Raw genomic sequence first — 72089 nt, forward strand, 5'->3', positions numbered from 1 at the left:
GAACACGAGGTGGCTATTCAGCCCTTCAAGCCTGTTCCACCATTCAACGAGATCGTGGCTGATCTGTGCCCCATATCCCTCAATACCTTTGGGAGCAGAAATCTATCAATCTCAGAATTTAAAATAACGACTGATCCAGCACCATCTGCCATTTCCTGAAGAAAGTTCCAAACTTGCGTGTGTGAAAGTCTTTCCTAATATCACTCCGGCTCTAACATTTAGACTTTCCTCCTTTAGTCCTAGACTCCCCAACCAGTGGAAATAGTTTCTCACTATCTACCCTGTTCCCCTTAGTATCTCGGAAATTCCAATCAAGTCGCCCCATAATCTTTGAAATTGCTGGGAACAGAATTTAAATTTGTGGAGTCTTTCCTTGAGATTTTCCCCTTGCATTCCAGGCATCATTCTGGCCAATATATCTTTCCTAAGGTGTGGTGCCCAGGACTGCTCACAGTGCTCCAACGTGCAGCAGAAACAGGGCTTTGTAAAATTGAAGCATGATTTCTACTGCCTCATTTTCTATTCTTCTAGATTTATCCTCCAGAATTAAGGCCCCTACTTTTGTGCTACCCACCCCCCCCCCACAAGGAGAAGCAGCTTCACTATGTCTAACCAATCGAACTGCTGAATAATGCTAAAGGCTTCTACCTCAGCCTTCCCTTTTCTATATGAATGAGGCCCCAGCCAGCTTAACCTTTCCTGGTAGCTATAACCTCTCAGTTTTGATATCATTCTCATAAAGCTGGTTTTTTGCAGCTTTTCTAGTGCCTTGAGGGGTCAGAACTGTTTACAGTATGCCGGGTTGTGGCCTGCAAGGATTAGGGAATTCCCAGCCCATACTGGACCCCGGGACGTACCTTGCCAAGGATCTTCTTCCAGTATTGCCTCCAGAGGATGATGAAGATGACAATCAGCAGGAGGAGGATGATGGCCACGAGGCAGCCAATCAGGATGGCGGTATTGCTGCTATCAGCCTTGGGGACAGGCCGGCCAGCGTTTGGGGAGAGGTAGACAGACGACTCAAGATCTGGGCACAAAGACAAGACAATGTATGCGTTGGTACAGCAAGAAGAAAGATTTAAGCAGCATTAATGTGCAGCTTGACCCATGGCTCAGTGGGTAGCAACTCTTGCCTCTGACTCAGAAGGTTGTGGGTTGAAATCTCAGTGGGGGAGGGTGGGGAAGATGGTGGCATAGTGGTAATGTTACTGGACTAGTAAGCCAGAGACCCAAGCTAATTCTCCGGGGTTCAAATCCTACCACGGCAGCTGGTGGGATTTAAATTCAATTAATAAAATCTGGAATTGAGAGCTAGTCCCAGTAATGGTGACCATTACAACTATCATGGATTGTTGGTAAAAACCCATCTGGTTCACTGATGTCCTGTCACCCTTTCCTGGTCTGGCCTACATGCGACTCCAAACCCACAGCAATGTGGCCGATTCTTAACTGCCCTTTGAAATGGCCCTAACAAGCCACTCAGTTCAAGGACAATTAGGGGTGGGAAACTAATGCTGGCTTTGCCAATGACGACCACCTCCCAAGAAAAGAATTTAAAAAAACCCACTCCAGAGACGAGAACCCCCAGTTCAACACTGCATTCTTGGCAATGTTGTCTTTCAGATGAGACGATAAACAGAGTGGCCCCGTCTGCCCTCTCAGATGGACTTAAAAGGGCTCACTGCACCATTTTAAAGAAGAGCAGGGAGGGTATCCACAGTGTCAGCTTTATCCTGGTTGGTAGAACTCTCGGGTCTGAATCCAAACATTGTGGGTTCGAGTCCCACTCCGGAAACCTGAGCATAAAAATCTAGTCTGACACTTCAAGTTCATTACGGAAGGAGTGCTGCACTGTCAGAGGTGCCGTCGTTTGGGTGAGACATTATCCTGAGGCCCTGTCAGCTGGATGGAAAAGATCCCACCTCTTGAAAGTGTCCTGACCAATATTTGCCCCTCAACCAACATCACAAAAAACAGGTTCTCTGATGATTATCACCTTGTTGTTTGTGAGAGTTTGCTGCACGCAAATTGGCTGTAACTATAACAGCGACGATACTTCAAAAAGTACTTGCTTGATAATAAAGCACTTAGGGATGTCCTGAGGTCATGGCAGGCACTGAAGTGTTCGCCTAGCTCTATGATTGGACTGTATAGTGTAGGAACTCTCTCATTGCTGCCCTCAAAATGGACAGCAAAAAAAAAAACTTTTTAATTTGAAATCTTTGACTTTTTTGTACAAATCTAGGAATATTTCCACTGACTTTATATTAACGGCAATACGACCGATGCTGTTGAAGCTGCTGGTGTATCCTAGCAATCAGAACAACCATACTTGACGTATCCATGGGGATAGGGGCCTACAATAAACTCTGCGAAGGAGCTTTCAATTTCCTCCCATCTGCCCATAACCCTTGACTGCCTTGTAGATCAAAATCTGTCTAACTCATCCTTTAATATATTCAATAGCCCAGCCTCCATGGCTCATTAAGATAGAAAATTTCAAACATTACTGACCCTCAGAGATGAAATTCCTCCTCATCTCTTTCTCGAATGGGAAACCCCTTATTCTGAAATTGTGCCCCCAGTAGTAGATTCTCTCACAAGGGGAAATATCCTCTCAGCATTGTAAACTCTAATGAGTATAGGCCCAAACTGCTCAACCCTTCCTCATAAGACAACCCCTTCATCCCAGGAAGCAACCTTATCTGAACTGCCTCCAATGCAAGCGTACCTCCCATTACATAAGGAGACCAAAGCTGTACACAGTATTCCAAGTGCAACCTCACCAGCACAGTTGTAGCAATAACATTACCTAGGTTACTGATGGTTGGCGTTATGGCCTCTGTGAGCTGATAACCGGTAGTTGCCGTTCCTGCTGGAGGAACGAGGGTCTCTCTTTGCCGTGGGGCGGGAGCTCGAGGCTGGAGGCCGGGGACAAGGGGGGTGGTGGGACTGACACCTAAGAAAAACAGAAACATGTAGGTGAATGTAAATGAGTGCACAGAATAACAGTCAAAAGGAATTCCACTTGTTTCACTTGACCTCCCTCAAGGTTGCCAATCCCCTCCAGCATCAGTCCTGGAGTCTCCTGGAAGGAAAGTCTAGCCTCCAGGACACTGCTGGGAGCAAAATCCAAAACTAAAAGCGTTAAAAAAAAACACGTTTTCTTTGAATGCATTTGTTCAAATGTTGAAATATATTTAAAATGGGGGGGGGCGGAGGAGGAAAAAAACCTGCTTGGCTGCTGGTCTAGAATCATTCAACCAGGGAACGAATGGTCTACTTGCTTCCCAATTGGCTGGGAAGGTGATACACCATAAGGATGGACATGTTGGTTAACCAATGGCGTGGGAGTGTGGGAGCGGGATGGGTGGACGCAGGTGGTCATGTGATCAGACCTTGATGAATTGTGTTGAACCACAGTTGGCAACCTGCCTCATAAAATGGGATCAATTAATAAACTCTGCCCCTGTAGTGAGCTGACTTACATTTGCTTGGCATTATTTTCACTTCTAGGCAACTTCTAACTGCAAAAACTGATGACTGTGCTCTAGCTGAGGAATATCCCTCACTGGAAATCACGTCCGCCCTATTGCCATTTTCTTTGGGTTCCTAGCTGAGGAAAGGGCAGTGGAACTGGCTTCCTCAGCACCCAGTTATCGACCAATTGATCAGGCCGACTATCGCTACTCTCTCCACCCTGGGCGTGTGCGTCTCCAGAAAACATCTCCTGCTGTCCTCAAACCGCGTGGAGCTTAAATGGTCTGCAAAGAGACAGTCGACTGTCATTGGGTCAGTTTGAGACAGGCAGAGAGCGGTGCTGATGGGGAAACGAGAAAATCAGGGACGCACGAGGCCAGAATTTGCTGGAGGGCAGGGATCTTGGAGGGGTTTCGAATTAAAAGGAGGTTACAGAGATTGAGGGTGGCAGTAGTGAGGCTCTAGGGGATTTTCAAACAGGGTTGTGAGTTTTGTAAGGGTTGCTGTATAAACCTGGGAGCCAGGTTAGGTCGGCAAGTGATAAGCGAATGGGGACTTAAGTGTCGTCTCCTCCATCGATAGGAATTCTACCACGTACAGTTCGGGCAGCCACATGATAGGGGCTTGGCTACTACCCTGCACTGAAGTCCTGGCGAGATATCCCAGGCACCCCACCACCACCACCCACCCCGCCCTACCTGATTGGAAGGTAATCTCGCTGAACATCATCCACGAGTCCGCAAAGTGAAAGTGGCAGCGTATGGTCTGAGCGGCCCGGTGATTCAGCGGCACTGTGACGTAACGGGCGCTGGGGTTTTTATTGTCCAGGACCATCGTGGTGCTGACGTGCTCGGGCTCCCAGGGAACAGAGGAGCTCGTTTTGAAGTAGCAATCCACCGACTTAAAAATCTTCACCTGCCTGGAGAACATGTTATTGCAATGGACCTGGGGGGGTGGGGGGGAAGATTTAGGCAAAGAGATTAGTCATTGGAACAAGGAGCAGGAGTGGGGGTGGGCCATTCAGCCCCTTGAGCCTGTTCCACCACTTAATAAGATTATGGCTGATCTGATAGTGACCTCAAATCTGCATCCCTCCTACCCCCGGTAACCTTTCACCCCCCCTCACCTGTACCCCCCCTCGCTTACCAAGAATCTATCCACCTCTGTCTTAAAAATATTCAAAGGCTCTGCTTCCACCACCTTTTCAGGAAGAGGGCTCCAAAGACTCTCAGAGTCCCTCATTAATGACCCTCAGAGAGAAAATTTCACCTCATCTCCGTTTTAAACGGGTGGTCCCTTATTTTTAAACCGTGGCCCCTGGTTCTAGATTCTCCTACGAGAGGAAACATCCTCTCCACATCCACCCTCCACAAGACCCCAAAAACTAAAGAACTAGGGGTGCGGGGAAGGGGTAGGCCATTCAGCCCCTCAAGCCTGCTCCACCACTCAATAAGAACATGGCTGATCTGATCTTGGCCTCAACTCTACTTTCCTGCCTGCCCCTCCTTACCCCACCCCCAAACCCCACCCCAACAACCCCACCCCACCACAACTCTGGATTTTATAGTTCAAAAGTCTGTCTGACTCTGCCCCGTATATATTCAATGACCCAAGGCGTAATTTTATGGTCCTGCCGAAGCCAATGGGCCTTTGAACGGCTTGCTCCATTTTATGGCCTCGACTCCACCATGACAGGGCTGTAAAATTCTACCCCCAGTCCCCACTGCTCGCTCTGGGGTAGAAGATTCCAAAGACTCTCTTGCCAGAAGAAATTTCTTAGTTATAAATGTGCGTCCCCTTATTCTGAAACTTTGCCCCCTCGTTCTAGGTTCCCCAACAAGACCATAAGACATAGGAGCAGAAATTAGGCCATTCGGCCCATCGAGTCAAGGGGAAACATCCTCTCAGCATCTACTGTGTCAAGCCCCTTCAGTTAGCATGCAGGTACAGCAAGGGAAGCAAATGGATTGTTGGACTTTATTGCTGGGGAATAGAGTATAAAAGCAGGTAAGTCTTGTTCCAACCGCACAGAGCATTGGCGAGTCCACACCTAGAGTACTGCTTGCAGCTTTGGTCTCCTTATTTACGGGGATATTCTTGCATTTGAGGCAGTTCTGAGAAGGTTTATGGCTTTGATTCCTGGGATGAAGGGGTTGTCTTATGAAGAAAGGTTGAGCAGATTGGGCCTATACTCATTGGAGTTTAGAAGGAGATCTTACTGAAGCATCTAAGATCCTGAGGACGCGCGACAGGATAGATGCTGAGAGGATGTTTCCTCCAGTGGGGAATCTAGAACGAGAGAAATAGGTTCAGAATAAGGGGACACCCATTTAAGTCCTGGATAAGGAGAAATTTCTCCTCTCAGCAGGTCATTAGTGTTTGGAATTCTCTACCCAAGAGAGTAGTGAAGCCTGGGTCATTGAATATATTCAAGGCTGAATTAGATTTTTGATCTACAAGGGAGTCAAGGGAATTAAGGGGGGGGTGCCAGGCAGGAAAGTGGAGTTAAGGCCACAATCAAGATCAGCCATTATCTTATTGAACGGGGGAGCAGGCTCGAGGGGCCAAATGGTCTACTCCTGTTCCTTTTTCCTATGTGCTTCCTTTTTTATGCTCGACACCCAGGCTACTGGTCCTAGAGCAGCCACCATCATACCTTCATGGAGCTGAACACGAAGACCTGCTCGAACTCGAACTCGATCTCCACGAATCCGCTGCTCATGGTGCTGTTGTGCCAGCCCACATAGTCATAGCCAGGATGGACCCACAGCTCGTGGCTCTTGGTGAAGTCGTCCATGCCCAGGACCCCGTCTGTAAGCTGGCCCAGTCCCCCGTATTGTATGCTGAGGAAGGGAGGGGACAAGCCTGCAGTTAGAATTCGGCTGCCCCAAAGAGAGACGAGAGAGGACTTCTTGTTTTATTTTTGCGTGCATGACGGGGTGTGGCAATCTGGACTCTCCACCATGCGCATCGACCCACCCACCCACGCCAACAACCCCCCCACACACCCCATCCCATCCCACCTCCCTCCTCAAAAGGGCTGCTGTGGATGCTGAGGGTCAATTGAAACGTTCAAGACTGAGAGTGATAGGACTGATGTTGGGTGAGTGTTTCAAGAGATATTGATCAAAGCCAGGCACATGGAGTACAGATTAGTCATCCTGTGATTAAATGGCTTGAGGGGCTGAATGACCTTCTCCTGTTCTTATGACTTGTGCAAGTTTCCTAAATAGCATGTAAGAGCTCCCAGCTATAGCGTGTGTGTATGTGTGTAAACATGTGTTGGTACATGAATGTGATTGCATATGTGTGTGTGTGTATGAGTTTTTGTATGTGTGCAAACATGTGTGTACTTGTGTGTGCAGTTTTGTGTGTGTTTGTGAGTGTACACTCGTTTGCACGTTTGTGTGTACACTCGTTTGTGTGCTTTTGTATACATGTATTTTTGTGTGTTTGCATATGATTGTGTGTTTGCATAAGCGTTTATGTTGGCACACATTTTTTCTGTTGCTTGTGTATATATATATTCATGTGTCTGTGTGTGCTTATGCATATACTTATATTTGTCTGTGTGCCTACATGTGTGAATGTGTGCACACCCACGTTTGTATATACGTCATGGCTTGTATGTGTACTCATATTTGTATGCAAACATGTTTCATTTGTATGTTTTCTGTGTTTGTATATATGTGTCTTTGTGCGTATGCTTGTGTGTTTTCATAAGCATTTGTGGGTGCTTATGTGTGCACATGCTTATCTATACACAAGCACATACACACACGTGTTTGTGTGTATGCCTGCTGGTGTGAACACATGAACGAGTGTGCACTTGCGTGCCTACGCCTGTGTTTGTGTGTGCGTGTTTGCATTCATTTGTTTGTTTGTGTATCGCATCCTGTTTTGCTGCGTGTGTTTTGTAGAATTCACCATTACTGAGCTACTTGAGTTGGATTTTATGGGATCGAGGCACTGGCCGCAGGCTGGACTTGGGCTACAGGCTATGTGGGCTGCAGTTCTTAATCCCGTTTACTATGGCTGCCCGACACAGCAGAGTATACCTTGAAATTCGGTGTCCGTCGTAAGTGGAGTCATTAAGGTACACCAAGGGCAGGCCCGATACATTCATTGTCTGGCCCATAGGAATTCTGTACGACTTCAAACCATCTGCCAGGGAGAGAAGGAGAGACTTGGGTTAAGCCAGGTGTGGCACAGCTGAGCAGGTAATGAGTGTGCACTTGCGATAGTGAGTCTGCTGGTCAGCCTGCGTCCGTGAGTGCGCTGCTATCTCATTAGATGTCGGGCGAGCGAGTGTTTGGATTGTTATGTCTGTTATTCAGAGAGATTAAAGAAGCTGCAATGGTTCTCCTTGGAGCAGAGAAGGTCACAGGGAGATTGAAAAGAGGTGTTCAAAATCATCAGGTTTTTTTTCCATTCATTCATCCAAAGGTTTATTGAATTAAAAAATCAATTTTCGCCATGGCTAAGGGCCAAACTGAGTTAAGTTTTACAATCAATCAATCCCAATAAAATATAAAAACTGGTAGAAAGAAGAGTAAAGTAACGTATTGGCCATCAGATTAGGGCCTTTACGTTATCAGGGTTCAATGTTTATTTGTCATCAGAGTTTGTTCGTTGTGCGGGTGAGGTGTGGAGTCGGACCATTCTTCAATCTTGTTTTACATCTTAATTCAATTGGTGGTTTTGAATTCTGTAGCTGGTAGCCGCTGTGAGATCTGTCTGCAGGGAACAAGTAGTGAACTTTGAAAAGCACCAACAATCCTGCGGAAGAACGGTAGGGTCTTTTTTTCCATTCGTTCACGAGATGTGGGCGTCGCTGGCTAGGCCAGCATTTATTGCCCATCCCTAATTGCCCCTGGAGAAGGTGGTGGTGAGCCGCCTTCTTGAACTGCAGCAGTCCCTGTGGTGTAGGTGCACCCACAGCGCTGTTAGGGAGTTCCAGGATTTAGACCCAGCAACAGTGAAGCTAATGGTTAGCATCTGGTCTCGAGTGTCTCCAGACTGCAATCGTGGAAGGGATTTGAGTAACTCTGGTAATTAGGGCCAGGAATGACTGTGCAGGGCCTTTTCTGAACAATTTCAATGGATTCAGGGGATTATTCTATCCCCTGTCAACGGTTTGAAGAAGGGGGTGCTTTGGTGGGCGGGGGGAGGTCCCATACAATTCAGCGGGTGGCCTGATTGCCACCTACCTGCCCACCTCTGCCCCTACCACAATTTTACCAGTGCAGGGGTGGAGTCAGGAGGTCTGCCCTGGACCACTGGACCAACTGAGGCCCTTAAGTGGCCATTATGAGCCCCATTCCGCCACCACTGGAATTTAACCATCGGCGGGAAAGGCCCATAATGCCCACTTAGGGGCCTAAATCGGCCCAATGCCAAGCAGCCAGCCCAGCAAGAGTCCCTGTGCAGGCTGGTGGCAGGCAGGGGGCAGTCCCTCGTTCATGGTTTCCACCATCCTGCCATGGAGGTGTTACCCACCCCCCCCTCCCCCCGGCCTCCCCACCCACCCATGGACCCCCAATCCCTCACCAGGGTCCAGCAACATCACATCACCACCCCTCCACCCCACCCAAACACAAAGTTGCGACCCAGCACAGCTGGCCTCCTCAAGCCCCAAGTGCAGTATTGGTAGTGACCACTGCTCTACTGAACATTTCAGAGGACAGTCAAGAGTCAACCACATTGCTGTGGGTCTGGAGTCACATGTAGGCCAGACCGGGTAAGGACAGTGGATTTCCTTCCCTGAAGGACATTAGTGAACCAGATGGGTTTTTACAACAATCGATGGTAATTCTCATAGTCACCATTACTGAGACTAGCTTTTTAATATCCTAGATTTATTAATTGAATTTAAATTCCACCAGCTGCATGGTGGGATTTGAACCCATGTACCCAGAGCACTGGCCTGGGCCCCTGGATTCCTAGTTCAGTGACATTACCGCTATGCCACCATCTTTCCCTGCTACAGCTGAGCCAACAATCTGGTGACTTGGGAAAGAATTAGATCTCCACTCACCCAACCAGGGGCAGCCGTACAGCTCCACCCTCATGCACACGCTCATTATACGGTCCGCCATTGGGTAAAACCGCACGTAGCGGGCGATGATCGGGGGGCCCAGGTCCTTCAGCACAATATCATAGGGATTTACATTTCCTTTGATAATCTGGAGGGGGGAGAAACAGGAAGTTAGTGTGGAAGCATGCACAAAACTCAATCAAGCTGCTTGAAAATGCTGTCACCCATTGGGAAAAGCCAGAGCTGAGGGTTCTATAAAAATTCTTTCATGGGGGTGTGGGCATCACTAGCAAGGCCAGAGTTTGGTGCCCATGCCTAATTGCCCTTGAACTGAGTGGCTTGCTCGGCCATTTCAGAGGGCAATTAAGAGCCAACCGCATTGCTGTGGATCAGGAGTCACATGTAGGCCAGACCAGGTAAGAATGGCAGATTTCCTTCCCTAAAGGGGATTAGTGAACCAGATGGATTTTTACAACAATTGATCCTAGCTGTCATGATCACCATTACTAAGCTTTATAATCCCTGTTGATTGAATTTAAATTCTACCATCTGCCGTGATGGGATTTGAACCTGTGTCCCTAGAGCATTGGCCTGGGCCTCTAGGTTACTAGTCCAGTGACATTACCACTGCACCACTATGTCCCCCTACATAACTATCAAGGAAGATTGAACTGGCTTTTTGTTCTGGAAAAGAGAAGGCTGAGGGGTGACCCAGTGGAGGTCTTTAAAATGGTGACAGGATTCGATAGGATAAACGCAGAGAAGATGCTTCCACTTGTGGGTGCAGCCCAGAACCAAGGCCCATAAATTTAAGACAGTCACACATTCATCCAATCAGAATTTAGAATAAACTTCCTTACCCAAAGAATGGTGAGAATATGGAACTTACTACCACAGGAAGAAGTTGAGATGAATAGCATTTAAGGGGAAGCTAGATATGTACATGAAGGAGAAAGGAATAGAAGGTTTTGTTAATTGGCTGAGATGAAGAGAGGTGGCTTGTGAGAAGCTTAAACATAAGCACAGACCTGATGGGCTGAATGGCCTGTTTCTGTGGCATACGTTCTATGTAATTCTATGTAAAACCGTGACAAGACTTAGTCAACAACTTGCTGCGCAGCACAGCGAGTGGGGGCTTGGTTGAATAAACAGCCCCTAGAAGAGATTATGGGGATCAGTTGAACAAACTGCCCCTCAACTGGTGAATTCAGGCGTTGGTTGCATAAACCATAGTTCCGCCTGATAAATGGGAAATATAGTTTAATGGACTGTCCATAGTGCAGGGGACTCATCGAATAGGCAGGTCAGCCAGTGCATCGTTTCGGGCTTTGGGTTGAGTGGATTGTCAGCCAGTGCAGTGACTATGGACTGGTTACCTAGATCTTCAACCGATACAGTCAATATGGGCTGATTGAACAGATTGCCATCCAGCCCAATGAATATTAACGCACTTGCAGCAGATTTCAGTCAGTGCAGTGGCTGCATGGATCTTTCATCGGACGTGGGCGTCTCTGCCAAGACCAGCATTTGTTGTCCACCCCTAATTTCCCTTAAACTGAATGGCTTGCTAGGCCATTTCAGAGGGTTGTTAAGAGTCAACCACGATGCTGTGGATCTGGAGACACATGTAGGCCAGGCCAGGTAAGGACGGCAGATTTCCTTCTCTGCAGGACATTAGTGAACCAGATGGAGTTTTTACGACAATCAATGATAGTTTCATGGGTGCCATTATGGAGACTAGCTCTATATTCCAGATTTGTTTTATTTATTAATCGAATTTAAATTCTGCCAGCTGCCGTGGTTGGATTTGAACCCATGTCCCCAGAGCATTAACCTGGTCTCTGGATTGCCAATCTTCCCAAGTCCAAGTACCATTAGTAACAGGCATGGGATGGCTAAGACAGCAATGCTCCTCCATCTTGTCCATCAACGTGCTACCTCTGCCTGGAACCAAGGTGAGTAGAGTGATACCTCACCTTTAAGGCCCTACCCCTCACACTAAAAGAAAGACACTTGCATTTACGTAGCACCTTTCACAACCACCGTATATCCCAAAGTGTTTCACAGACAATGAAGTATATTTGTAGCGTAGCCACTCGTGTCATGTAGGAAAGATGGCAGTCAATTTGCACACAGCAAGCTCCCATAAACAGCAATGTGATAATAGCCAGATAATCTGTCTTTTGTGATATGGATTGTGAGGTAAATATCAGCCAGGATACTGAGGATATCCGCCCTGCTCTTCTTCAAAATAGTACCATGGGGTGCACCACACCCAGCTGAGGGGGCAGAAAGGGTCTCAGTTTAAATGCTCACTGGGGGAAAAAAAACGATACCTGACAGTGCAGCACTCACTCAGTACTGCACTGGAGTGTCATCTTAGATTTTTATGCTCAAATCTCTGGAGTGGGAATCGAATCCACAATCTGCTGAGTCAGAGGCGAGAGAGCTACCCAGTGGGGCGAGGGCTGATACCTCAGGTGGGCACTTGCACTCATGTGTACGTAGATTCAAAGGGTCAAAGGTTAAACAAACACACACCACCTACACACACACACACACACACACACACACAGCAATTCCCCAGGTACGCACACATATGGGAGCTCAGTGACCTCTTTACCTCTCCTCCCCTCCGATCCTTCCAGGTCATCCACCTCTTGCCGTGCCGGCTGTACTGCAGCCCATAGAATCGAGCATACTCATTGCCATGCCCGTTGGAATGGCGGCCCTGCGTGCCCACCAGGGTGATGAAGTAGAGCTTGCGGAGGTCAATCTGCAGGAACTCAGTACTCTGGCGAAACACGGACTTGGCCGGGCACCAGGCCCCATCGCCATGCTCTGTGCCCAACCTGCGGATTTCAATTCAGCAACGTTTAGTGACAGACAGACGGAAGGCTGAGTGGTGGTGGTCAGTATACCTCCCTTCAACTAGTTAATCTGCCGGCTAAATTGTTAGAGGACTGACAGGATTAATCTCTTCCACTAAAGACAATTTGTTCGATGGGATTCGTTTTAACTTCCACCAATGGTGCAAATCGGGAGGTTGGGCAAGGGGTTGGGGGGGGGTGGTGGGAGGGAATGTCGGATCGGCCTCCTGTTATACACCTTTCTCAATTTTCCTTCCATGGTGCTGTATAGCACAGGAGGAGGCCACTCAGCCCACCGTGCCTCTATAAAAGAAGAATCAAATTTTTCTTGATTCTTTTATGGGATGTGGGCATTGCCTGACACTTGATGCCCATCTCTAATTGCCCTTGAAATGAGTGGCTTGCCAGGACATTTCAGAGGGCAGTGAAGAGTCAACCACATTGCCATGGATCTGGAGTCACATGTAGGTCAGATCAGGTAAGGATGGCAGATTTCCTTCCCTAAAGGGGCATTAGTGAACCAGCTGGGATTTTACGACAATCGATAATAGCTTCAAGGTCACCATTACTGTAACTAGCTTTTCAATTCAAGATTTCTTTGGTTATGAGTTGAGATTAAATTCCACCAACTGCCGTGGTGGGATTTGAACCTGTGTACCCCCAACCCGGGCCTCTGGGTCACTAGTCCAGTGGCATGACCACTATGCCACCGTCTCTGAGGGCTGATTCCCTTCCCTTAAGGACTTGAGTGAACCAGGTGGGTTTTTGTACAAATAATTTATATTTATGTTTATATTAGTACATTAAAATTTCCCAACTGTTACTAATCCTGTAACATTACTATTATGCTACTGAACTCCTCCCCCCAGCTTCAGTATAATATTTCGATAGGCTGAGATTAAGTAGGGTTGTGTAGCTCGTGTGGAAGACTTCGTACGACTGACCTGTTTCTGTGCTGTGAAATTTCACGTTATTTGTTGAAATGGGAAGCCAGGCAGGGAGTTTAATGGGCAGCAGATTAGGTATTTCCTGGTTGAAGAGTTAAAAATCACTCCTCATAGCTCATTAGGAAGGCGAAGAGGGCAGTTAGGGGGATGATGGTGTAGTGGTAGTTTCACTGGACTAATAATGCTGAGGCCCAGGCTAATGCTCTGGGGTCATGGCAGCTGGTGGGATTTGGATCCAATTAATAAAATCTGGAATTGAAAGCTGGTCTCAGTAACGTGACAACTATCACCGATTGTCGTGAAATCCCATCGGGTTCACTAATGCCCCTTTAGGGAAGGAAATCTGCCATCCTTACCCGGTCTGGCCTACATGTGACTCCAGGCTCCACAGCAACGTGGTTGACTCTTAACTGCCCTGTTAAAAAGCCTGGCAAGCCACTCAGTTCAAGGGCAACAATTAGGACTGGGCAACAACCGCTGGCCTTGCCAGCGATGCCCACATCCCACGAAAGAATAAAGAAATCGAAAGATGAATTACGCCCAATCCAACTGAACAGAGAGACGCTGTGCCGGCCCACCCCACCCAATCACAACGAAGCCTCGACCTGGTGTTGTCCAATATGCCCGCCACCCCCACCCAGCACCTACCCCCCCGCCCACCCACCTCGCCATGTGCTGAATCGGCCACAGACATGTGACAAATTGATGCTCTGACCAGGCGAGGGGTTTAATCTGATGGACATTATGGGCTGCCGCTGCGTCCTTCAAACTCAGTCTGCCACAACCCGTGTCCGTGTAAAAAGTGGAAAATCCTGCAGAAGAAACAGTCCTCAACATTAAAAACACTGTGGCCTGGTTCCATTAAGATACGTGGTAAAGTGACCCCATTGAAGGGAGTGAAAGCATGTTGAAAATTTTAGTTCATACGCCACAACTGGATGCTGTGCAGTAATTGCTCTAACAGTATCCTTTGGGGGAGCTGCTGTCACAGTGCAGTGTGTTATTGCTCACCGTTCATCCTGCCCCTCAATCCCAGTTCATCTCTTCGAGACGGTCACCAGATTCACCCCCAGCCTTTGCTTATATTTTGTATTGTGGCAAATGTGGTGATCGCCATGAGTTTAGCGAGCGTCAAAATCCTTCTGGGCAACTGGAATCAGGAGTGGGCAAATTCACCCAGGGCTGTCACTGGGCCACGTGGGGTTACAAGCGGGCAGGCTCTGGGCGAGCCACCATCGACTCTGTGGGTGACTGGACATGACATGGCCCCAGGACGAGAGTGGCAGATGGGACTTTCGGGGGGAGGGGGGGTTGTGGGGGTAGGAGTTGAAGATCAGAGTGGCAGTTAGGGCCCTCGGAGTGGGTGGGGGGGTGGGGGGGGAGGGGGGGTGTGGGTTAGGAGTTAGGGGGACTGGGGCGTTACCTGCCATGCTTTGCTGCTGTCGAGTCGGACCACATGCTGGAAGCAACGATGTCTTCATCGGGGATGACGGAGTCCTGCATGCCCAGTGCAAACCGGCAGCGCTCTGCGGAGAGACACAGAGTGAGGCGGCTCAGTTAGATAGTCCCATTGCCGCACTGTGGATTACTTGATTGTCAATTCATAGATTCCACAGAGAGACCACCGGATACAAAAAAAGACCAATGCACATCTGGCTCAAGTTATAGGAACATTGGACTTAGGAGCAGGAGTAGGCCATTCAGCCCTTCGAGTCTGCTCCACCATTCAATGAGATCATGGCCGATCTTGGTTGTGGTGTCAACTCCACTTTGCCATCTGTCTTCCCCATAATCCTTGACCCCCTTGCCTATCATAAATTCAATGACCGAGCTTCCACTGCTTTCTTGGGAAGATAATTCCACAGACTAATTGACCTTCTCAGAGAAAAAAGTTTCTCCTCATCTCCATCTTAAAAACGGAGACCTTTCATTCTTAAACTGTGCCCCCTGGTTCTAGTCTCCCCCACAAGAGGAAACATCCTCCCGGTATCCGCCCAATCAAGCCCCCTCAGGATCTTATAAGTTTCAATAAGACCATCTCTCATTCTCCTAAACGCCACTGGATATAGGCCCAACCTGTTTAACCTTTCTTCATAGGATTAGCCCTTCATTCCAGGAATGAGTCGAATGAACCTTCTCTGAACTGCCTGGAGAGCAATTATATATTTTTTTCAAATAAGGGGACCAAAACTGTACACAGTACCCCAGACGTGATCTCACCAAGGCCCTGTACAGCTGCAGTAAAACTACCCTACTTTTATATTCCATTCCCCTTGCAATAAATGCAAATTATTCCACTTGCCATCCCATCTTCTACCGTCCTGCCTTTTAGGGGAAGCTAGATAAGCACATGAGAGAGAGGGGGGAGCATGAGAACATGCTGATACGATGAATCACAGAATTGCTACAGCACAGGAGGAGGCCATTCAGCCCATCATCAAGCCCAGCTGAATGAGATGTAGGATGGGGGGAGAAGGCTGATGTGGAGCTTAACCACCAGCTTAGACCAGTTGGACGAAATGGCCTGTTTGTGTTTTTCTTAAATTCCTCCTTGGGACGAAAGTGTGCAGGGCTAGCCCAGCATTTTACCACCCGTCCCTAACTGCCCTTGAGAAGGCGGTGCTGAGCCACCTTCGTTTATTTTTCTTTCATGGGATGTGGGCTTTGCTAGCAAATGTGCCCATCCCTAATTTCCCTTGAACTGAGTGGCTTGCAGTTAAGAGTCAACCATGTTACTGTGGGTCTGGAGTCACATGTAGGCCAGGCTAGGTCAGATTTCCTTCCCTAAAGGACATTAGTGAACCAGATGGGTTTTTACAGCTTTGATGATGATGATGGTTTCACCATTACTGAGACTAGCTTTCAATTCCGATTTATTAATTGAATTCAAATTCCACCAGCTGCTATGGTGGGATTCCAACCCATGTCCCCTGAGAATTCACCTGGGCCTTTGGATTACTACGCCACCATCTCACCCTGAACTTTTCATGAACCACTGCAGCCCATGTGGTGCAGGTACACCTCAGTGCTGCTAGGGATGGAGTTCCAGGATTTTGACCCAGTGACACTGAAGGAACGGCGATGTATTTCTGAGTCAGGGTGGTGTGAGACACTTGGACGGTGGTGTTCCCATGCATCTGCTGCCCTTGTCCTTCCAGGTGATAGAAATTGTGGGATTGGAAGGTGCTGTCGAAGGAACCTTGTGAGTTGCCGCAGTGCATCTTGTAGATGGTACACACTGCTGCCACTGTACGTCGGTGGTGGAGGGAGTGAATGTTTGTGGGTGGGGTGCCAATCAAGTGGGCTGCTTTGTCCTGGATGGTGTCGAGCCTCTTGAGTGTCGTTGGAGCTGCACTTATTCAAGCAAGTGGGGAGTATTCCATCACACTCCTGAATTGTGCCTCGTAGATGTTGGATAAGCTTTGGTGGGTCAGGTAGTGAGTTAATTGCTGCAGAATTCCCAGCCTCTGATCTGCTCTTATCAACACAATATTTATACGTACATTCAATGCAAGGCAATATGATTAGATGTATTGATGCCAGAGCAACAAAACAAGACTTAAACATTAAGATTAAGTGAATGGGGTTCTGGCTGAATGACCAGCCCTCAGAACAGTGAATAAAGTTGAATATACTTCCTCTTGGATAGTAAATCTAGGTTCCAGTGAAAATCCAGTCCAGTGACCCAAGCCAGTTTATCCAAACAGTCCCCATTGAAAAAGCCGATCATTAAATAGCCTGTTGAAGAGGCAACGGGGATCATTTGGGTTGAATGGCCTGTTCCTGTGTTGGAAATTCAATGTCAGAGCACTTACAACAGCAATGAATCAAGTCAATCAATTGTTATTGTTTAGTCCACAACATGGGTACGAAGTTGGCTGAGTGACAGGAAACAGAGAGTATGGGTGAACGGTTGTTTTTCGGACGTGAGGAATGTTGGGTTTGTCAGTGGTTGGTAGAAGGACCACTCCTTTTCTTCATCTATATTAATGACCTAGGGAAGGGTACATTTCAAAATTTACAAATTCATAGTATTGTGAACTGTGAGGAGGATAGTGACAAACCTCCAGAGGATATGGACAGGCTGGTGGAATGGACAAACAAGTGGCAGAGAAATATGAAGCCCTTTAACAAGCTAATACCGAAACAAGAGCAAAAATGGGAGCAGGAGCAGGCCATTTGGCCCCTCAAGCTTGCTCCAACGCTCAATAAGATCATGGGTGATCTGATTGTGGCCTTAACTCCACTTTCCTGCCTACCACCCGCCCTCCACCTCCCTCCTCGCCCCCGATAATCCTCGCCTTCCTTGTAGATCAAAAATCTAACTCAGCCTTGAATATATTCAGTGACCCAGGCTCCACTGTTCTCTGGGGAAGAGAATTCCAAAGTTAAGTGAGCCTCTGAGAGAAAACATTCCTCCTCATCTCCGCCTTAAATGGGACACCACTTAATTTTGAAATTGTTCCCCCACTGCAGTTCTAAATTCCCACGAGGGGAAATATCCTCTCGGAATCTACCCTGTTCAACCTCCACAGAATATTTCAATAAGATCGCCTCTCATTTCTCTGATCTCCATTGTGTATAGGCTCAATCTTTCCACACAAGGCAACCCACTTTGTCTCAGGAATCAATGTAGAGAACCTTCTCTGAACTGCCTCCAACGCAAGTATATCCCTCCTTAAATAATGAGACCAAAACTGTACACAGTCCTCGAGGTATGATCTCACCAACACCCTGTACAGTTTTAGCAAAACTTTCCTTCTTTTATACTCCATTCCCCTTGTAATAAAAGCCAACATTCCATTTGCCTTCCTAATTACTTGCTGTACCTGCAATAAAGGTACATGTACCTGTATCCTTTGGTGATTTATGTATGAGGACGCGCATATCTTTCTGTACCACAGCATTCTGCAGTCTCTCTCCATTTATATTGTAATCTGCTTTTCTGTTCTTCCTGCCAAAGTGACAACCATATAGTTTCCCACATTATACTCCATCTGCCAAGTTTTGCCCAGTCACTTAACCAATCTATATCCCTTTGCAGACTCCTTGCATCCTCCACACAACTTGCTGCTCTCTTCCTTTTCATATACTTGTAGGAGCTCTTACTTCTCTTTTATATTTTTTTGCTAGTTTACTCTCATGTTTTAGTCTCTCCCTCTTTTAAAAAAAGATCATCCTTTGCTGGTTTCTAAAATGTTCCCAATCTTCCAACCTACCATTAATCTTTGCAGCAGCATACACCTTTTCTTTCAGTTTGATACCATCCTTAACTTCCCTATCTTCCTAGTCCAATGCTCCCAAAGGTGCTGATCTTCAGGTGAAGTGTTAAGCTAAGGGCCCCACTGTCTTCTTGGGCGGATGTCAAAGATCCTATGGCTGTATTTCAAAGAGTAGGGGAGTTATCCCTGCTGCCCTGGTCAACAATTATCCTTCAATCCACCTCACTAAAACAGAGTATCTGGTTACTATCATACTGGTGTTTGCAGATGTTAGCAATGCCAACATGATACCTCAAAAGCTTTTCATTTGCTGTAAAGCACAAAGGGGACGTCCTGTGGTCGTGAAGGGTGCTCCATAATTTCAAATCCGTCTGTGCATTACAGCTTTGGCATCTCACGGGGATATAACGAGGACAGGGGGCTGATGAGTGAACCAGCCTTGCCGCCATTAAGGATATGGGCAGCACCTCAGCATCAAGTGCAGATTCTTAAAATAAACGTCACGGTTAAAAGAATAAATATAACTTTGTGGGCTGGGGCTTCCTCGTAGCTGTTCGTCCGGCCCCCAGCGTGTGACATAAATTGTGATAACAGCTTCGTGTTGCCCAGTGCACAGGTCTTAGGATCATAGGAGTAGGAGATGGTGAAGATGAAGGGGTTGTCTTATGAGGAAAGGTTCAGCCTATACTCATTGGAGTTTAGAAGAATGAGAGGTTATCTTAATGAAATATATAAGATTCTGATGGGGCTGGTCAGGGTAGACACAGAGGATGTTTCCCTTCACGGGGGAATTTAGAACTAGGGGGTACAGTTTCAAAATAAGGGGTCTCCCATTTAAGACAGAGATGAGGAGGGGCTTTTTTCTCTCAAGAGGATCTTTCCACAGAATCCTCTTCCACAGAGAGCAGTGGAGGTTGGGTCATTGAATATATTAAAGGCTGACTTCGATCTACAGGCAGGAAAGTAGATTTAAAGCCACGATCGGATCAGCCACAATCTTACCGAATGGCGGACCAGGCTCGAAGGGCCGAATGACCTACTCCAGCTCCTAATTCTTATGATCTTAGGAGGCCATTTAGTCCCTTGGGCCCCTAGTATGGCCATTCAATGAGATTGTGGCTGATCTGTCACGTCAACTTCACAGCCCTGCCTTTGCCCTAGATCCTTAATTCCTTGGACTAACAGGAAATCATTGAATCTCAGGTTTAACATTAGCAATTGATCTGGCATCGGCTGTTGTTTTCAGAAGAACATTCCAAACGTCTACCTCACTTTTGCGTGTGTAGAAGTGTTTCCTAACTTCACTCCCGAAAGGTCCAGCTCCAAATCTCTTGACTATGTCCCCGAGTACTAGATTCTTCAGTCGTGATAAGCAATAACTAGGAAAACCAGCCCTGTGCTCAGGCGCTAGACGCCAGCGCTGTTTTGCTCGACACTGCTCCGGAGAGATTGAAGGAAGGAAGATTTCAGCAGGCGAGAGCGGGCCACCAGAGGGCAGCACAGGAACATGCTGGCTACAACTTAAAACAATCCTCTCATGGTGAAAAATATCAAACTTGTTCTCATTTAAAGACAAGGGGAACAGGGGTTGAAGTTCGTCTTGGCGGGGGTGGGGGTTTGTGCAAAAAAAAACAGGCCGATGGCCAAACTTTACACGCTGCTCGATTTCCATCACTGGGTGCTAACCAATCGGAGCGCTTGTCTTACATTCCGCTCGAATTTTGTTACTGGCCGATAACCAATCGGAGACCTTGGTTTACACGGTGTCATGCGCAAGCGATGGGCCGGTCGCGAATAAGATGAGCTTCCTCCCATACCAGCTACAGGTCTCTTCTCACGTGCTGCAGCTCCTGCCTCTTTAAGAATGGCAAATCCAGAGTGCGTTGGGAATCTCTCACCTTTAACCACAGCCCTGCCAGGAAACCATCCGCTGTGTGTGTGTGTGTGTGTGTGTGTGTGTGTAAAAAACAGGTCACTCGATTTGCAAAAATGTTTGGCGCGATTAAGGGTCCAGTGCGAAGTGAAGCTGGATAAGCACAGGAGGGAGAAAGGAATAGGGCCTGACAATAGAGCAATATGATATAGGTCAACAGGAAGTTTGCGCAGAGTGTGAACACGAGCACGGACCTGTTGGGCAGAGTGGCCTGTTACTGTGCTGTGAAACCGATGCGATGTGTCCTCGTCAGATTGAGTGAAGCATGTCCCCATGGCTTTAATGCAGCTTTAAAGTTAACAGCTGAAAGACGGCCTTGCACTGTTTGGTCCATTAGTGCAAGGTTGTCAGTGACCCTTGGGACCGTAACATGGAAATGAGCAGTGGACATGAACCCAACTCTACAGGACAGTGCTATTGCAGGAGATGATTGTGGGATGTACAGGTTAGTTCTATGTAATATATTATACAAGTACACTGACTCATTGCGTAGAATGTGCCATTCTACTACAGATCTGTAATTAGACACTGCATACAGCACATTCTTGTTAACACTGAACACTATAAGCTGTGGTTATCTCAACCACATCTCGATTTTTTTCAGTTGTTCTGCATCACCTAACTTGCCTGCTGGGAAACTGGTGGGATTGGGTCCAATACGAGTTTTACATTCCTCTGATTTTACCCACTCCTGAAGTCCATGGAGATTAATATTGGGTGGATTGTAAAACTGATATTCCCAATCAAATAGAACTGCTAAACAAAAACAAAAATACCTGGAAAAACTCAGCAGGTCTGACAGCATCTGTGGAGAGGAACACAGTTAACGTTTCGAGTCCGTATGACTCTTCAACAGAACTAAGGAAAAATAGAAAAGACGTGAAATATAAGCTGGTTTAACGGGGGGTGGGACAGGTGGAGCTGGATAGAGGGCCAGTAATAGGTAGAGACAACCAAAAGATGTCATAGACAAAAGAACAAAGAGGTGTTGACGGTGGTGATATTATCTAAAGGAATGTGCTAATTGGCGACATTGAGGGTAGGAAGCAGGACGAGCAAGGTACAGATAGCCCTAGTGGGGGTGGGGTGGTGTGAAGGGATCGAAATAGGCTAAAAGGTAGAGATAAAACAATGGCTGGAAATACATTTAAAAATAATGGAAATAGGTGGGAAAAGAAAAATCTATATAAATTGGAAAAAGGGGGATCGGAAAGTGGGTGGGGATGGAGGAGAGTGTTCACGATCTAAAATTGTTGAACTCAATATTCAGTCCGGAAGGCTGTAAAGTGCCTAGTCGGAAGATGAGGTGCTGTTCCTCCAGTTTGCGTTGAGCTTCACTGGAACATTGCAGCAGGCCAAGGACGGACTTGTGGACATGAGAGCAGGGTGGAGTGTTAAAATGGCAAGCAACAGGGAGGCAGCTCGCATTCAGCAGCTAGGCTTTCTGCCCACATGTCCGTCCTTGGCTTGCTGCATTGTTCCAGTGAAGCTCAACGCAAACTGGAGGAACAGCACCTCATCTTCCGACTAGGCACTTTACAGCCTTCCGGACTGAATATTGAGTTCAACAATTTTAGATCATGAACTCTCTCCTCTATCCCCACCCCCTTTCCGAACCCCTTTTTTCCAATAATTTATATAGATTTTTCTTTTCCCACCTATTTCCATTATTTTTAAATGTATTTCCATCTATTGTTTTGTCTCTACCTTTTAGCCTATTTCAATCCCTTCCCCCCCACCCCACCTCCACTAGGACTATCTGTACCTTGCTCGTCCTGCTTTCTACCCTTAATGTCACCTATTATCACATTCCTTAGAAAATATCACCACCTTCAACACCTCTTTGTCCTTATGTCTATGGCATCTTTTGGTTATCTCCACCTATCACTGGCCCTCTATCCAGCTCTACCTGTCCCACCCCCCCTTAAACCAGTTTATATTTCACCACTTTTCTATTTTTCTTTAGTTCTGTTGAAGAGTCATATGGACTCGAAATGTTAACTGTATTCCTCTCCGCAGATGCTGTCAGACCTGCTGACTTTTTCCAGGTATTTTTGTTTATGTTTTGGATTTCCAGCATCCGCAGTTTTTTGCTTTTATCAAATGGAACTCCTGCCTAGTGCGTTAGCTTAGAATTACCCTCTGTGTGCCTTTGTGAGAGTCTCTCGTGCTCTCTCTCTCTCCTGTGTCTCTGAGATGGATTTTCAATGCGGGGTTGGTACCCCAACATTGGGTTGAATTCCAGGTCCCAACCCCATGCCCCAGCTGCATCGCTCCCATGCCACGATATCCGAATGCAGAAAGCCTAGCTGCCGAATGCGAGCTGCCTGCCTGGCGCCAGCCATAAAGGCAGGCGGTGGCCATGTTGGGAGCTGCCTTGCTTGATAGAGCAGGCAACTCCTTAGAAAGCCTGGGGGTGAAGGATGGCGGGAAGTGGCCATGCACACCAAGTTGAGAGGCAGTGCTCGACCTAGTTGACCCATCAAATTTCAGTTTAAAGCAAATGAAAAGAAACTTTCCTTGGCCACGTGGTGAATCTGACAAATGTGCATTAATGTTCACCAAGCTGTTCGGGCCTGCCTAAAAAGCCATCCAAAATTCCAATCCCAAAATGGACACCCCTTAACAAGCTTAATGGTTTCCCGCCCCACTTGTGTCGCAACTTGTGGAAGTCTGCCTTTGTGGCTGTGTGTGAAAGAGAAAGTGAGAGACTGTGTGAGAAAGAGAGGGTGAGAGAGCGACAGAGAGCGAGAGTGAGAGAGAGTGAGAGGGAGTGAGAGAAAGTGAGAGAGAGAGAGAGTGAGAGAGAGTGAGAGAGAGAGAATAGAGAGAGAGTGTGTGTGTCTCTTTCTCTCCAAGTCTTGCTCAGCCTCTCCATGTGTGTGTGTCTCTCTCTCTCTCGTATGTCTCTCAGAGTCTCACTTTCCCTCCCTTCCCTCTTGGGGTGCGGGGGTTTGGTTGTTGAGGTTTGTGTGTGCGTCTCTGTCTGTCTCTGAATCTATTTTTCTTTTTCTATCTCTGTCTCCCCCTGTGCCTCTCTCTCTCTCTGTGTCTTTAAAGCCAGGCGAATGCTCCACAGGTATGCTTTGCATATTTATACAATATCCACCCGGGCAAAACAGGTCTTTGCGAGAAGGATCTATGCTCAGTCATGTGGATCCCCTGGCTACTCCCCATTGTACAGCAGGCATCATATTACAGAAAGTGCCGAGATTTCTTCACACTCTCTTTCACCCTGGTTAGGAGATGTAAACGTGTGGTGGACAGCAGTTTTACTTCAGGATGGCCTTTTTTGCTTTACGAAGTAGTACATTGAGCCTGCAGCACAGAAACTGGCTATTCAGCCCAACTAATCAATGCTCATGTCTAAGCTCCACATGAGCCTCCTCCCACCCCTCTTCATCTCAACCAACAAAGCAGTCCCATGCCCAGGCCCAAATGCAGCAAGACCTGGGCAACGTTCAAGCTCATGCTGGTGCGGCAAGTAAAATTTGTGTCACACAAGTGTCAGGCACGGATCATCTCCAATAAGAGAGAGTCTAACTACCTTACTTGACATGCAACAGCATTACCAGCGCTGAATTCCCCCACCAGCAAATCCTTCTATCCCTTTCTCCCTCATGTACTTATCCAGCTTCCCCTTCGATGCATCAGCACTATTTGCCTCAACCACTCCCGGTGGTAACAAGTTCCACGTTCTCCACACTCCTTGGGTAAAGAAGTTTCCCCCGATTGGAATGTATTAGTGGCCAGTTTATATTTGTGGCCCCTTAGTTTTGAACTCCCCTGCAAATGGAAATACCTTCCCAATGCTGAACGGATCAAAGCCCTTCACGTTTTAAAGGTCAGGTCAACCCTCAGCCTCTGTACTCGAAGGAAAAAGAACCGTGACCCCCCCCCCACCTCGGACTTTTCGGGAGCATCTTTTGATGCGAGACCTCCAGTCAGCGATAGTCCTGCACGGGCAGATTTCCCTTCACCTCAAAGGCCCACCCTTCCTCCACCACCAACTCTAGGGGTGAGGTAAACCAAGACACATTGGATCAAATTTGCCTCCAATTTGGCACGAAAAGCCAGTAAAAACTTGGGAAATGACTGCTACTGGTCCAAGCTGGCCTTGTGTACCTTAAAATGGAGCTCCAGTTCAGACCAGTACCAGCCATTTCCCAAGTTTTACTGCCTTTTTTTTCTTTTTGGTGGCTGTGGCTAACTGCGTAGCACACGTGTCACTGTGTCAGGGGGCTGTGAGTTCAAGCCCCACTCCAGGTAATTTGAGCACATAATCTAGAAGGTGGATGGCACCAGTACAGTATTGACACACGAGACTTGCATCTATATATTGCCATCCATGTTCACTGGATGTCTCAAAGTGCTTCACAGCCGGTGAAGCACTTTTTAAGTGTAGCCACTCTTGTATTGTAGGAAACGTACTTGTGCTCAGCAAACTCCCTCAAACAGCAATGTGATAATGACCAGATAATCTGTTTTCTCGCAATGCTGATCTGAGGGATAAATATTGGTCCAGGACACCAGAGATAACGCCTCTGCTCTTCTTCAAAATGGTGCCCTGGGATCTCTCACACCCCAAGCAGGCAGATGGGGCCTCGGTTTAACGTCTCACCCGGAAGGCTGCCTCTGACAGTGCAGCGCTCCCACCTTGGTTTTTGTGCTCAAGTCCCGGAGCGGGACTCGAACCCAGGAGTTTGGGGCTCGGAGGCAGGGGAGCTGCCAACTGAACCGCGGCTGTCTGAGGGAGTGCTCGTGCTGTCTCTCAGGTGGGCTACCAAGCCAGCTGCCCTCCTCAGGTGGGTGCAAAAGGTCCCTGTGGCACTATTTCAGAGAAGCGCAGGTGAATGTTTCCCCCGTGTCCTGGATCAACAGAATAACAAAGAGTAGTACAGCAGGTGGGGGTGGTCATTCAGCCCAACTGAGTCTGTGCTGGCCCTTTCGAATCTGTATCCACCACCCTGGCAGGCAGTGCATTCCAAAGCCGGACCCAGCTGGCCGTGCCTAAGGAAACCTTTCCTCACGCTGCCTCTGGTTCCTTTGCCAGTCACATTTCAATCCGCTGCTCTCGGTCTGGTGATCGACCCCTTCATTTTCATCCCTCAGCCAACTTTGCGGAAAAAGGCACCAGATGGCCCAGTTGTTACCTTAGCGCAGCGTGGCTGGGAGCTTGCCGTGCGCAACATCTTTCTCTAAGTTACGGCAACGGCCACACTGTAAAAGAGCTTCGTTGGCCATCAGACACTTTGGGACAGGAAGATTGGACCACAGGAAATAGGAGCAAGAGCAGGCCATTCAGCCCATCGAGCCTGCTCCACCATTCAAACAGACCGTGGCCACTTTCCAGTGCTATCGCCATATCCCATTGTGTCATTGGTATCCAGAAATCCATCGATTTTGGTCTTGAACATGCTCAATGATCAAGCTCCCACAGCCCCCTGGGGTGGATGATTCCAAAGATTCACCACCCTCTTGAGTGAAGAAATTCCTCCTCGTCTCAGTCTGAAATGGCCTACTCCTCGTTCTGAGACGGTGTCCTCTGGTTCTACATTCACCAGCTAGGGAAATCATCCTATCCACATCCACCCTGTCATGCCCTGTTAAGAATTATGTAAATTCAATGAGGTTACCTCTCATTCTTCGAAACTCTAGAGAATACAGGCCCAGTTTCCTTAATCTCTCCTCTTAAGACAATCCTGCAGTTCCAGGGACTAGTCTGGTGAACCTCAGTTACGCTCCCTCTATGGCAAGTACATCCTCCCTCGGGAATGACCTGAGGCCGTGAAAGGTGCCACAGAAATGCAAAAACTTTCATTTTCTTTTGCATGTAAATGAGCACCTCAACTTGACCCGGGGGAAGGAAAGGGTTGGGGGTGGGGCAGGAATCGCTCCACCAGTAATGCAACCCATCTAATCCTGCTCCTTTAGTCGCACTCTGGCGTTTACAACCAAGAGGAAAATGAACTCCAGCCTTGGTCAGCGAATATCAATGTGACTCGGAGGGCATATCACAATAGAAGGCACACCCCAACAACACTCAAGAAGCTCAACAACATCCAGGACAAATCCGCCCAATTGAGCGGCACCCTGTCCACCACATTAAACATTCACTCCCTCCACTACCAACACAAAGTGACAGCAGTGTGTACCATCTACAGGATGCACTGCAGGAACTCGCTAAGGCTCCATCGACAGCACCTTCCAAACCCGCAACCACTACCATCTAGAAGGACAAGGGCAGCAGATACATGGGAACACCACCACCTGGAAGTTCCCCTCCAAGCCACTCACCATCCTGACTTGGAAATATATCGCCATTCCTTCACTGTTGCTGGTCAAGATCTTGGAACTCCCTCCCCAACAGCACTGTGGGTGTACCCACACCTCATAGACTGCAGCTGTTCAGGAAGGCAGCTCACCACCACCTTCTCGAGGGCAATTAGGGATGAGCAATAAATGCTGGCCCAGCCAGGGACACCCACATCCCATGAAAAAATAATTTAAAAATAAATTATCAAATCCCTCAGCCCAGGAGAAGGCCATTTGGCCCATCATGTCTCTGCTGGCTCTTTGGAAGGGTTATCCAATTAGTCCCACTCTCTTCCCCCACAACCCACATTCTCGGTACAGGCATGATGGGGCGAATGGCCTCCTTCTGTCCTGTATAACTTCTGCGATTAGTGTTGCAATCTGTCTTGTGGGATGCCCTCGAAGCATCCCTGAAGAAGCCAAACATCCCCGCCGACTCACGGGAGTCCCTGGCTTCTGACTGACCCAAATGGGGAAGGTTCATTCGGGAAGGCACTGAACACATCGAGAGACGCCACCAGGAACGTGCAGAGGTGAAGCTGAGGAGTCGGAGGGAGCAAACAAACCTCCAAACAACTCGTCTACCCGACCCTTCACGCACCACCTGCCCCCGCATGTGGCAGAGTCTGCAGGTCACGCATCGGACTTATCAGCTGTCCCAGGACCCGTCGAGCCGGAGCGGGAGCGAGTCAGCCTCGGCCCTGAGGGGCTGTCTAAGAAGAAGGATGCTGAACACATGTGCCAAAGTATTGTTCTGGGATGCAAGAGATTCATTGACCCAAGTCATTTGAAGTCAACCGAGTTCAGTCTCTCTAGTTGACTGGAAGTTTTAAAGGGCATTGTCTCAGTCAATAAGTCTTTGTAATAAATTTCCCTTTAGAAAAGATTCACAAACTCAGAACCTCTAATGCTAATCCCTTGAAAATGCAGCACTTCGTCGCTAAGGCAACCTTGACCAGCTGACGCCTGGCCCCTCTTGCTTTACAAAGGAAACACAATAGGCCTGTCAAGCACTTGTTCCTTGTGGCACTACCCTTTTAATCCAGCTAATGAACCATGATTTGACCACAAAAGGAGGATGGGAAACTGAAGCCCAAGATTCATCACAGGGTTGGTTGGGGCTGGGGGGAGAGTGGTTGGTGGGCACAGAGGCCAGGGTGGGAGAACGTCATTTTGTCCTCATGGCAAGTAGATGCATTGCATTGGTTGACCGGGGTCCTTTTGGCCATCGATAGCATGGTAGTACAAGAGGTCAGATGGTGGGGAAATTGGAGGCAAACCATTTGGCAACAGAGTTAGATTAAATAAGATAATTGGCAAAACATATCCCTCAACTAAAATCTAATCAGCTGGTTAATGTGTGCCAGCCATGGCTCAGTTGGAAGTTCTCTTGCCTCCGAGTCAGAAGGTTGTGCGTTCAAGTCCCGCTCCAGGACTATTGAGTATCAAGGCTGATATCCCCAGTGCAGTAGTGAGGGAGTGCTGCACTGTCAGAGGTGCTGTCTTTCAGCTGAGGTATTAAACCGAGGCCTTCGAAGAGGAGGAGGGAGACTTTCCCCCATTCTTCTGGCCCTCAAAAACAGATTGTTTGGTCATTATTACAATGCTGATCGTGGGAGCTTGCTGTGTGCAAATAAGCTGCTGCAATTCCTACATTGCAACAGGAACTGCACTTCAAAATGACTTCATCGGCTGTAAAGTGGTTAGGGGGAATCCTGCGGTCATGAATGGTGCTATATAAACGCACGTGCCTCTTCTAATTGTTTCATTGCTGCTTTGGGGAGCTTGCTGTGGGCAAAGTGGCTGCCACGTTACCTGTATTACTACTGTAATTACATTACACAAGTGCTTCATTGGTTTTCAAAGCATTTTGAGATGTTCTGAGGTTGTGAAAGGTGGTACAGAGATGCAAGACAGCTTTTTTTCATTATCTCGCTATGCCAATGACCCCTTTGGAGCTCTTTCCATGCTGGGAGTCAAGATTAGCTGTAGGGCACAGAGGCCGGATGACTTGAAGCAGCCCCTGCTGTTGAGGCAGGGTTAGTCGAGCCAGGTGGAGATGAATGTATCTGCTTGGAGAATCCAGCTCATCAGCATTCACAGGAGGAAAGCGCAGTCAGCCTGCGAAGTCGTGTGGAAAGGCCAAGGTGGCTAAACCTGCTGGAGCATGAGATTCCCAGGTATTTGGTTGTACCGGGCAGCCAGGCTTTCAATACTTGAGATGACGTTTTCAAATAAACGGTTAAATGAAGGTCCCCAACTGTACATTGAGACTCCTCACACTGATCCAGCACACCCCTCATTGTAACACACTGCAAAATTAGGGTATGAGAGATTCCCATGTAACTCAACATGTAGTATATAGCCTGTTGGGGAAGGAAACAGTTAAACTCTTTCGAGTTATCAACAGTCACAGATTGCAACTCTTTCGAGTACAATCACAGTTCTTGGTTTCCAGGAGTGGGACATGAACCCACAACCCTCTGATTCAAAGGCAAGGGTGCTATGAACTGAGCCACAGCTGACACCTCAAGGAAACAGTTAAAGGAGTTCAATTGCTAATTATTAGTTAACAATCTAAGCACCCATTTGGTTGTATAAAAGGGACAACAGGTGAGACAAGTTGGTTAGTAGAGTTTTATGCACTAAAAGTAAAACTTTGTTTGAAGAAGCCACTCTTGGTCACAGTCTTTATTGCCAAACAGCTATTGGACCTTAACATAGTCATTCCCTGTAAGGGTTAAATCACTCTTATGGGTGACTGGATGCATCATGCTTTGACACATCCAAACTCGCAAATGCAACGATAAACCACAAAACCACAAAACCCTCCAGTGGGTGCTCCCAGAACAATGAGGTGACTGTCCACCAGGAAAGAAACGTCCTGGGTATTCTACTGGTGTTCAATATAATAGCTGCATGGCTTCCAAACTGGTGGTACTCAGAATCACGGATAATGACAGGGAATCAGTAGAGAATCCCCCCATAACTCAGGATGCTCTCAAAGAGAAACAGGTAAATCATGTTTAGCAGTTAACAAATGTGCAAGCACATCCACTAGCCAAACAGGTTGATCTGTCATTTCAGTGGTGTGTCAGTGGTAAAACACCTGCTTTAGTCATTTTTTTGCGGTTGCAGGTCACTGCCTTTGTGACTAGTTCACTTGAACATTCTCATTTTTTTCTGCACCTTATCGCGCACTCACAAATCAAGAGGTTGCATGGCCTTCCCGTTTCCAAATACTTCAAATTTGTTGTTCAGTTCAGAACTTGAGTATTGCTGAAAAATTGCAGCCTGTGATTGCAAGCTCAAAATATAGTATGCAACATTAGATGCAATTCCACGATTGGACAGCACCTGCTAAACAATCCTGACTGTGCTAAGAAATTCACTGAAAACCAATTTAGGAGAGTCAGTATGGCTCACAGTGTGCCTCACTTACACATGCTAGAAGCCACATATATTCACATACAGGCCCTATCCTTTGCAGACAGAAAGAACATGTCCACACCTTGTGCCTTTTTCAACTAAGCAAAGCTTGGGGAACAGTCACTCCCTGGTTCATTCCCCAGGGCAATGCCTTGACCAATCAGAGTTGGCCTGCCCGGTTTGAATTTGAACACAGATGGGCAGTTATGTGTTCTATGCTGCATTCTCCATGGCAACACCTCCACCAATCAGCCAATCAGAGTCTGCTTGCCAACCAATCAGCGCTCTCCTTTCATGCAGTATAAATTGTTGCTTCCCCTTTACTGTTGGTAGTATTTTGCCAGCTATCCTGATGCATGCAAGATGAAAAGCTTTGATAGCATGTCTCTTTTGTCAGGAATACTTTAAATTTGATTTAAAGGGCTGGAGTACGGTGAGATAGCATGTAACATGTTCAAGTCTGCCATTTCTGATTTGCAGGGAACAACTCATCAATAGATTTGATTGGTGTCTTAATGTTTCATTTCTAACAGCATAGATTGTAAATGGAAGGTGTGTGCATATTTAAGAAGGGGGGGTGTTAAAAGACTTAAAGGTACATGGGGTTGGGTGGATAGTGTGTATATAGGAGGACCTTGGATAACAGGTGTGGGTTTTATTTACCCTGTGCTGCTTATCTGCGGCAGTTTTGCAGATCTGATGCTTGAGGCCACCAACAACGACTTGCATTTATGCAGCGCCTTTAATGCAGTAAAACATCCCAAGACCGTTCACAGGGACGTTATCAAATAGAGTGTGACACCAAGTCAGATCGGAGATATTAGGACAGAAGCTTGCTTCAAGGAGGCCATGTTTTAAGGGAGATCTTAAGAGGAGGAGAGAGGATTAGGGAAGGAATTCTAGAGCTTCGACCCCCAAAAAGCCAAGAGCATGGCTGAGTGATGGAGATCGCCAGAATTGATGAAGATGGCCAGAATTGGAGAACAGCAGATATCTCGGCTAATCTTTTTTTTATTTTTTCATGGGATATGGGGTGTTGCTGGAAGGGCCAGCATTTGTTGCCCATCCCTAATTGCTCTTGAGCTGAGTGGAACTAGACCATTTCAGAGGGCCGTTAAGAGTCAACCACATTGCTGCGGGGTCTGGAGTCACGTGTAGGCCAGGCCGGGTAAGATTTCCTTCCCTAAACGGGATTAGTGAGCCAGATGGGTTTTTACAACAATCGACGATGGTTCTCATGGTCACCGTTACTGAGACTAGCTTTACATTCCACATTTATTAATTGAACTTAAATTCCACCAGCTGCTGTGGTGGGATTTGAACCCGTGACCCCCCCAGACCATTAGCCTGGGGCCAGCGGCATTATCTCTACGTAACCGTCTGCTGGGGCTGCAGGGAGTTGGAGATAGGGGGAGGGAAGGAGGTTGGAGGTATGAGCAAGGGGGTGGTGGGGGGGGGTGGGGAAGGTGAAGCGATGGAGGGATTTGGAAGCAGGGATTTGAATTTTAAAATCAAAGCATTGATGGACCTGGAAGCCAAAGCAGGTCAGCGAGCACGTGGGGTGCGGGTGAACGGGAGGCATAGTGCGAGTTAGGATACGGGCTGAAGAATTTTGGAAGAAGACTGGAATCAGCACGTCCAAGCACAGTGTCTCATCTTGACGGAGAAGTATGGCCTGTGAAAGTGTTGCTGGAGAGGAGTGGATGGGTGGGTCCCCGACTCCCTCCGACCCAGCACTGGTCTCCCAGTCCCTGCACTGGGTCAGGGAGTTTGGCAGCTCATCTCTTTTCCAATTCCTGGGGCAGAAATTAGACTTGGGTGGTTACGCAAAGCGCTTTCTTCTTCAAATTAGTCCATCTGATCTTAAGCTCCAGTGCATTCAATGGGTTTCCGCTCTAGTGCATTATAATTTTAGAAATAGGACACACACAGAGAAAAAGAACTTGCATTCTTATAGCACCATTATAACTTTAAAACATCCCAAAGTGCTTTCCAGCCAACAGAGTCGTTTTTGAAGTGTAGTCACTGTTGTGATGTTGGAAACGTGGCACCCAATTTGCACACTGCAAACTCCCACAGACAGCAACGTGATAACAATTTGATCATCTCTTTTCTTTTGGTGATGTTTGCCGGGGGGTTAAACATTGGGCCAGGGCATTGGGGATAACTCCTTGCTCTTCTTCAAAATAGTGTCATGGGGATCTTTTACATCCGCCAGGGTGGGGGCAGATGGGGGGCCTTCAGTTTAGTACCTCATTCGAAAGACAGCACCTCCGGCCCAACTTATTTTAAGTCAGCGTTAATGCTCCACGTGAAGCGCCCCCCGAACCACCTTCATCTAAGTCCTGTTGCTTATGTTCGTATTTCTGATCTACAAGGGAGCTGACGGTGACCGGCAAGAAAGTGGATTCAAGGCCAAAAACAGATCAGCCATAAACTTATGGAACGGGCGGACCAGGCCTGAGGGGCTAAATGTCCGATCTTGCTCCTGTTTCTTATGTTCTTACAACCTTTTATTCCTTTATCCCGCAAACCTCCCCTTAAATCAGGTTTCGCCTCAACAGCTCCTTGTGGTAAAACCTCCCCATTCTCAGCACTCTGTGGGTAAAGAGCTTTGCCCGAATTCTGTGCTGGATTTATTAGTGACTATCTTATCTTTACGGTCACTGGTTTTAGTCTCCCGCACATCATCTCGAAGTTTATATCCTTTCATAATTTTAAAGGCCTCTGTGAGGTCGTTCACCAGCCTTCTGTATTCTACCCCAACCTGCTCAGCTTTCCGTGATATTTATAACCTCTCAGTTCTGGCATGATCCTTGTAAACCTTTCTTTTTTTGCCCTTTCAATAGTTTTTCCATACACTTTTTCATAAGTACGGCCAGACCTATGCACTTTTGGTTCTCCAAATGTGACCTAATCAATATATACGTTTCCTTTACCGAGAATTTCAGAATGCTGGCGGGTTACAGGAAGGTCAAGGACCACAGACAAGGCAGGCAGGCCACAGTCACAGAGACTCGGAGCTAAGAGGTCAGTAAATATATCAAGAGAGAGGGTGATAATAGAAAAAGTGAGTGGGCCATCCCATTATCAGCTGCTCGACAGACTGCAAGACTCCGTCTGAAAGATTAGGGGAGTGGAGAGAGACAGACAGAAGAATTTTGTACAGAGGGGGAGATGGAGCAAGAGAAGACCAGAGAAGGGGGCTGGAATCTCAGCTGTTGCACCCCCCCACCACCCGCATAATCAGATTCATTGACTTCAGCGGGATCCAGAGTTCAGACACTATCAAAAGTTTCCGTTCAATTCTGGGCACCAATGGTTTATACTGGGAGAGGAGGCTTACTAACAGAAGCGATATCTCAAGGCACAATATAGCTACTAACCCTCTCAATTCCCCCATTGATTTCTATTTTCTCTCCCTTGTTACCTGTGCCCTTTGGTGGCAGTGTGGTGGGATCTGGAGGCTCTGTGCCACTGTGACAAGTGGGTGTTCATAAGCTGCCAGCCTGTTTTACGTCTCTCCCCAGTTTTATTTACATCGAACTCACTGGGGAGGTGTACATTGGGCTCCTGACTTGCTAAGACCAGCTTTAGACCATTGCACAATATCAGAAACCTACCACAGTGATGAAGAAGCATCCTCTCAGAAATGTACAGAGATTGAGGAGTGGGGGGGTCTGAGGGGTTAGGCAGGAATTCATTCACTTTCTCTCTCTTTCTGGTCAGTCTCTCTCTCCATCCGTCTCCTTCTGTCTGTCGCTCTCTCCCACTGCCTCTCTTCCTCCGCCAGCCTTCATCTCCTCCTTTCGCACTGTCTCTCTCCCTCCTTCTTCATCTCTTTTCAAACCCTCAAGCTCTAACACCTAAAAGGACACAGGCAGCAGATACATGGAAGCACCACCTTCAGGTTCCCCTCCAAGTCACTCACCATCCTGACTTGGAAATATATCGCTGCTCCTTCACTGTCGCTGGGTCAAAGTGCTGGAACTCCCTCCCTAACAGCACTGTGGGTGTAACCACACCACATGGGCTTCAGTGGTTCAAGAAGGCAGCTCACCACCACCATCTCAAAGGCATTAGGGACGGCCAATAAATGCTGGCCTCACCAGCGACACCCACATTCCATGAAAGAATATAAAAAATCTCCCTCAGTTTCTCCTCTCTCCCCACCCAGTACTTCTCTCTCTCTGTCCAGTACTTGCCCTATGGGTGAGATTGGGAACCCGGTGCCTGGTGCCCAATGGCCATGAGCGCGTGCCAAAACAATTTAGTGACACTTCCGCATCCCAGTGCATGCTGAACATGGTACCATTCTCCACTTGCTAATGCTTTACCCAGCTCTGGTTGCTGAGGTTATTTTTTGATAACTCAATATACATTAATACCATGAAATTGTCTACCTTGCTGCCAACATTCTTTGTCTTGTGATCTTTGCCCTCTCAATCAAGTGGAATGAACTAGGATCTAAAATTCAAAGGTCAGACTTTGCTAGTACACAAACAGCTTGTAACAATGCCTCCGAGCTCTTCATAGGATCGTAGAATGAGCATAGATCGTGTCTATGCCAACTCTTTGTAAGAGCTCTCCAATTAACCCCATTCCCTTGTACTTTCCCCCCTACTCCTGCAATTATTTCCCCTTCTAGTAATTATCTAGGTCCCTTTTAAAAGTCACTGTTGACTCTGCTTCCACCGCCCTGTCAGATAACGCATTCCCGATCATAACAACTCAGAGCATTTTAAAAAAAGCTCTCCTCCTTTACGCCTCTGGTTCGTTAGTCAAGCACCTTCAACCTGTGTCCTCAAGGTACTGACCCTCCCGTCACTGCAAAACAAGTTTCTCCCTATTCACTCTATCAAAATCCCTCAAATTCTTGAACACCCTCGTCAAACCTCTCCCTCGACCTTCTCTGCTCTGAAGTGAGCAACCCCAACTTCTCCAGTCTCTTTACAGCACTCCAGCGCCTCACCCCTTCCAGCGAATCTCCTCTGCACCATCTCCAAGGCCTTCACATCCTCTATCCAAATAAATAAACGTCATCAAATAACTTGCGTTTGAAAGGTTTATTTAGTGGGGGAGGTAATTAAAGCAATTGAAGGCCGAACGCCAAAGGGACAAAACAAATCTCTTAGCAAAGTGCCAGTTGGGGTCAGCCGGAGGAATACTGGTCTTTCAGTCAGGCAAGTTGTGGGTTCAGTTCCGCCCGCAACCCCTCCTCACCCCTTCCCCACCATGTTCCAGGCCTTGACTGCAATCGGGGCTGATTTTTTTTCTCTCAGTACAGCTCTGAGGGAGTACCGATGGGACATTGATGCGAGTTTATCCTAGTGTTGGATGTGATTCTGTTGGAGCCAGAAGGTTACGGGTTTAAGTCCTGCCCCAGGACTTCAGCGCAATACTCCAGGCTGACACTGCAATGTGGTACCGAGGGGAGTGCTGCGTCATCGGAGGAGCAAGTCTTTTGGCTGAGACACAAGACGGAGGCTCGGCCTGTCCTGTTAGTTGGGCGTAAAAGACCTCATGGAGCTATTTTGAAGAGGAGCGGGGGGGAGCTAACCGGGTGTCATGGCTGATATTTATCCCTCAACCCAACATCACAAAAACAGATTGCCTGCTCATGGTCGCATTGCTGCTTGTGGGATCTTGCTGTGCACACACTAGCTGCCGTGTTTCCTACATCACAACGGTGGCTGCAATTCAAAAGGACTTCATTTGTTGCAAAGTGCTCCGGAGTGTCCCCAGGTAATGAAAGGCGCTAAAGGAATGCAAGTGTTTTATTGTCTGAGGTCACAAACTGGTGCATGTTAAATATCTAAACAGCACATGCATTTTTGTTTTTAAAGAAGCAGCAAACATTGCGCTCTTAAATTGTAAATCTGCAAACGGATTAAGTGGCCAACGCTTTCCTATGCTCTGTGAGGAGATTTGTGCTGTGCACAATGGTGGCTGAGTTGCCCTACACAGCAGTCTCCTCTGTGAATGCCAATTCTTTTCTTGCAGTTCATTGGGTTAAAGGTCAACTCTGCGATTGTTACCTGGTATGTGGAGGTTTGAAGTGCTGGGTGAAGGATGGGAGAAGTTGGGGGAAGGGGAGAAGGAGGGGGAGGGGCTGGTTTCTGCAGAGTTGCAACTTTTACAGATGCAGGGACAGATGTTTAACACTTTACCTGCCGCTTTGTACTCTAGGCAGCCTGTTCCCAATGAAGGGACTCTAGCCTCTCACCCATCTCTCCCCCATTTACACAGTCAGACACTGGGCAGCCTGTTCCCAGTGGAGAACATTAACCCTCTCACCCACCTCTCCCCCTCTTTACAGTCAGACACCGGGCAGCCTGTTCCCAGTGGAGAACATTAACCCTCTCATCCACCTCTCCCCCATTTACAGTCAGACACTGGGCAGCCTGTTCCCAGTGGACAGGATTAACCCTCTCACCCACCTCTCCCCATTCACAGTCAGACACCGGGCAGTCTGTTCCCAGCGGAGAGTATTAACCCTCTCATCCATCTCTTCCCCCAGTCACAGTCAGACGGACCAAGTTAACCCTTCCCCCCACCCTCCCCAATCACTTCCCATTCATGATGCGCTAGGTGACGAGGGCAGCTCGTTCCCAGCATAGTCGCTGGCTATTGCAGGAAAGTCTGATCTTTTATGAATAAAAGTACTTTTGTTTGCAATGGAGGAAGAATGTTTTGGACAGAATGTATGTGTGTGGCTGAGTATTGTTCATAACCCCCTCCAGTAAATGATTAATGCTGCAATCGGTATTCAAAAAAACATTTACTGGAATCTCCTCCTTGACAGCTGCTTAATCCTCTCGCTGTTTTATGGCTGCAAGAGTTAATATGTAACTTGAGTGCTTGGTGGCTAGGGTTCAAGGATACATTACTGAGCTCTCTGCGGAGAGTAGGAGGGGCCCAACGTACTGATTCTCCCGAGGTGAACTACTTAGTATAAAACCATAAGACGTAGGAGTAGAAGTAGGCCATTCAGCCCATCGAGTCTGCTCCACCATTCAATGAGATCATGGCTGGTCTGACTATACTCAAATCCACTTTCCTGCCTTTTCCCCATAACCCTTGATTCCCTGACTGATTAAAAATCTGTCTATCTCAGCCTTGAATATACTTAACGACCCAGCCTCTACAGCCCTCTGCGGTAAAGAATTCCACAGATTCACTACCCTCTGAGAGAAGAAATTCCTCCTCATCTCTGTTTTAAATGGGTGCCACCTTACTCTGAGATTGGGCCTCTGGTCCAAGACTCTCCCACGAGGGGAAACAACCTCTCAGCATCTACCCTGTCAAAAACCCTAAGAACCTTATATGTTTAAATAAGGTCACCTCTCATTCTTCTAAACTCCAATGAGTACAGGCCCAACCTACTCAACCTCTCCTCATAAGAAAATCCCTCCATACCCGGGGTCAAACTAGTGAATCTTGGGGCTACCTCCAATGCCAGTATATCTTTCCTTAGATACGGACAAATAGAAGAGCAGTGGGGTCATTTACAGCAAGAGCGCTTGAGAAAAGCAGCGAGGCCATTTACAGTGAGAGCGCTCATGGCCTTCATTTAAAACAGGGAGTGGGCGAGCGTGTAGAATTCATTTAAAATAGAGTGGGGAGACTTCACTTAAAAAGAGCGTGGAGAGCAGCTGATTGGTCAGTTGGAATGGTGTGTATTTCTAGTCTTTGGATTAAAATTAAGGTCTATAGTTAGTGTTAGATATCTAGTTTTTATTTTCTCCTTCTTAAAAATAGCCTGCTAAGTATAAGATCGATAGTGGTGTAAATAATTAAATTCGATAAAGTATAAAGGGCAGGGCTACTACAGTAATTAATTAATCAATTAAATAAAATAAGGTAGCAAAGGCAGGACAGGTGATGTGTTGCTGCTGCAGCATGTGAGAGCTGCTGGACACCAAGGTGATCCAGAGCAAACACATCTATAGGAAGTGTTTGCAGCTCGAGGAACTTCAGATCCAAGTTAAGGAGCTGGAGTCTGAGCTGCAGATATTGCGCCACATTAGGGAGGGGGAAAGTAACCTGAGCACTTTGCTCCAGGAGGCGGTCACACCCCACAGGTTATATAATTTGAATGTGGTCTGTGATCAGGGACAGGAGGGTGTGACTGCAGGTGAGGCAGGTATGGGGACCCAGGATGTAGTGTTCAAGGAGCCTCAGCCCTTGAAATTGTCCAACAGTTACGAGGTTCTTGCCAGCTGTGTGGACGGGAGCAGGACTGGAAGGTGAATGAACGAACTGACCATGGCACCATGGTACAGGGAGCCATTAAAGTGGGAGGAGGAAATAGGAACGTGGTAGTGGTGGGGGACAGTATAATTAGGGGGATAGATGCTGTTCTCTGCAGCAGCATGAGTCCCGAAAGCTGTGTTGCCTGCCCAGTGCCAGGGTTAAGGATATCTCCTCAGGGTTGGAGAGGAACTTGGAGTGGGAGGGGAGAGATCCAGTTGTCGTCATCCACATTGGTACCAAAGACATTGATAGGACTAGAAAGGAGGTTCTGCTGAAAGAATTTGAACAGTTAGGAGCTAAAAAGCAGAACTTCCAAGGTAATAATCTCAGGATCACTACCTGAACCACAAGCAAACTGACATAGGGCACATAAAGTAAAAGAGTGGCTCAAAGATTGGTGTGGGAGGAATGGGTTTCAGTTTATGGGGCACATGTCAACAGTACTGGGATAGAAGGGAGCAGTTCCAGTGGGATGGACTTCATTTGAACCATGCTGGGACCAGTGTCCTGGCAAATCGAATAACTAGGGCTGTAGAGAGGGCTTTAAACTAAATAGAGGGGGGGGAAGGTTCTGGAGATGGGATAAGTAGGCTTACAAAGCAAAAGGATATGGCGGTATTACAGGGCAGCTACTTAGGTAATGATACCAGAGTGTGACAGGAAGGGATAGAGTGTACAAACATTAAAAAACAGCAGCAAATAGGGTCAAAGGGGGAAAAAATTGTAAAAAGGCAAAATTAATGGCTCTTTACTTAAATGCATGTAGTATTTGGAACAAAATAGATGATAAACGGCACAAATAAAGATCAATGGTTATGATCTTATAGCTGTTAGAGACATGGTTACAAAGAGATCAAAGCTGGGAACTAAATATTCAGGGGTATGTGACTTTTTGAAAAGACAGGTAGGAAGGAAAGGCTGGTGGGGTAGCTTTGTTAGTATGAGATGGAATAAGTATGATAGCAAGAAATGATCTTGGGTCAGAAGATGTGGAATCAATATGGGTGGAGGCAAGAAATAACAAGGGGAAGACGACACTGGTGGGAGTAGTCTATGGGCACCTGAACAATAGCTATACTGTAGGACAGGGAATAAGTCAGGAAATAATGAGGGCATGTAAAAAAGGAAGTATATTAATCATGGTTGACTTTAATCTCCATGTAGATTGGGAAAATCAAATCAGCAGAGGTAGCCACGAGCAAGAATTCATAGAGTGTATTCGGGACAGTTTCCTAGAACAATGTGTTGTAGATCCAACCAGGGATCAAGCTATTTTGGAACTGGTAATGTGTAACGATGCAGTTTTAATAAATGATCTCAGAGTAAAAGATCCCCCAGGAAACAGTGGCCATAACATGGTGGAATTTAGCATTCAGTGTGAGAGCGAGAAACTTAGTTCGGAAACATCTGTGCTAAACTTAAATAAGGGTAATTACAAAGAAATGAGGGCAGTTTTTTTTTTATTCATTCACGGGATGTGGGCTTCGCTGGCTAGGCCAGCATTTATTGGCTGGAGTGGACTGGGAAAGGAGTTTAGCAGAAAAGAAGGTTGATAAATAATGGCAGACGTTTAAGAAAATAGTTCATGACTCACAACGAAGATATATCCCAGTGAGGAAGAAGGATTGTCAGAGTGGGGTAAGCCAACCATGGTTAACCAAGGAAGTTAAGGATAGTATCAAATTGAAAGAAAAAACATACAATGTGGCAAAGATTAGTGGTAAGCCAGAGGATTGGGAAAGTTTTAAAAACCAACAGAAGATGACCAAAAAAATAATAAAGAGGGAGAAGATCAGCTTTGAGGGTAAACTAGCAAGTAATATAAAAATGGACAGTAAGAGCTTCTTTAAATGTATAAAAAGGAAGAGCGAGGCCAATGTCAATATAGGCCCCTGAGAATGAGGCTGGGGAAATAATAATGGGGAACCAGGAAATGGCAGAGGAGTTGAATAAATACTTTGTATCAGTCTTCACAATAGAAGACACTAATAGCATTCCAAAAATACTAAATAATCACAGGGCAAAAGGAGGCGGGGGGGGGAGAGAGGAAATAAATACAATAACTATCACTAGAGAAAAAGTACTAGGGAAACTAATGGGGCTAAAGGCCGATAAGTCACCTGGACCTGATGAGTTGCACCCTAGGACATTAAAGGAAATAGCTGCGGAGATAGTGGATGCAATGGTAGTAATCTTCCAAGAGTCCTTAGATTCTGGAAAAGTCCCAGAGGATTGGAAAACTGCCAGTATACACCCTTATTCAAAAAGGGAGGGAGACAAAAAAACAGGTAACTATAGGCCAGTTAGCTTAACATCTGTCATTGGAAAAATTTTGGAGTCTATTATAAAGGATGTAATAGTAGAGCATTTAGAAATACATAATATAATCAAGCAGAGTCATCATGGCTTCATGAAGGGGAAATCTTCCTGACAAATTTATTAGAATTCTTTGAGGAGATAACAAGCAGGATAGATAAATGGGAACCAGTAGATGTAATAAAGTGCTCTCCAAAATGAGGTTTGGGGAGGGAATTTGCAATTGGATCCAACTGCTCTACACTAACATCAGTAGTACAGTCTCAATCAATGGGTGGGAATCAGATAGCTTTCCTATTAAATCTGGAGTCAGGCAGGGCTGCCCTCTCTCCCCTGTCCTGTTTGTGTGTTGCATAGAACCCTTTGCTCAGTCCATCAGGAAGGATCTGGGCATAAGAGGAGTGATGATCCCAGGCAGTGGAGGCACTCAGGTCAAAGCCTCCCTGTACATGGACGATGTCACCATCTTCTGCTCGGATCCGCTGTTGGTGCGCAGACTGATCCACATCTGCGACCAGTTCGAACTGGCCTCGGGAGCCATGGTAAATCGTGGGAAGAGCGAGGCCATGTTCTTTGGGAACTGGGCTGACCGATCCTTTGTCTCCTTCACCATCAGGGCTGACGGCATGAAGGTGCTGGGGATATGGTTCGGAGGGACCGGGGCATGCGTTAGAAACTGGAAGGAGTGAGTGTCTATGGTGCAAAGAAAACTGGGCATGTGGGAGCGACGTTCCCTCTCCATTGCGGGTAAGAACCTGGTCATCAGGTGTGAGGCACTCTCGCTGTTGCTGTACGTGGCGCAGGTCTGGCCCATTCCAAACTCCTGTGCGAGGGTGATCACCCGAGCCACCTTTCGTTTTATCTGGAGGTCGAAAATGGATCGTGTCCGCAGGGACGCGATGTACAAGCCTCTAGATAAAGGGGGGAGAAACGTGCCCAACATCGCCCTCATACTGATGGCCACCTTTGTGTGTGGCTGCATCAAGCTGTGCGTAGACCCTCAGTACGCAAACACCAAGTGTCACTACGTGCTGAGGTTCTACCTGTCCCCAGTGTTGCTAAGGATGGGTCTGGCCACGCTGCCGTGGAACGCTCCAAGTAGTTGGACCGTGCCGCACCACCTGTCCCTCATGGAAAGATTTATGCAGAGAAACACCTTTGACTACAAGTCCTTCAGGCAGTGGTCGGCACGTAACGTCTTAGAGGCCCTGCGGGAAAAGGAGAGGGTGGATCCTGTGGGATGGTTCCCCGAGCAGACTGTCAAAGTCATTTGGCAGAATGCCTCATTGCCAGAACTTTCCAACAAGCACCAAGATGTAGCTTGGCTGGTGGTGAGAAAGGCCCTCCCCGTCAGATCCTTCCTACACACCAGGAGTCTCACCCCCTCTGCACGTTGCCCTCGAGGTGGCTGTGGTGGGGACGAGACTGTTGTTCACCCACTTGTGGATTGTGCCTTTGCAAAGAAGGTCTGGAGAGAGATGCAGTGGTTTCTGTCGAGGTTCATCCCGAGCAGTTCTGTGACACAGGACTCTGTGCTCTATGGGCTGTTCCCAGGGACACACACCGAGACAAACATCAACTGCAGCTGGAGGATCATCAACTCAGTGAAAGACGCTCGTTGGTCTGCCCGAAACTTGTTGGTCTTCCAGCGCAAAGAGTTGTCCCTGACCGAGTGTTGCAGACTGGCACATTTCAAGGTCCAGGACTACATGCTGAGGGATGCACTAAAGCTTGGGGCAGCCGCCGCAAAGGCGCAATGGGGAAAGGTCGCTGCCTAAGACCTTTCTGCCACAGTGCACCGAGGGACTGGGAACTGTTGAGAGCCCCTCGGGCTGTACAGCTCAAAATGAAGGTATGTATTGAATACTAATGGTATTATAATTGTATTGAAGCACCTCAGACTGCAACATGATGTATGTTGATAGCTCCAATACCATTGTCTGATTGTCTGTAATGACCATATTGAAATGATTGTAATATTCTTTGATTGTATTGATGCACCTCGTGATCCATATATAAAAGTTGAATCTGATTGTACTTTTGTGATGGTGATTTTGAAATGTTTTGGAATGTTCTTCCAGATGTTTTATGAATAAAGTATATTTTTCAAAAAAAAAGAAATTTGGATAAGGTACCACATATAAGGCTACTTAATAAGGTAAGAGCCCATGGTTTGGGGGTTGTATATTAGCATGGATAGTGGACTGGCTAACTAATAGATGACAGAGAGTTGGGATACAGGGGGGCATTTACAGGATGGCAACCTGTAACTAGTAGAGTGCCACAGAGAGCAGTGCTGGAGTCTCAATTATTTACAATATATATTAATCACTTGGATGAGGGAAGTGAATGTACTATCGCCAAATTTGCAGATGACACAAAAATAGGTGGGACACAAAAAAAAATGGGAAGGCAAGTGGTGAGGATGACACAAAGAGTCTACAGAGGGATATAGACAGGTTAAGTGAGTGGACAAAAATGTGGCAGATGGAACATAATGTGGGAAAGTGTGAGGTTATGCACTTTGGCAGCAAGGATAGAGGAGCTGAATAGTATTTCACATTATTCTCTTCCAGTTTATATATTTAAAGAAGCTCTTACTGTCCGTTTTTATATTACTTGCTAGTTTATCCTCAAAGTTTATTTTCTCCCTCTATTATTTTTTAGTGTACAGGGCAAGGGTGAGGTCTGTTCTGTTAAACTAAGGAGAAAGACTCGCATATCTGCAGGGTCTTCCACCACCTCAGGACATCCCTACGTGCTTAACTGCCAATTAAAGTGCAATTGATGTTGTAATGTACAAAATGCAACTGCCAATTTGCGCAGGGCGAACTCCCACAAACAGCAACATGATAATTGCCAGTTGATCGGTTTTGACACTGCTTTGAGGGATAAATACTGGCCAGCACACTGGTGGAAAGCTCGACATCTCTTCTCTGACATAGTAGCCGTGGGCGCTTTTATGTCAAGCTGAGAAGGCAGGGAAGGGCAGGTCTCAGTTCAACATCCCACCCGGAAGACAGCACCTCCAACAGTGCGGCGCTCCCTCAGTTCTGCACTGGCATGTCAGCCCAGCTTTCACGTCGCAGACTCTGGAGTGGGACTTGAGCCCTCGACATTCTAGTGTCAGAGGTGAGAGTGTAACTTCCTGAGCACACGCCCAGCACCCAAACAGCATTCATACTTCAACCAACATCACTGAACCAGATGATCAGGTCTTCCTCAGGTGGTTGTTTATGGGAGCTTGCTGTGCACAACAAATTGCCATTTTTCCCTACCTGGCAACAGTGAACCACACGGCAAATAAAGTGTTTCGCTGGCTGTAAAGCACTTTAGAATGAGGGAGATGATGACGTAGTGGTAATGTCACTGGACTAGTAATCCAGAGACTCAGGCTAATGGTGTGGGGACATGGGTTCAAATCCCACCATGGCAGCTGGTGGAATTTGAATTCAATTCATAAAATCCAGAACTAAAAGCTAGTCTCAATAATGGTGGCTATGAAATCATCATCGATTGTTGTAAGAGCCCATCTGATTCACTAATGCCCCCTTTAGGGAAGTAAATCTGCCGTTCTTACCTGGTCTGGCCTACACGTGACTCCAGACCCACAGCAATGTGGTTGGCTCTTAACTGCCCTCTGAAGTGGCCCAGCAAGTCACTCAGTTCAAATGCAATTAGGGATGGGCAACAAATGCTGGCCTTGCCAGTGTTGCTCATATCCCATGAAGGAATATAAATAAAGAATGCCCCGAGGCCACAACAGGTGCTAAATAAATGCAAGTTCTGTGGGCTGTTCAGTCCCGGGAGGTCAACACAGTCAAAGTTGGCCCCGGCTTTGCCTGCCTTAAGAGGCCGGCATGCCTACCAGCAGGAGCAACATCTCTATAAGGGTGGGACAAGCAGTGAGAGGGGTCGACAGAGGGTGGGGAGGGGTGGAGGAGGGGAGATTGGGAGGATGGGACAGGAAGTTGGGGTATAGGAAATGAGAAGAGATGGTTGGGGTGGGGGAAGGGTCAGAGTAGGCTGGGGGGTGGACAGGAGGGGGAGTGGGTGCGTAGTGTGGACGAGGTGGGTTTGGGAAGGATGGGAGGGGCAGCAGCAGGGTGGCGAGTTGGGAAAGGGGTGACAAATGAAGAGTGAGGGCATGGGGCAGTGGGAACTGTGGCTAGGGGGGTTTTGGAGTGGAGAGTGGAAAATGTGAAGTGAGGGTTGGGACAGGGAGCAGCGAAGGAAAGGTGAGACGCCGGGTTGCAAAGTGGAGGGTGCGGGTGAGATGAGTTTGGGACATGGAGTGAAGGGAGGGAGGGGAGGGTGAAGTTGTCAAGTTAGGGGCTGCGGATAGGTTTCTCCCAATCCCGTGCTGGAACGTTGTTGGAAGATTGGCTGGACTTGGTGCCCCTGCTCTGGTTGGGTACATTCCTGGCATCCCACCTCCAACTTCCCAATAAAACAGCCTTATTCTCCTCCCCCAACTCCATTATCCATGCATTTGATCAGGTCTGCCTGTTGGAGGGCTGTATTAACCGTAACATGCTGCTCCCACTCCCACTTTCACCGGCACTAACTCACACCCAGGGCCTCTATCCGTGTAATCCTTTGCAGGAACTATAGGTCGCTGGTGGAATCAGGGGAGGGAGTGGGCACGATTTAGAAATTGCTGCGCCAGATCCTGATGCCTCAGGGACGCGCACTGAATTTCAAAGGAAGGGCGGAAGAGGGGGGATAAATGGAAAACCTGCTCACTTCCAAATAATTGCCCATTAAGCTCCTTGAGGAGCTTCTTAGTGGGACAGGTGGGGTGGATGAGCAACTTTCAATCTGGAAAGCATCAAACCCAAAAATATCTGGTGCACAGGTGTCGGATTCAGTGCAGGGAGAAGGGAAGCCATTTTTTTAATATCAGTTGGAAAATGTTGGAACTTGGGGAATCACACGTCAGATCATGCACATGGCTTCTCACTTGACCATCCGGCCACCTTTATGCGTGGTTAGGCTTCTGGCCTTGCAGGGAGCTGCCTGCTCTATTCAGCAAGGCAGTGCTAGGATCCATCATGGCTGCTGTCTGCCTTTGTCGCTTGCATTCTACAGGCACCCCCTGCCTCCTGGAGAGGCTCAGCACCATTAAGTAGGCACCAAGCTTGCCTCCCTGCCAAATTAGGACATTAAATGTGGGTGTGGATTCAGAACCCGGAAATTGTCTGAGCCTCAGGTTCCCAACCTGGATTTGAAAATCTAGCCCAATGTTGTGTTTGCACAGAGTCAACTTGCTGGCAAGTTAACATGGTAAAAATCTGGCCCTATACATCACCACCAAGACTGACCGACAGAAATAAAGCTCCCCCCACACCAGCCCATCAAATACTCCCAGATCAGGTACAGCACAGCTTTAGATACAGAGTTTAAGCTCCTTCTACACTGCCCCATCAAACACTACTAGGACAGGTACAGCACGGGGTTAGATACAGAGTAAAGCTCCCTCTACACTGTCCCCATCAAAAACTCCCAGGACAGGTACAGCACGGGGTTAGATACAGAGTAAAGCTCCCTCTACACTGTCCCATCAAACACTCCCAGGACAGGCACAGCACGGGGTTAAATACAGAGTAAAGCTCCCTCTACACTGTCCCATCAAACACTCCCAGGACAGGTACAGCACGGGGTTAGATACAGAGTAAAGTTCCCTCTACACTGTCCCCATCAAAAACTCCCAGGACAGGTACAGCACGGGGTTAGATACAGAGTAAAGCTCCCTCTGCACTGTCCCATCAAACACTCCCAGGACAGGCACAGCACGGGGTTAAATACAGAGTAAAGCTCCCTCTACACTGTCCCATCAAACACTCCCAGGACAGGTACAGCACGGGGTTAGATACAGAGTAAAGCTCCCTCTACACTGTCCCATCAAACACTCCCAGGACAGGTACAGCACGGGGTTAGATACAGAGTAAAGCTCCCTCTACACTGTCCCATCAAACACTCCCAGGACAGGTACAGCATGGGTTAGATACAGAGTAAATCTCCCTCTACACTGTCCCTTCAAACACTCCCAGGGCAGATACAGCACGGGTTAGGTACAGAGTAAAGCTCCATCTATTCTGTCCAATAATGGGGGAGGTTTCTTGTAATGCCAACTAAATCATCAAAGCTTTTGTAAGGATTGGGTCTGTGGCTTTGTTTGAAACTGCGGTTAGGGGATTGTTCATGCTACATTTACAACCTCACTCTCCCACCACAAGTTCCTCGACCTCAAAAGAGCAATCTCGGCTATATTCCATTTCATACCCCATACTCTCCGAGTGAGGTTACCAATTCAATGTGAGGGGCAGTGTTAGCTGATGGGATCAGGTGCCACACTGGTTTTATATGCCGCCTGGATTTTACACTCCATTAAAGTCAAGTAATGTCAATGAGTTATTTTTTTCGTTTGCCCTTGAAACGTGGGCACTGCTGGCAAGGCCACCACTTATTGCCCATTCCCAATTACCCTTGAAACCGAGTGGCTTGCCGGGCCATTTCAGAGGGCAGTTAAGAGCTGTGGGTCTGGAGTCACATGTAGGCTAGACTGGGTAAAGATGGCAGATTTCCTTCCCTCAAGGACATGAATGAACCAGATGGGAGTTTTTTTTTATATATAAAGACGACAATCTGCTCATTTCATGACCATTATTAAGCTTACTAGCATTTAATTCCAGATTTATTAACTAAGTGAATTTGAATTCCCCCCAATAACTGTGCTGGGATTTGAACTTGTGTCTCCAGAGAATTAGTCCGGGCCTCTGTGGATCACAAGTCTGTTAATATTACCACTATGCCACCATCTGCTAAGAACTGGTGTTTTACTCGAGGACGTGGGATTCCCACCCGGCATGTTAGGTTTAAAATTGCCACTGTTTCCTGGCAAAGGTTTTGCTGTGTGCCACGATGCCAATGTGAATCTTGAACATCGAGAAGAAAAAGAAAACAGGCAAGCGACAGCAGCTGGCTCAACGGCTAGTGAAGGGGATACATTTTAGTCAGGTAACTACTCGCCTGTCACGTGTTTCGTCATTCCTTGCATGAAGTAAAAGTCAAGGCAGGGACTCTGAGGTGCCAAGATGTCTTTAAAAGATGGCCGACATGCCCCAGCCTGTTTGGGCTGCTGCAAACTCTCTTCATTCTTTAGCTGCGGCCAGATTGATGAGCTGAGTTCCAGTGTTTGAACGAGGCTGTGCAAACAGCACCTACTCGGTGCGAGACGTGCCCAACTCCCAACTCATAATGAGAGCCAGCCGAGAAACAGATGAGCAAATAAGACTTTTGCCGGAGAAACAGGGCAAACGTTTCTGTTATGTTTGCATTGAATTCACAACAATCTCAGGGCAAGCCAAGGAGTGATCAGATATAAAAGCCTCAGGCTTCAGCGGGGAGGCATGTGATGATTTCAAAAAGAGGGTTGGAGATAATAAGGGAGAGGGACGTGAGGGGGAGATTTCCGGATCAGTCGTGGCATGAGAAAAGGAGTTAAAATACTTGCATTTATATAGCGCCTGACATTGCGCCCTGTAAGAAATGAGGCCACCAACGTGTACACAGCAAGCTCCCACAGATATCAATGTTCACTGAGGTTTAAATAATCGTTCAGGACAGGGGTGGGGGTTGGGACACACAGTGAACCATTTGCACAACTTTAATAGGTGCAGCAACCCCACCCCACCCCCTCCTCAGCAATGAGCAAGTTAATACTGCAAAACAGTGAAGCCCTATGGGAACTCCACCCCTTGTTGCACCTCTCATTGTGCACACAGGGATTGTTTTCTCTCCCAAGCAGTAATAAGACATCCAAACACAGCTGCAATTGTGTGCGTCTGTCTGGACTTACACATACACATGCATATAAAGAGTGCTTGAAATTCCAGTCACAGTGACTGAGGGCAGAGTGTGAAAACTGCCACAATGGTGCCAGCCTTTCTAACCCAGGGTAGTTTCCAAGAATAAGTGAGATTTGTGTAGAGGCTGCTGACAGGACTGGCCTAGGGAGGGGGATGGGGTGGGGGGGGGGGGGGGTGCGGTGGGGGAGGGCGGGGAGTTTGGATAGAAAGGGGGAGAGAAGAGAGGAGGAAGAAAAGAAAGAACATGCATCTAAATAGTCAGTTAGGTAATGCAGCAGCCAATTTCAAATCTGCTTTCTGTCTGCTGGTTTGAGCTGGTACCTTTACTTAATGGAGAGTTTAGAACATAAGAAATAGGAACAGGAGTGGGCCCCTCAGCCCCTCGAGCCTGCTCTGCCATTCAATATGGTCACAGCTGATCCGCTACCTCAACACCACTTTTCCATCCTATCCCTCGATTCCCTTAATGCCCAAAAATCTTGTGATCCGAGCTCTCTGGGGAAGAGATTTCCAAAAATTCACAATCCACTGAATGAAGAAATTTCTCCTCATTCTCAGTCTGAAATGGCCAACTCCTTACCCTGAACTCTGAACTAACCGAGTTTGTTACAATTCAGGCAGCCAAGGAGTGAGGGATCAAATATATATATTATTATATAAAAAACAAGATACATATAAATACTGTGGCTACAAGAGCAGGCCAGAGGCTGGGAATCCTGTGATGAGTAACCCAACTCCTGACTCCCCAAAGCTTGTCCACCATCTACAAGGCACAAGTCAGGAGTGTGATGGGATACTCCCCACTTGCCTGGGTGAGTGCAGCTCCAACAACACTCAAGAAGCTTGACACCGTCCAAGACAAAGCAACCTGCTTGATTGGCACCACATCCACAAACATTCACTCCCTCCACCACCGATGCAGCAGTGTGTACCATCTACAAGATGTACTGCAGGAACTCACCAAGACTCCTTAGAAAGCACCTTCCAAACCCATGACCACTACCATCTAGAAGGACAAGGGCAGTAGATAGATGGGAACACCACCACCTGGAAGTTCCCCTTCCAGTCACTCACCATCCTGACTTGGAAATTTATCACTGGGTCAAAATCCTGGAACTCCTTCCCTAACAGCACTGTGGGTTTACCTACACCACCTGGACTGCAGCAGTTCAAGATGGAAGCTCACCACCACCTTCTCAAGGTCAACAAGGGAAGGGCAATAAATTCTGGCCCAGCCAGCAAAGTTCACATCCCACATAAAAAAAAAATACAATCTGAATACAATTAAACACCCAATTCATGGTTAGTAAGTGGTTACATGTTGATTTTTAGACTGGAGAGATATATACGGTGGGGTTCCCCGGGGGTTGGTACCAGAATCCTGATGTATATTTTTCCTGATATATATTAATGACTCAGACTTGGGTGTGAAGGGCACAATTTCAAAATTTGCAGAGGCCACAGAACTTGGAAGCTTTGTGAACTTTGAGAAGGACGAGGACAGATTGCTGGAATGGATGGAGAAGTGGCACGAAAAGCGGTTATAAGGCAGACGTGTTTTTGAGTTTCATGAGTGTGAAAGCGAGGAAATTACTGTGAACCGTTATAAAACATTGACTCGGCCTCAACTGGAGAATTGTGTCCAATTCTGGGCACCATGCTTTAGGAAGGTTGTGAGGATATTGGGAGAGGATGCAGGAAAGATTCACCAGGATGTTTCCAGGATGTGGATCGCTGGGAGAAGCTGGGTGGTTTCCCTTAGAGAGAGAAGATTGGGGAGGAAATTTGCTAGATGTGTTCAAAATCATGAGGGGTCTACATGGAGTAGAACAGGAGAAACGTTTCCATTGGTGGAAGGTTCTAGAACCCAAGGACACTGATTGAAGGTGAGTGACAAAAAAACAGCAAAATGAGGAAATTTTTTTTCATGCAGCGAGTGGTTAGGGTCTGGAACGCAATACCTCTGAGTATGATGGAGGGAGGTTTAAAAAATATCGAGGTTTTAAAAAGAAAATTGGACGAAAATTGGAAGAGAAAAAATTTGCAGGGCTATGGGGACAGGGCAGAGTAGTCGGGCTAACTGAATTGCTCATGCAGTGAGCCAGCACAGACATGATGGGCTGAATGGCCTCCTTTTGCGCTGTGATCATTCTGTGATTCGATAATATACATTTAATTATAATTCTAGACTCTCCAGCCAGGAAAAAAAAAAATAACCTCTGAGCATCAAGACTTGTTAAGAATTTTATACCTTTCAATGAGGCAACTTCTCATTCTTCCTAAACTCCAGGGAATAGAGGCCCAGTCTCCTCAATCTCAACAGTGGAGCTTGCTGCTGTCCTCCCTGACTTAAGCGGATTAAGGGGGTTGTTTAATGAAATATCCCCCTTAGGGGCTTTGGTCGGTGGATTAGCACTAACTCCCGCTGGCTTGAGAAAATCTCTCTGTCATGTGAGCAGCTTGTGGAGAGAGAGGAGGCCTCCACTCACTGACCTCTTAAGATCAGCTGATGTCTCCCCCCCCACCCTTTGCCTTTCCCCATGGCTGTGGAATGCTGTGACAGGCTTTTGTGGAATGTGGAGCTAAGGACTAGATTATGGTCAAGTGAAGACAGCAGTAGCAACCTGCGGAGCTTTGCAGTAAAAGCCTTTGACTGTGTTAGCCTCCAATTCCCACCACACCCTCCCTTACCCACTTCCCCCCCACCCCAGCCCTTTCGAACTCCCAGCTCATTTGAAATCTCTGCGGGTCTCAACATGGGGGGGCAGGGGGCGAACGGGGGTAAGATTTGATCGAGGTGGTTAGAGTTTGAAGGGCTTTGATGCAGTAGATATGGAGAAGCTGTTTCCACTAGTGAGGGGGTCAGGAAACACTGTGGACGTATTTTAAAATAACTGACCAAACATTAAAAACCCAGCAAGGGAGGCAGGGAGACGTTTTAAGGCAATAAGTTGCCCTGAAATGCAACCATCTGCTTGGATGGTGCGGGCAGATTCAACAATAACTCTGAAAAAAAAGAATTGAATAAATAATTTTAAAAGGGGTTGGGAGGGGGTGGGAAACAGTTGTAGGGTACGGGGAGAGAGGATGGAGGAGTGGCACACTGATTGGGTAGCTCTTTCAAATAAGCCATCACAGGCGCGATGGGCTGAATAGCCTCCTACTGTATAATTCTATGAATGCCTGCTACTTCCTCCTACCACCATGGTCATCAGAAACCTCACCATACCACGGCACAAGGCACTGGTTTCCCCATCACCACTTTCCACTCACTTCCCTGAATCACAAGCCAATGATGTAATGAGTCACCGGGATTGAGAACCATCATGGTGCCTTTTCAAATAAAAACATGGCAGAGCTCTTAGGCCAACATTCACCCCTCAACCAACATACATGAACAGAATAAATTACTCCCTTAGTACCCCAAAATGTTTAGGGCTCTATCTTAAACATACTCAACGACTGAGCATCCACAGCCCAGAGAATTCCAAGGAGTCACAACCCTTTGAGTGAAGAAATTTCTCCTCAGCTCAGTCCGAAATGGCCCACCCCTTAACCTGAGGCCACAACCCGACGTTCTAGATTCCAGGGACAGGGGTAACATTTTCCCAGCATCGACCCTGACAAGCCCCTTAAGAATTTTATGTTTCAAATAGGACACCTCTCACTCTTCTAAACTCCAGGCCTAGTCTGCTCAGTCTCTCCTCACAGGACAATCCCCTCATTCCAGGATCTGGTCTAGTAAATCTTTGTTGCGCTCCCTCCAGGGGAAAGTATATCCTTTCTTCAGTAAGGAGACCAAAACCGCGCACAGTACCCCCAAGGTGTGGCCCCTCCAACTGTAACACCACCAAACCCGTCTCATCCCACTTGCTGTTGCGCAGACTAGCTATCGACAGCACCCCGATGGAACAACACTTGGGAGGAGAAGGGTCATTCATTGGCTGCGAGACCTGTGCAAACTGATAGCGCAAAGCAAGTGCCATTACATAAACGCGGAATCTTTCTTGCTCCTTGTGTGACAAGAGGCACCAGTGGCGACTAATACTTACCAAGATTCACCTGCGCTCTTGATGGACTGACGTTCATCCCCAGCAACAGGAGGAGGAAAGGCACTGTGGGCCCCATGATTCCAATGCAGTGCAGACTGCGCGGATTTTGTTAAGAGCTCCTCATTTCTGGAAGCAGAAGAAACACTCTTATTAGCAAAATAAAAACAAAAATACCTGGAAAAACTCAGCAGCTCTGACAGCATCTGCGGAGAGGAACACAGTTAACGTTTCGAGTCCATATGACTCTTCAACAGAACTAAGTAAAAATAGAAAAGAGGTGAAATATAAACTGGTTTAAGTGGGGGGGGGGGGGGGGGGGGGGTGCGGTGGGGTGTAGAGCTGGATAGGGGGCCAGTGATAGGTGGAGATAACCAAAAGATGTCATAGACAAAAAGACAAAGAGGTGTTGAAGGTGGTGATATTATCTAAGGAACGTGCTAATTAAGGGTAAAAAGCAGGACAAGCAAGGTACAGATAGCCCTAGTGGGGGTGGGGTGAAGGGAAGGGATCGAAATAGGCTAAAAGGTAGAGATAAAACAATGGATGGAAATACATTTAAAAATAATGGAAATAAGTGGGAAAAGAAAAATCTATATAAATTATTGGGGAAAAAAAGGGGGGGGATCGGAAAGGGGATGGGGATGGAGGAGAGAGGTCACGATCTAAAATTGTTGAACTCAATATTCAGTCCGGAAGGCTGTAAAGTGTCTAGTCGGAAGATGAGGTGCTGTTCCTCCAGTTTGCGTTGAGCTTCACTGGAACAATGCAGCAGGCCAAGGGCAGACATGTGGGCTTGAGAGCAGGGTGGAGTGTTGAAATGGCAAGCGACAGGGAGGTCTGGGTCATGCTTGCGGACAGACCAAAGGTGTTCTGCAAAGCGGTCACCCAGTCTGCGTTTGGTCTTTTCTTATTAGCAATGTAGGCCATTCAGCCCTTCGAGCCCATTCTGTCACTCTGGTAGATTGCAGGGGGTGGTGTGCACAGCAATTTTAACCTAACCTGCCTTTCTGAACCTGATGCAATGCTGGCTTCATACCCTGTTGAAAATGAACTCAAAAGCTATACTGGGCGTGACACTAAAACAGGTAACTGTGTACAATCCTGTGGGTCACCCGATCTGTCTCTCAACTTCTACATTATGGATCAAGCACTTTTTAAAAATCAAGACTGTTCCGTTGAACAGAAGTTAAAAGAAAAACATGCGGTTTCTTTGACAGCCAGCTGATCTGCAACAGGCAGACAGGGTAAGGTATTCTAATTATAAAGAACCATTCAGGAACAAGTTTGAACTTCACTCATTAAGCTCAGCTTTGGGCGGTTCAGTCGTTTCCCTTCCCCATGGCTAGCTGCAGCTCCCGAGAAAGTGGGAATTGAAAGTTTAGCTGGGCCAGACTGGGTGCTCATTGCATGATGAGCCAGACATGCCTGCTAGGATACATCAGACTTGCAAACTGTCCCAGGATAAATCTGACCAGAAATAAGACACTGAGAAGTGTGACACGGGGTTGGGGTTGCATCACAGGAAGTGTGACAGCAAAGAAATAAAATCTTTTTTTCTTTCATGGGATGTGGGCATCACTGGCAAGGCCAACATTTGTTGCCCGTCCCTAATTGCCCTTGAACTGGGTAGCTTGCTAGACCATTTCAGAAGGACAGTCACATGGAGTCACATGTAGACCAGGCCAGGTAAGGACAGCAGATTTCCTTCCCTAACAGGCATGAGTGAGCCGCATGGGTTAAAAATTGCTGCCTCGTTTCCTACTTTACAAACAAGTGGCTAAACTCCAAAAGTGCTTCGTTAGCTGCAAGGTGCTCTGGTCATGAAAGGGTTAAACAAATGCAAATCTGCCTACCTTTCCCTCTTCAGACACCTGAGCAACAGACACACACGGAGGTAATTAACTGAGCGGCTGTAAAATTAAAGAGTTTGGGAACAACGAAGCATCAAATGGGTTGCGGAGCCTTTCATCGACCCCGGTGCTCCACTCAAAGCTCAGGATCAGAGATGAGCACAGACTCCCAGGCTCCACTCCCAATCCGTGGCTCCTCCTGCCAAACCTGCCCTTGGCTTGGAACGCTGCAGGGAATTTAGCAGGAACCGAACTGAGATTATTAGGAGCCATAGAAAAATTCTGTGGGATTGCCTTGAAGTCTCTAGGCTTCTGAGCACCAATCATAATTTCACACGCCCTTCACCTCACCAAGTGCAGCAGCAGACGGTGAGGAATGGGCTGGCAAATAGTGGTCTTATCAGCTAAAATACAACCGCAATCTATTTCTCCTTGGCTACACTTTCTCTTCATTTAACTCCCTGTGGGAGGACAGCAGTAGCAGCAGCCTGGTCAGTAGACAGCTGCACGACTTGAAGATGACTCTTAACTTTTGTATGTACTTTTCCCGTGTGTGGTAGTTTTTAAACCCTCTGACAAGGAGTACCTTGGACAAAACGCTGCCTTAAAATACATTCGAGCGGTGCTTTAGACACAGGGGAGATGATATGAAGGGAGACGGGAGGAGGCTCGTGTGGACCATAAATGCTGGTGTTGGCCGGTCGGCCTGAAACGTTTCTTCACTCCAAACACCAAATTCTAGGTTTAAAAGACAGTCGAAAGAAAGGAAGAGATAAATGTGGAAAATTGCTATAAACTGAAATGAGAGAGCGGGACAAGGGGCTGCCAGGTTCAAGCTAAGAAAGCGTGAACGGAGGACAAATCAATAAGTTCTTCGCACAGGGGTGTTAAATCGTGATTTGGTGCAATAAACGGAAAATGTCCTGTTCCACAAGAATAGAAGCCGAACAAAATCTGGTTAACTGGTCACTTGTTCCAATGTGGTACGTGGTACAGACTAGCTGCTGCATTTGCCTACATTTTTCTTGCATGGGATGTGAGCGTCGCTGGCAAGGCCAGCATTTGTTGCCCATCCCTAACTTGCCTTTGAACTGAGAGCTACGTCATTTCAGTGGGCAGTTAGGATTCAACCACATTGCTATGGGTCTGGAGTCAGACCGGGTAAAGGATGACAAACTTCCTTCCCGAAAGGACATTAGTGATTCGGACAGGTTTTTACAACAATTGATGATAGTTGTGACAATCACCATTACTGAGACTAGCTTTCAATTCCAGATTTATTGATTGAATTTAAATTCCACCAGCTGCCGTGGTGGGATTTGAACCCATTTCGCCAGAATGTTGGCCTGGGCCTCTGGATTACTAGTCCAGTGACATTACCACTACGCCACCATCTCCCCAGAAGAAATGATTCCAAGCACTTGAGCACAAACTCTTGGCTAACACAACAGGGCAGTGCTGAGGCAGTGCTGCACTGTTACCGTCTTATGGATGAGACATTATACCAGCGTCCCATCTGCCTTCTCAGGTTGGTCCTAAGAGTGGGGCAGTTCTCCCAGTGTCCTGGCCAATGTTTTTTTCCCTCAAATATTATCACTAAAACTAAAACAGATGATCTGGTCATTGTCACAATGCCATACATGGGACCTTACTGTTTGCAAATTGGCTATCTTGAGTCCTACATTGAGAGAGAGATCAGGAAAGCCCATGCCAATGTGTAAATGCTTTCCACTCCCTAACATTTACCAATTTGTGCACAGCAAGGTCCCATGGACAGCAATGAGATTGACACCAGATAATCCGCTTTTAGTGACTTCGATCAGGGGTTAATATTCCTAATGTCACCGGGGCTAATGCCTGCTGCTCTACTTAAAATAGTACCATGGGGCCACCTGAGGGGGCAGATAGAGCCTCCTTTCTAATATCTCAGTTGAAAGACGGCACCTTCTGCAGTGCAGTACTCCCTCAATACTGCACCAGGAGGGTCAGGCCTGGGTCTTTTTGTGCTCCAGTATCTCTGGAGTGGGACTCGAACTCGCAACCCCCTGACGCGAGAGGTGAGGGTACCCCTCACTCAGCCTTGGCTGGCGCCAAAGGTTCCTGTGAAGTTGTCAGATTGTCATGGAAAAAAAACCCCACTGGTTCGCCGATGTAGGGAAGGAAAACTGGTGCCTGTGCCTTTGCGTGATCCCAGTCCCGCAGCCGGCATGGCTGACTCTTAACAGCCCTCTGTTGTGGCACCAGGCAAGCCGCAAAAGTTGTATCCGGGCAATAAATGCAGGGCTTTGCCAGTGACACCCATAGCACTCCAGCCACCTCCCACCACCACCCCCTCCCCCCCCTCCCACCCCCTCACTTCCCACCTCTCGCCCCACCCTGGAATTGATTTAATTGAAACTTGAACCCAGGGTTGCGGGCAGGCCAACCAGAAAACTCCCTTGACTCAACAATGGACAGCTGTAAAGTTACAGGTCCTGGCTGCTAACCAGCTGTTGTTACAAGAGAGAGTCCAGCTGGTGAGGATTACAAGCTGGGAGTGGCGGGGGTGGGCAGCGGTAAAAGAGCCCTTTCTGTAAATAAACTCTCAAGCGAGAAAGACGAAAGACTTGCACTTATATAGCAACTTTCACAACCTCAGGGCTTCCCAAAGCGCTCAACAGCCAATGATTGAAGCCATTGTGAAGTGAAATCATTGTTGTGGTGTAAAAAAACACGATTGTCAATTTGCACAGAGCAAGGTCCCACCAACAGCAGTGAAATAATAACCAGATGACCTTTTTTTTAAAAAAAATGATGTTCCTTGAGGGATAAATATTGTCCAGGACACTCGGGAGAACTCTTCCCTGCCCTTCTTTGGAATAGCGGTCATGGAATCTTCCACATCCACCTTAGGGGGCAGATAGGGCTTCGGTTTAACGTTTTATTTGAAAAATGCCATCTGTGACAGTGCAGCGCTCCCTCAGTACTGCAGTGGCAGCGAAAGCCTGGAGCCTCTGGAAGGGAAAAGCAACCCGAGAGCAGATCTGACACTTGTACCAAAGCTTCAGTTAAATTTCTCTGTTTGCTTCTCTCCCTCTCTCTATTCTCCATCCCAAGAGGTCAACCTCTAAAATTAGTTTTGAGGATGGTGTTTGAAGCAGTTCTCTTAGCGCTGTAGGAGTGATCGAGCTGTGTGCCTGACTGAGAGCTTCGCAGCCATGCCCCAACACGCTCCTCTAACTTACATGTTTTTGAGGACCCAAAACCCTGCTACCTGTCTCTCAACTTGCACTACGTCCTGTTCACCTACTAACCCCCCACATCCCCCCCGGCCATGCTCGCTGACCCACATTGATTCCCAGTCGGGCAACATCACGATTTAAAAATTCTCATCCTCATTTTCAAATCCTTCCGTGGCCTCACCCCTCCCCATCTCTATAATCTCCTCCAGCCCCACAACCTACCGAGACATCGGTAGTCCAATTGTGGCCTCTCAGGTGTCCCCAATTTTAATTGTTCCACCAAAGGTGACCCTGCCTTCAGCTGCCTGGGCCCCAAGCTCTGGAATTCCTTCCCTAAACCTCTCTGCTGCCTCCCTTCTCCCCCTTCAGTCATTCCCTAAAACTTATATCTTTGACTTCCTGAACTAATACTTCCTGATGCAGTCAAGTTTCATTTGATAATTGCTCCTGTGAAGTGGCCTGGGATGTCCCACCACATTAGGAACGCTATATAAATGCATATTATTTTTGTTAGAGCAGATCATCAATATATTTCCACTTTACAGCCTTCTGGACTGAATATTGAGTTCAACAATTTTAGATCATGAACTCTGTCCTCCATCCCCACCCCCATTCTGATCCCCCCCCTTTTTTTTCCAATAATTTATATAGATTTTTCTTTTCCCACCTATTTCCATTATTTTTAAATGTATTTCCATCCATTGTTTTATCTCTACCTTTTAGCCTTTTTCGATTCCTTCACCCCACCCCCACTAGGGCTATCTGTACCTTGCTCGTCCTGCTTTCTACCCTTAATTAGCACATTCCTTAGATAATATCACCACCTTCAACACCTCTTTGACCTTTTGTCTGTGACATCTTTTGGTTATCTCCACCTATCACTGGCTCTACTTGTCCCACCCCACCCTTAAACCAGCTTATATTTCACCTCTCTTCTATTTTTACTTAGTTCTGTTGAAGGGTCATTCGGACTCGAAACGTTAACTGTGTTCCTCTCCGCAGATGCTGCCAGACTTGCTGAGTTTTTCCAGGTATTTTTGTTTTTGTTTTGTGATCAATATATTTGCATTTGGAGCTTTATTGCCCTAGGACTAACCCTGTCGCTGCCAGAGGGCCTGGCAATTAACCCTGTGACTGTTTGGGGAGATGATCGCATAGTGGCATTGTAACAGGACTAGTAATCCAGAAGCCCAAGCTAATGTTTGGGGTGCATGGGTTCAAATCCCCATGGCAGCTGGAATTTAAAGCTAGTCTCAGTAACGGTGTCCATGAAACTATCATCGATTGTCGTAAAAACCCATCTGGTTCACTCATGCCCTTTAGGGAAGGAAATCTGCCATCCTTGCCTGGTCTGGCCTACCTGTGACTCCAGGCCCACAGCAATGTGGTTGACTTGTAAATAGCCTCTGAAATGGCCAAGCAAGCCACTCAGTTCAAGGGCAGTTAGGGGTGGGCAACAAATGTTGGCCTTGCCAGCGATGCCCACATCCCATGAAAGAATAAACAAAATATTGCCAGAGCTGTAATGGAATTAATCCGGCAGCCATCAAGGATCTTGGGGTTTAAACTTTGGGATGCGGACACCTGGAGTGACTGCAGCTTACGTTTCTACCTGGTCTTCATCGGGAGACCAGTGAAAACCCTGCCCCAGCACCCCCTCCCTTCTCTTCCCCCACACGGGAATCAGCGGAACTGATTGTTCATGCCAGCCACGCATCATAGGAACAGGAGTAGGCCATTCAGCCCGTCGAGCCTGCTGTATCATTCAATTAAATCATGGCTGATCGTCTACCTCAACACTATTTTCCCACGCTATCTCCAGATCCCTTGATGTCACTATCGATTTCTGTCTTGAACATACTCAATGACTGAGCTGCCGCAGCCCTCTGGGACAAGAGAATTCCAAAGATTCACCACCCTCCGAGTGTGGACATTCCCCCTCACCTCAGTCTTAAATCGCCTGCCTCTTATTCCTAGACGGTGTCCCTTGGTTCTTGACTCCCCAGCCAGGGAGAGCATCCCATCTACATCTACCCTGTCACGCCCCGGAAGAATTGTGTACGTTTCAACGTGATCACCTCTCATTCTTCGAAACTCTGGGGAATACAGGCCCAGTTTCCTCAATCCCTCCTCATTAGACAATCCAGCTATCCCAGGGATTAGTCTGGTGAACTTCCATTGCACTCCCACTATGGCAAGTCTATCCATCTTTAGAAAAGGAAGCGCTGTCACCTCGGGGTCAGAAAATCGGGGGCTCAAGTCCCACTGCAGAGGCTTGAGCGCAAAGCCCAGGCTAACACTCCCAGTGCGGCACTGTCAGAGGTGCCGGTTTCCAGGTGAGACATTAAAACGAGGTCCCATCTGGTCTCTTGGATGGATGGAAAAGATTCCACTGCTACTATTTTGAAAAAAAAAGAGCAGCGGCGTTCTCCTTGGCGTCCGGGCCTAATTTCATCCTTTGTTTCCAACATCACTAGAACCAATGATGTGGGCATCGTCACACTGCTGTTTGAGGGAGCTTGTTGCTGCATTTCCTATATTACAACAATGGCTCCACTTCAAAAGCACTAGAGTTTATTTCTGAAGGGATAGAATTGAAAAGTAGAGAATAAGATATGCTTAACTCGCAATGAACCTTGCGAGAACTATATGTAATGCCGGTCGCCATGTTGAAGAAGAAACTAGAGGCACAGGGCAGGGTGCAAAAGCTTGACAAGGATGATACCAGAACTGCGAGGTTATACCTTTCGGGGAAGGATGAACAGGCTGGGACTCTTGAAAACAGGAGGCTTGCGAGTGACCCAATTAAGCCCTTCAAAATCGTGAAATATTTCGATAGAGCAGACACAGAGAGCGTGGTGAGGAGTGAAGCTAAGGGCTAACAATATAAGTCAGTCACAAAGAAATCAAATAGGGAATTCAGGAGAAACTTTTTTTTTATTATTCATTCATGGGACGTGGGTGTCACTGGCTTGCCCAGCGATAATTGTCCATCCCTAATTGCCCTTGCTCAGAGGGCATTTAAGTGTCAACCACCTTGCTGTGGGTCTGGGTGTCACACGGAGGCCAGACCAGGTAAGGACGGCAGATTTCCTTTCCTAAAGGACATTAGTGAACCAGATGGGTTAAACTGCTTTGCCCAGAGAGTAGAAACATAGGAAATAGGAGGAGTAGGCCATTCGGCCCTTCAAGCCTGCTCTGTCATTCAATATGATCATAGCTGATCCTCTACCTCAATGCCGCACTCCCACGCTCTCCCCGTACCCCTCAACACCTTAAGAGTCCAGAAATCTATTTCTTTCTTAAATATATTCGGTGACTTGGCCTCCACAGCTTTCTGTGGTAGAGAATTCCACAGGTTCACCACCCTCTGAGTGAAAAAGTTTCTCCTCATCTCAGTCCTAAATGGCCGACCCCGTATCCTGAGACTGTGACCCCTTGTTCTAGACCCTCCCAGCCAGAGGAAACATCAACCCTGCATCCAGTCTGTCCATCCCGGTCAGAATTTTATACGTTTCAATGAGATCCTCTCTCATTCTTCTAAACTCCAGTGAATACAGACCTAGTCGGCCCAATCTCTCCTCATATGACAATCTTGCCATCTCTGGAATCAGTCTGGTGAACTTTCGCTGCACTCTCTCTACGGTAAGTGTATCCTCTCTTAGGTAAGGAGACCAAAACTGCACACAATACTCCAGGTGTGGTCTCACCAAGGCCTTGTACAGCTGCAGTAAGATATCTTTGCTCCTGTACTCAAGTCCTCAGAGTGGTGAGAATTTGGAACTCACTACCACAGGGAGTGGTGGAGGCGAATAATTTAAGGGGAAGTTGGATAAACATGAGGGGAAGAAGGGAATACCAGAGTTATGCTGACATGAGAAGGTACGGGAGGAGGCTCAAGTGGAATATAAACGCCGGCATGGACTGGTTGGGCTGAATGGCCTGTTTAATTCCATGTTGTACTTTATTTGCTGTAAAGCACGATGGGACAAGTTGAGGTAGCGAAAGCTGTGACACGAAAACAAGTCTCTCTCGCTTTCTTTTGCAGCCAATTTCCCACTGAAAGTATAGCGAGCGACCCAGCCACATTCAACCCTGCAGAGTTCCAAGGCCACCCATCCCCCCACCCCGGGAAAATTAAGGAGGCAATTTCTCCTATTTGTAAGATCGCCTGGGCACAGCGAATGCAGAAAGATGGTGCAAATGGCCATTAACGAAAGGGCAGCCTGTTTAAGGTTGAATCATGGGATGAGACCGCACAGGAGGGGGCTATTCAGCCTTTTGTACCCCTGTGATGGGGGAGGGGTGGGATGTAAACTGGGCCTGCCAATTTGCTATCACCCATTTTACACTCTTGAACCAAATCAAGATTGACCCACCATGACTTCAATGGAAAACAACATGGGGTGGGCTGTTAAATGGGGTTGCTGAGTCATGACCGCCCATTTGCATTGCCACCATTCACCTACCACCCTCCCCCACCTCCTCAACCCCCTGCCGCCTCCTGTTAATAAGAATTGTGCCAGCTTTTCAGTACCTTTCCCTATTCGATCCTGTGTGGGCCTGGACATTGAATCACAACGGGCTAAGGGCCATCAAAAGCCTGCCTCAAACAATCCAAACCCACTTTGAGCAACAAATGGAATTGATGCACAGGTACAAAGCAAGGAATCCTTACCCTGCTGAACTCAATGTACCGCATGGACTGCAGCAGTTCAAGGAGGCAGCTCACCACCACCTTCTCAAGGGCAATTAGGGATGGGCAATAAACACTGGCCTAGTCAGCGATGCCCATGTTGCATTAATAAATTTTTTTAAAAAACCCATAACCACAACATGTCGGGTAGTCCTGACCACACTGATCACGTTAGCGTGTACATTTACACAGCGAGCAATCCTTACCCTGCTGTACAGGCGTCCACTCCGTACAGCTGAGGCACTGGACAGTTCTGACCACACTGAACAAACCCATTTACTTTGAAAAAACTCAGCAGGTCTGGCAGCATCGGCGGAGAAGAAAAAGAGTTGACGTTTCGAGTCCTCATGACCCTTCCATGAGGACTCGAAACGTCAACTCTTTTCTTCTCCGCCGATGCTGCCAGACCTGCTGAGTTTTTCCAGGTAATTCTGTTTTTGTTTTGGATTTCCAGCATCCGCAGTAGTTTTTTGTTTTTAACCCATTTACTTTGTCCTGCTACCCAGAGGGAGGAAAACTGTCGCCCTGGGGAATGAACAGCCTAAAGGAGTACTTCTTACCCTGGCTGCACCAACAGTAACTCTGTGGCCTCACTCACACTGCCTGGAAGCAGTGAGTGGCTTCTTCCCCTTTTGAATAAACAACAAGGTCGCCCTTTTAGAAAACAATAGACTCCAAGCAAATTCGACCCCTGGCACTTTGCCCTGTCTTTCTCCATCAGGCAAAACAAATGAGAGAGAAGAGCCTCTGGAGTGTGTGTGTGGGTGTGCATGTGTGTGTGTGTGTATAATTTCAGCGCTGAAAGAGTTAACGCAAAGCTGTCAGCCTCCCCTGGACAGGTGCAGGCTGAATGGAAATGAATAGGTTTGGCCGGGATTGAACAGTGAGCTTTGTGCTGGCTTCTGCCTTCCAGCACCAGCTGCCTCGAAGCCGAGAGAGCTCGCTCGCTCGCGTTTATTCTGGGAACAGAAGTCTCTTATTGTTATCTTCCTGGATGAGCTCTGGCGTTCCTCGTTATTGTCCAGAATCAGCGCAGCGATGGGAATCATCTTCCCAAACAGTGCGAACCGAACAAGTGAAGGGTTTGGGGGGGGGGGGGCGAGGATAAAAGATAAAAATAACCACAGCGGAGCTTTGCAAAGTGGGGAGGGGCCAAGCTGAGACTTACTTGCATGGCCAGGTCTGTGGGTGTGCTGGCAGAGGCAACCTGATCCAAGCAGCAAAACCCACCTACCTGAGGTATTCACTCCTCAGGGTTTAATCGGGGTTAACCCTTCGCCAGCCTCTGCGCTGTGGGACACCCACTCACTTTCAATATCTCACGGTTATATCTGGCTAGATGCTTATTCGGAGATCAGACCAAAGGGCTTACATTTCTGTAGCACCTTTTACAGTCAATGGACGTCCCAAAGCATTTCACAACCAATGAAGTGCTTCTTTTGGGGGGGGAGGTGGAGTGTGTCCTCACTGTTGTAACGTAGGAAAACCCACCCAGAAGCCAAGTGTATGCACAGCAAGCTCCCACAAAGAGAAATTTGAAAGGAAGGCCAAAAAATCTTTAAAAAATTTTTTTAAAGTAATTTTGGCCACGACACCAGTGAGGACTCTAAATTAGAAGCAAAATTAGAAGCCGATGACGGAAATGAAAACAGAAAGTGCTGGAAATAAGTCAGCAGGTCTGGCAATGTCTGTGGCAAGAGAAGCAAAGCCAACATTTCAAGTCCAATATGAAGGAAAGCAGAAGTGTGAAGGGTTTCGTATCGTTGAAAAAGGGGAGGGGAGGAAAAACAGAAGGGAAGGTCTGGCATAGAGTAGAGGGCGGGAGACATAAAATGACAAAGATGTCATGGAACAAAAGGCGAAGGGAGTGATAATGGTTGTAGTAAAGAAACAAAGTATTGGTCCAGAGTGAGTGTGAATGGCAGAATAATGAACAGCCCTGTCTGAAAGCAAAAACATGAAAAACAAGATTCAAACCAGCACATAGCAGAAAAAAAGTATCAAAATGGCGGACAGGATTTGTAGCCCGAAATTATTGAGCTCCATATTGAGTCCAGAGAAGTGCCCAATCGGAAGGCGAGGTGCTGTTCCTCCAGCTCGAGTTGGGCTCCACTGGAACACTGCAGCTGGCTGAGGGTAGAAATAAGAGCAAGCGGGTGAATTGAAATAGCGAGCAACCAGAGAGAACTCCCCTGCTCTTCTTCAAAACAGTGGCTATGGGATCTTTTGCGCTCACCTGAGGGCCTCAGTTTAGGTCAACACCTGAAGGATGGTGCCCCCCAACAGTGCAGCACTTCCTCAGAACTGCACCCGAGCGTGACTCTGGATTTTTGTGCTCAAGGAGTGAGGCCTGAAAGCACAACTCTCAGACTCAAGAGGTGAGAGTGCTACCAACCGCGCCTCTACAGCTGACACCTTTCTGAGTTCCAGCCAGCTGACCAACATTCCTCGGTGAACGTTCTCAGCACCGGCAGCACCACTGACATTTGCCTTGTTGGTTTGTTAGCCAAGGATTGATAGGATTCCAGCTCATCACCCTGGCAACGCAGCCACTCCCCCCAACACACACCATCACCCCTCCCTCTGCTCCCGATCTAGGGAGGGCTGCGGCTCAGTATTTCCCTCAGGGCCTGAGGGGGACAACGGGGCAGACATTAACGGGAGTGGGGGGGGGGGGGGCTGCCGTCCTGATGCACCCCCTCCTCCTGCCCACTTAAAACAATAGTATTTACATCATAGGAACGGGCCATTCAGCCCAACCTGTCTGTGCCAGTCCTGTTGATCCACATAAGTCTCCTCCCTCCCTACTTTCATCTCAGCCCATCAGCAAACCTTTATATGTCTTCCTCCCTCATGAACTTATATAGCTTCCCTTTAAATGCATCCAGGCTACTCACTTCAACTGCTCTCCATTCTCACCAGTTTCTGGGTAAAGAGGTTTCTCCTGAATTTCCTATGGGATTTATCAGCGACTATCTTATTTTTATGGACCCTCACTCCCGCCACACTCCCCGGCCAATTCGCTCTTCTCCACAAGCGGAAACAACGTCCCTACATCTGCTATATTTAACCTCTTCGTAATTTTATCAGGTCACCCCCTCGGTCTTCTCTTTACTGAAGTCAAGAGCTCCACAGCCTGTTCAATCGTTCCTGATTGGTATCATCCTTGTGAATTTATTCTGCCTGCAGATTCCTTTTATTAATAAAAGGAGACCAGAACTGTTCACAAGTCCTTGAAAGGCTGGGGTTGGGGGGGTGGTCTAAGTTGCCACAGCGATTTGCATAGCCTGTTCCCATTCCAGCTCGAAAGCGGTCAGGCATCTTCTGCAGCATCACCTGGTATCATCAAGGAGCACTTCACCAAACCACAGAAACAAACAGGACAGGAGGATCATGGAGCAGACATCTGTCAGCAGTTTCTCCTCTCCACACATCAGCTATCTAAGCCGCTTTGAAGTACGTTATTACCAAAATGTTTCACCAGAGTCTCATTAACTCCGTACATGTCACCCGGATCATAGCTTGAACCCGCAGCTGTGGTTGCACAGATTCACGAAGGCGTCACTGATGGGACAACGAACCATCTGTCCCCCTTGGGGTGAACGCAAAACATCCTGAAGCTTTTTGTTTCAAAGGAGGGAACAGGGGAGTTTGCTCCAGGTGCTCTGGCTGATATTTATCCCTCAAACAGGCGACCTGCTCATGATCACATTGCTGTTTATGGGATCTTGCTGTGCACAAATTAGCCCCCGCGTTTCCAACATGGCGACGGACGCTACACTTCAGGAATACCTCATTGGCTGCGAAGTGCTTTAGGACATCCTGAGGTTGTGAAAGGCTGCTGCTCTTTCTTTCTTTTTCTTCATTCTCTCTCTCTCTCTCTCTCTCTCACACTCTCTTTCTTCATTTCTATTTTTCCTCTTTCTTCCTGTCTCCTTCCTTTCTTTCATTTAAACTTGCTGAAGACTGTCCCCCCCATGTAACGCCATCGTGTGTATTTGGGATTGTTACAGGTGCAAGTAGTTCCAGTTTAATTCACAGTTTGTGTTGCTCAGGCTGCTCAGTACAAAGGACCCTTCACGAGGGCTGACATCACTGCATGACTCACACCAGCCTGTTCTCAGTACCGTTCAGTAAGAAATTATCAAGCCGGGACCACGTGAGGGTGACTTCAGTAACTGGCACCTGTGAATCAGTGCCTTTTGCACACAGTGCCCCTTAAAAAACATTTCTTTGTTTCCCATCAGGCTGATGATTTCACTGCTTGACAGTCTTATTAAAAGACACAGAGAGTGAACGATAGAGAGTGAAAGGGAGTTAGATAGGAAGCTCCTGTCCCAGAGAGGGGGAAAGGACTGTGTCTGACCCACTGACCCACCCAGTCCCAGAGGGGAAAAAAGGCAGTGTCTGACCCACTGACCCACCCAGTCCCAGAGGGGGAACCTACCAGAATTTGCTATAATTGTAATAGAAACGTCAGAAAACTCTTGACAGGTTCCAAAAAGGACCAGGTGGTGAGACCAAAATAAACCTCATGCGGCAATTGAGGTTAATATGTCACTCCATTATAACATTTAAGTAAATACTGTAGGGATATGTCAAGTCCAGCAGTTGCTGGATCAATTGGAGCTTCCGAGATTGAGATCGAAAGATTTTTGTTTAATGAGGCTGATAAGAGATATAGAGCAAAGGTGGAAAAGTGGAGCTGAGGAGCAGGTCATATCAGGGCAGACCTGAGGGAGCTCCTTCGGACTTCTCCTCATATCCTCTCTCTGTGATACGCAGTCAGCTGGCTGGTGGTTAGGCTCGATGGAGCTTAAATCATTTTCAACTCAGTAGAAACTTCTCAGAAAAGCTCCATCGAAACAGAAATATTTGATCTTGGAAAAGTTCATTATTTTACTGCTGCGGCCCAGTGTGACCTCAGACAGCACAAGGACACAGGCGGCTGACAAACTTTCTGTTGCTATGGCAACAGCCAGGCTCCAGAGCCCTGTCTATTAATTTGGTTTACAAGGTCCTCATTACCGACTGAAAGGGGGCTTGGGGGGTGGGGGGGGGGGGGGGGGGGGAAACACAGCTGCCACTTAAAAATTAAACGTTAAATTCATTAAAAAAGTGAGACAATTCAAGGCCATTCACCAACGTTGAGCAAATAAGGCATTCTTTTATCACTTGAGGATTGTTTACTCACATTGCGAACTATTCATAAACATGCAGCAACTAAATTAGAGTTAAGCTCTTTCGAGGTGGCTCTAGTCAGGTTGCTATCCGTTCCATTTTGGCTGGATATATAAATAACACATTAGAGGTTCCTGGGCACCTTGGGAAGCCCATCTTTTCCTCTACTTCTGTGCCTTGTGTTGCTGAGGAATTAATTATTAATCTACTCTGTCAATATTGACGTTAGCAAACCTCCAATCTCAACCTCAATCCCACCCCGCACAGTATTCTGTTACTGTCCTCCATTTCTTCAGATTGAGGGAATTGTAAAGTTTGGGAGGGCAGGGCAAACCTCATGAGTAATTCCGAGGGTTCCACCAAGGGAGTGCCACTGTATCACGGGTGCCCGTATTTTGCATGAGGTGTTAAACCGAGGCCCCGTCTGCCTTGTCAGGTGGACGTGAAAGATCTCACAGCCGCTATATCGAAGAGGAAGACCAGAGTTCTGCCCGGCATCATGGGCCGATACTTATCCCTCAATCAACATCATTAAAAATAATTATTTCATTTTCGCTGCTTGCGAGATCTTCCTGTGTGCAAATTGGCTGCTGCACATCCTTAATATGCAAAGACCCTTCAAAAGTACTTAATTGGCTGGAAGATGCTTTGGGATATACCCACATCATCATGAAGACCACCCATTTCCAACTCTGTACCATCACTCCACTTCGTCCCATCTCAGCTTTATCTGTCAGTCCATGCCTTAGTTACTTTCAGACTCAGTTATTCCAATGCCCTCCTGGCTGATTGCCCAAATTTGACTAGCGCTCTTCCAAAACTCTGCTGCCCGTATCTTAACTCACAGCGAGTCCCACTGACCTGTCACCCCTATGTTCGCTGATTTACAATGGCTCCTGGTCATGCCAATGGCTTGATTTTAAAATTTTCACCCTGGTTTTCTAACCAAATCCCTCTGTGACCTCGCTCCTCCCCATCTCTGTAAATCGCCAGCCCCACAACCCTCTGAGATATCTGCGCTCCTCTAATTCTGGCCTCTTGGAATCACTCCAGCATTTGTGGCCGTGCCTTCAGTTGCCTGGGCCCCAAGCTCTGGAATTCCCTCTTGACACCTCTCTACCTTTCAATCTCCCTTTCCTCCTTACTAACCTACCTCACTGACCAAGCTTTTGGTCATCTTGCCTAATGTCTCCCTTGTGTTGCTCGGTGTCATGCCTTGTCTTATAATGCTCCGGTGAAGCGCCTTGGGATGTTTCATTACATGAAAGGTGCCATATAAATATAGAAGTTGTTGTTGTTGCTGGGATGCCCTGAGGCTGTGGAAGTTGCTCTCTGAATGCAAATCTTTCCCTTTTCCCCACCAAGAATCCCGTTGCTGGATCAATAGCTGAACTCCGAAGATGCTGTTTCACTGCTGCACTGCAGGGAACGCAGCAACTGACTGGTGCACAGCAAGATCCCGCAAGCAGTCATGTGAAAATGAGGCAGATGATAAAAGGCTGGCACCTCTGACACTGCAGCGCTCCTTCGATGCTGGCACTGGGAGCGCCAGGCTGAGTTTTGTGCTCTCAGGTTTGGACGTGAACCCACGACCTGCTGACTCAGCAGGGAACCGGCTAGCCACTGGGCCTCGGCTGGCAGTGAGGTCTACAAAGGTACCCTTCCATCCTCCCTGCGCTGGCAAAATCATTCCGCAAGAGCTATTGTTCAACCTGAAGCCGTGTCCGCCTCTTTCGTAAATGACTTCGTTATGATAAAGGCAAGGTGAAAGAGTTCAAAACTGTTCATGATAAAGGCAATAACACAAAAGCCAAGACTTGTGCAAACAAACTCATTAAAATGGACCGAGCCACTTGAAAACAAACTGGCACCGAGTGTATAATCCCTCTCCACTTGAATAAGTGGTGCAGTGTCTCAACCTGGCAGGCAAAGATACGGGCGAGCAGGTTACATTCACCCCTCCGCTTCACCTCCCCCTCCCACTCCACAGGGAACAGGCTGCTCAGCGTCTGACTGTGAATGGGGGAGAAGTGGGTGAGAGGGTTAATCCCCTTCACTGGGAACAAGCTACCTAGTGTCTGACTGTGAGTGGTGGAGAAGTGGGTGAGAGGGTTAATCGCCCCCAATGGGAACAGGTTGCCCAGTGTCTGACTGTGAGTGGTGGAGAGGTGGATGAGAGGGTTAATCGCCCCCAATGGGAACAAGCTGCCTAGTGTCTGACTGTGAGTGGTGGAGAGGTAGATGAGAGGGTTAATCGCCCCCAATGGGAACAGGCTGCCCAGTGTCTGACTGTGAATGGGGGAGAAGTGGGTGAGAGGGTTAATCCCCTTCACTGGGAACAAGCTGCCTAGTGTCTGACTGTGAATGGGGGAGAGGTGGATGAGAGGGTTAATTGCCCCCAATGGGAACAGGCTGCCCAGTGTCTGACTGTGAATGGGGGAGAAGTGGGTGAGAGGGTTAATCCCCTTCACTGGGAACAAGCTACCTAGTGTCTGACTGAGTGGTGGAGAAGTGGGTGAGAGGGTTAATCGCCCCCAATGGGAACAAGCTGCCTAGTGTCTGACTGTGAGTGGTGGAGAGGTAGATGAGAGGGTTATTTGCCCCCAATGGGAACAGGCTGCTCCCCGGTAAATGGGAAGCGGCGTGGGAAGAACTGAAGGAGAACATAATGAAGCTGCTTATTCCCTGACTGGTTATGGGCAGGTTGTCAAACTTGGAGTTAGCTTAAACCAGGTTGCCTTGATTGGCACAGTCAAGAGGATCGAGTTGCTAAGCAGCTGAGTTGATTGGGCTTGTTTTCCGATCTGGCATGCTCGGAACAGTCCTGACATGACTAAGAAATCTATCAAAAACAAGGATTTGGGAAAAGGAAGCCAAACAAAATACAAAAAGGTCCAGAGTGCCAGTTTTCTCACTGAGAACTGGCGAACTGAGGTCCCCCATTCTCCTGGAAAACTCCGGGAGAACGAGCGGACAAAAACGAAAAGGCTGATTCATGCTGAATCATGGTACTTCCCTATGGTGTTTCTGGTGAGAACGAAGGAAAGTCTTGCATTTAAATAGCGTTTTTCATGACCCAAGGATAACCCCCAGGCACTTTACAGCCAATGCAGCACTTTCTGAAATGGAGCTATTGTTGTATTGTGGCAACCAATTTGCTTTTAGTCATCTTTTTAGAGTGACAAACATTGGTCAGGACACAGGGAAGAACTCCACCCCTGCTCTTCTTCAAAACAGCGGCCGCAGGGCAGCTGGATTTTCATTGTAACTGGGCAGCCATTGGTCTAACACCTCTTCCGAGAGATGATACCTCTGACAGCGCAGCACTCCCCCAGTACCACACTAGAGTGCCACTGCCGTTGGCCTCCCTTCACCATACCTTGCTTGCTCCAAACAAACCCCCGCGCCATCCCCCACCGTTGCCCTAGCTTGTAGAAACTGCACCCGTCCTTCCGATTTCCGCCTGTCTGAGAGACCCACATATATTTTCCACAAACCAGGTGGTGTTGGGCCCAATTTCCTGGGGCCCAGTGGCCTGGGAGAGAAGCCTGCGAACCCAGGCCTCACTGCTGTTCTTCCAGCCGCCTACGCCAACAGACGGTGAATCGCTGGCAACACGCCCGATACGCTCAAATAAGTGCCGGCGGGAGAGAAAATCCTAAAGTAGTAGCTGTACTAGAGCAAAACGCCGCAAGGCACTCCGCAGGTTCGTCAAAATCGACACCGAGCAGAGGCTCTGCTCCCGTCAGCGAATTTCCTGCGTGCTTCTTAAACTTCACTCAAAATGATTTCAACCTGAGGCGGACGGGTTTGTTTGCTTTCTTGCTCTGAGGCCGAGTCTCCCGGTGAGCTCAGCCTTGCCAAGTTGTGCCTTTGATCCCTTGTTCTTGCAGAGGTGCTAAATTTCGCTGTGTTCTCATGAATCTCACTCCTCCTCGACCATTTCTGCAGCCTCATGGAATATGCCTTGGATCTTCGCTAGCTTCCACCAGCAGTGTCACCCTCGCCTCCAAGTCAAAGTTGTGGGTTCAAGTTCCCGCTCCAGAAACTTGAGCACAAAAGACCACTGAATGAGTGCCGCACCGTCCGAGGAGGGGCATGGCGCGGTGCTGGGGGAGTGCCGCACTGTCGGAGGGGGGCATGGCGCGGTGCTGGGGGAGTGCCGCACCGTCCAAGGGGGGTTCAGTGCTGGGGCAGTGCCGCACCGTCCGAGGGGGGGCATGGCGCGGTGCTGGGGGAGTGCTGCACCGTCCGAGGGGGGGGCATGGCGCAATGCTGGGGGAGTGCTGCACCGTCTGAGGGGGGCATGGCGCAATGCTGGGGGAGTGCTGCACCGTCTGAGGGGGGCATGGCGCAATGCTGGGGGAGTGCTGCACCGTCTGAGGGGGGCATGGTGCGGTGCTGGGGGAGTGC

At 47.7% G+C, this 72089-nt stretch overlaps 1 protein-coding gene across 1 annotated transcript; it reads right to left on the bottom strand.

The window, feature by feature from the left end:
- Positions 1–840: 840 nt before the first annotated feature.
- LOC144676530 (discoidin domain-containing receptor 2-like) lies at positions 841–54706 on the bottom strand (the record flags this gene model as incomplete). Its single annotated transcript, XM_078536927.1, has 10 exons — positions 54582–54706; positions 52729–52854; positions 14758–14860; positions 12141–12369; positions 9518–9665; positions 7539–7644; positions 6137–6323; positions 4179–4425; positions 2813–2959; positions 841–1027 (listed from the first exon to the last, which is right to left on the bottom strand). Coding segments are annotated over exons 2-10 (1430 nt in total), but the record flags the coding sequence as incomplete, so codon positions are not given.
- Positions 54707–72089: the final 17383 nt, after the last annotated feature.

This window comes from Cetorhinus maximus, unplaced genomic scaffold (assembly GCF_964194155.1).
Source record: "Cetorhinus maximus unplaced genomic scaffold, sCetMax3.hap1.1 HAP1_SCAFFOLD_1666, whole genome shotgun sequence".
Classification (NCBI taxonomy): Eukaryota; Metazoa; Chordata; class Chondrichthyes; order Lamniformes; family Cetorhinidae; genus Cetorhinus; species Cetorhinus maximus.